A 72089-nucleotide genomic window follows, 5' to 3' on the forward strand; every position below is an offset into this window, starting at 1 on the left:
GCACAAAGAACTTTTCTGTTTGTGAATGAAAAACCACTAGGGAAAGGGAGAAAAATCTGTCAGTTAAAGGAAAGTAGATCAGAAATCAGAAAAAAAAAATCTCAAAAGATGGGAAACTTCTTAATGAACATGTTTTAAACATCCTTAAAATTAATTAAACATCCTTAAAATCAAAGTTTCTTGTCATGGTTTGACACTGGCACAATGCCAGTGCCTCCATGAGAATACTCTCTCCCTGGTTTCTGCTGTGAGATGTGACCAGGAATAAGCAAATCAGGCTCCCACTAAGGAAAAAAAAATTATTAACTAAACTACAAGAGAGAGGGGAAAAAAAGAAACACACAAGGAAAATGAAAACTTCACAAATACATCTCCTCCTCCTCCCCACCAAATTCCCAATACAATACATCCCCCAAATCACCGACTCTCGGTCCGGCACCACCCTTCAGAATACTCAATCCTCAGTTCATCAAGAGGAGAAGGAGTCCTTCTTGTGCCAATGGTGACCTCTTCCTTTCATGTCCAGCGCTCTCAACACTGAACACGGACCAGAGCTGCTTCTAGGGTCGACTTTTAAGGATGCTTCGTCCCACTCCAAAAAGGCACAGTCTCAACTTTGGGACATCTGTCCCCCCCATGTTTTTCACCCCCTGGGGCCGAGGGGTACCCACACGGAACCCTCTTGGTCCTGAGGCATTGCCTCCCCCTAGAATGCAGTCCCTGTATCACAAGGAAACATGGCTCTGTCCATGGCTACACAAAAAGAGTCTAGCATAAGCTACTCCATCATCTCTTCCACCTGAGTTCTTCTCTATTTCTCTCGTGGCCCATTTCCTCTTATCTCATCTCTATCTCTCTTCTCATTCAGCTCCAGGAGGATTAGCATTTGTAAGGTTTCCATCATCCAAGAAAAGGGTTAAAAATCTGAGGCTCTGTCTGTCCAGAACTCCCACAGCTGCCCAGCCGGGCACCTTCTCGCTGCACTCCCTTCTCCTTCTCGGCCGGACACTATTAAATTTCAGGGTGGCACAATCCCAGGCACAGGCTCTCTCTCTGTCTCTCCTGGGGCAGGGTGGCTGCCCGATGCCTCTCAGTGCTCCTCCACCCTTCCATCCTGCAGGGGCCTTCCCCTCCCTTCTGTCCAGGGCCCGGCCTACCTCACCCGGCCGCATGGCTGCCCCTGGGCCTACCTCACCCGGCCCCAGGGCTGCCCCTGGGCCTACCTCACCCGGCCCCATGGCTGCCCCTGCCCTGCCCAGCCCGCAGCCGGGCAGGGGAGCTCTGAACCTTTCACTGACTGGAACCCAAGAGAGGCTCCCAGGGCAGAGCCCTGCTTTAACCCCATGTGCTCAGAGGCGGATCCAATGTCCCAATGGCCACATTAGGTGCCGATATTAAAATCTGAGCACCCATTGGCCTGACCACAGCATCCCAGAAAACATATTTCCTGTCAATATTTCTCTAGCTGTGGCTTTCTAGATCTGTCTTGCTAACACACAGCAAGGAGAGACAGCACTGTCAAAGATCTTGAGCCTCATATCCTAGCTCATCCTATACCTACTTCTGTGGGTGACAGTAAGAGAGACTTTGGAGAATGGGTCTTGCCATTTTTGCAGATAAGCCTGCTCAGAGCAACTTCACTCCAGCCTGAAGCCAGAAGTGACCCCATCACATAACCAGGGAGACACAGTGCCCTTCCCCATTAATAAACTTATACTTCATCTGAGACACTTCATTCACAGCTTGGGAACAACAGCTACAACAGCTCCTGAAAGTATTTTCACTTGGTAGTGGGAAAAGGAATTCGTAGGAGAGGGTAGAAGAGTGCATGTGACAAGTTTTTAACTGCATTTCACTACTGCTATCAGACAAAAAGGAGTTATGCTATTGTTGGAAAGGGAGTAGAAAACTTATAAGAGAATAAGACACAAGATATCCATCAGTAGCAGATATGGAATGACCCATCCACAACAGAAGCCATCAGTACAATTTGACTTGTCTGAATGATATGAAAATATTTCTCCAGATGCATTTAATCACATATGTTTTTTGATTGCTCATGAACTCACAGTGCCTTCCACAATCCCGCTCTACAATCTGCCGTTGTCTGCAGTCATGGCTTCCACAAGGAAATCATGAGCTGTGTGAAAAAGTACTTCTGCTAACTGCTTGTGAAAACCATTGGGCACCCTTTGCTTACACTCTGAAGAAAACCCAGATGAGTAAAAGGTCAAGATCTGGCTTTTTACATGTACTTTGTGTACATTATAGTGTTTCCTCATCCATTTCCTCTGACAGATTTTTAAAGTTCTCTCTTGACAGGCAAATTGGTGTTTTCCTACAATCTGAACAAAATTAGACTCACATGACAGCCTTCCTAATGCTGACTAACAAGTGCCCTAGCCATGCTAATCCATTTCAAGGGAGCATATGTGACTATTTTGCAGCCCAGAAGCATTAATACAGAGACACAGATAGCATTATTTGCTGTGTCCTGGGCCCATTTTCTTCTTTAGAGCCTATAAATACTGTGACTGTCAAATCCTGACAGTATGGCAGCATGGTATCAGGATTTCTCTGCAATGAGCAATTGAATGTCATTTGAAAGTGTTGTATTTTAATTAGCATGATTCTAGACACCACCAGCCATGTTAAAACTGTACAAAATTGTGGACAAATTTTATTTGGTCAGTCAAGAAGAAAAAAGCTTTGCAAGAGCAATGTATTGTACCTAAAAGTTAATATTTTGCTAGATTTTAAATTATTACTTTATCGCAAGTAGTCAGAGATATTTCTCTATCATTTTTAATTTATTTTTTAACTGTACTAGGTAATTAGGCTTATTCTTGGGGCTAATGTAACCATCTTTGTCTACAGACAGTGCTAAAATCTGTTTACAAACATGGCAAGGGAACCAATGGGAGCCTTTTCCATTTAAGTCACTGCTTTGGAGTTATACCAATGGCATGAACTTTTGAAACTCCCTGCCTCAGAGTGGCACCGGGCATGATTTAATGAGCATTCACAGTCATAACAGAATCTGATCTATGCAAACAAATAATGCTTAATAAAACAATTACATCATGCATGAGAAACAGCTGTGGCAGCAAATACTCTGTGGTTACTTGTGCAATAAGAAAGGTTTTAAAAAGAGGAATTAGGCACAAAATGTTCGGTAGTTCTCAATTATTTCTTCCTTTAGCCATAGCATTATATGAATGCTGTAAACCTAAAATCATTTCACAATAGAACCTGGTACATTTCTGTTTGTGGATGACTTAAAAAAAAAAAAAAAGTGAATCTGTACTGTACCAGCATAATACTGTACTATTATTTTTGTGTGTGTATGCACATACATATATGTATAACAGCAGATGCTATGGTTATGAATGCTTTCAGCCCAACTATTTTCTTTCAGTAAAGCACAAAGATAAACACATGGACACATAGAAGCACTATGAAAAGCAAAATTGCATTGCAGCACAAACCTAAGCTAGCACTCATCGAAGAGGCTGTTTGGAATCACTTTGTCCCAAGGCAGAGGAGCAGCAAACCCAGCCCTTTATCCCAGGGCAGAGGAGCAGCAAACCCAGCACAGGGAAGCCAGGACCAAAGAGTGTGAGGCTCCCCAGGAAAAGTAGGGCTTGACTTTCAGCTCTGCAGCACTACACATGAACACTTTCAGCACAGACTGCAAACAGGTCACCCATCCCCTGGGATGGAGAGAACATTTTGGTCTGACAGATGCAGGACAGATTTAAAACATGTGCTGTGGCATCAAACCACATCACTGACACCCAGGAAGACACAGGCTAAATTCAGAGACCAAGGAGTGCTTTTATTTTGGTATTGTATTATATTAATATTGGGTGAGAACTGCTTTGGTATCCCAAAGTTTGACTTGAGGAGACCTAGAACTTTTGGGAATATAAAGCAATCCTAATTAAAAGGAAAAAAAAGACATTTCACCAGATTAAATATTGTATTTCTTCACCACTAAGTCGAGTGTATCAACTGCAAACCTTCTCATATGAAGGAGAGAAATAGGGTAGGAGTATGCAACCCATTTCAGCAACCTGCTCAACAGTACTGATGACACTGATTATATTGACTAGACTTCCAAGGTGACTACCTCAGATAACTGTTACACTGTGTCTTCACCTCTGGACAAGCAGGGTTGTCATTTGTTGACTGGCTTGCAATCTAAGTCATATAACAAAGTCACATGGTGCCAGGGACATACTATGATGAAGGACTAGTAAAAAAAATTTAAAAAAATGTTTTAAAGAAAGGAATTTCCTACTCAAATACATGTAGCATTTGAACTTCAAGGAGTTTCCTTTCAAAATTATTTAAAAAGAAATAATAATTTTCTATGAAAATATATTGCTACTCCAAGGGTAGGGAAATAGTCTAGTGCAGATTAAAATATTTTGGTGTATTGAACTGTACAAACATGCATTATATGCTCCACTTTGGACACTGCCAGTTTCTGGTGACAAAATGCTCTATGGAAGCTGCTGTTTTGATGCGCTGTGCCCATGGTCTCTCCTGCAGCGTGACCTTGTCCTGACCCGAATTTCCTATGGCATCCCACATGGGTGGTTTCCTGGGGCCCATCAGGAAACAGTAAGATTTCCCTTAATTCTGTTTTCACTTAGACTTGCCCACTCTCTCACTCCTCTCCTTTTCCTGTGCCTCAGATTAGGAAAGCTCTTGTCTTGACTTCATCTGGGCCATGATGAGGAAAGCCACCTTTTCCCTTTCTCACTTTCTGTAAGGAAGAACCAATGCTCATTCCTCTCAGTGTGCATTAGTTCAGCTTTTCTTTTGCTGTCCTAGTGTTTCTGTCTGTAACCCTGATGTGAGCTCTTTGCCTTTCCAAGCAACCAACAACAGCAGCAAGGAAAGAGCAGAGGCCCTGCTGGTCTCAGGCATTGATGAGCCTCTGCTGCAAATGCAAGCTCTGCAATCACACAGCAAAGGACTCAAATAACTCATACTGGTTCCTAAAGATCAGGATAACAGGATGACCCATAGGTGGTCCTAGAAAAAGATTTTTGTATAAAAATATTTGGTAGGGTGTCTTTTGAAGATCCTGCATGATCTCCCATTTTTTCCTTTTTTATTTATTTTTTTTTAAGTGAAGAAGGATAACATTACTTTTGACATCATTGCTCCTACAGTGGAGAAACAAACCATTCATTGTCTTCTTCCTCTGTGGCAACAATATGGGGCAATATGTAGGGCTTGTTCCTCTTCTGAACAACCTGTACTTTTCTTTGGCAACACAATGGTAAAGGGAAATCTGTTCTTGAATTAAGAAATTAGAAATGTGGTAATTTAATCAAGTATTTCATTCAGGAAGAATGGTTCAAAAACAAAAGCAATCATGGAAATTAAAGTTTTGAAGATATTTCACAGACCAACTACCAGTGACTGGTAGGGTCTCCAAAAACTGCTGCTGTTTTCAGTTAATGGCTGTCATTTGTTTCTTCCTCCCCCCACAGAGAGTCAGCAGATGTACCCTATAGCTGCACCAGTATAGTAGAGGCATATGTAAAGCCAGGAAAATTTAGGTTATGGGGAAGAGGAAGCTTGCCTTGATATCATTTGGTGAATGAGATAAAAAGAAAGAACAAAAAAATCAGATTTCTTTGGCCTGTGCTTTCAATAGTATATACACACTTAATTAAACAACTCATGCTCAGTTGTAATCCAAATTTCCTTAGTACAGCAGATAATTTCTATGTCTCAATTCCTCAACACATAGTGAGAGGAAACGACAAAAAATCATCATTACATCATATGTTATTAGTTTATCAGTGCTTAGGTGAAAGTGTAGAAGCTTTATTAAATTTATTAGTATGTATTGGGCTATGCAGTCCTCTATGGAATAAAGTCTGTCCATGAACCTGTAAAGGCAAACTAGGATTAATTCAAACTTTGGTTAAGTACTGGGTGGTCTAAATGACTTCATTGAGGACAATGCCTAGGAAAAAAACAAGAAAAAGATGAGCAGACAGAGAGTTATGGGCAAAAAGGGAATAAATTTTTATTCTTTCCGTGGCTGAAGAAAATTTTCATGCCATACAAAACAAGAGAAGATATGTTATAGTTCCTTGAGGTATAACCTTTCTAAGACGTGTTGTGGAGAAAACAGAGGGAAAATGTCACTCTTCCTGGGAACAGAAGAATTAACTGCTGTTCTCCAAATTTACTTACAAGAGGCTCTTGAGTCCCATACATTCCCTTAGTCTGGTATTGGGGATCACTAGTCTAAGCAAAGCAAGGTCTGATGGAGAGTTTAGTACCCACTGCTGTAAAACATTATAATAATAATGCAAATTTGAAAGCAATTTTGTTTCAGATTAAAGTAAGTAGTCTTGGCCTTTTTTTTATTTTATTATAAAGCTGTATTTTAAAAAAAATATAAACACTCTTCCCTTTTTCAATTTATTATTTTTTAAAAAGTTTATTTTTTCTGGGTTTCTTTTCTGGAAGACAAAAACATTATTTTGGTATTGGTCAAAGATAAGATTAAAAAACATACTTCTCTCAAGTTTCTGTGAAGCTGAAAAAAATACCTTTCCCTTAAAGAAACTTCAAGTAATTTAATTCTTGGCACATCCTGCTTAAAACAAGGAAGCGTTAAGATGAAATCACTGCTTAGTTTGGAAAAAAAACCCCTTGTACATATGGGAGGAGCCCAGAGTGGAGAAAAGATAAAATAGTAGAGGTATGATCCTACCTTTTGTCATATGGATGAGAGAATCTTATATGTGATCACTTCATGTTGAAAAAGGAAGACAGCTTACCCTAAGCCTTTAATTTTAAATTACTTCTTTTTTAAAAATTTTATTTTTTACCTGCAAGGAAAGAAGGAAACACCTTTTGCTCCCCAAAATGTAAAGTCAGTATAAGTTCCCTGAGATGTCAAGACAAGATTCTCTCAACCTTTTTCTAGAGAAAGAGTCTCTCAAGCTTTATCAAGAAAAAGAAAAGAAACTCCACTTCCCTTCAAAATTGAGGGCTTTGGACTTTCTTAACTTTTCTCTTGCTAAAATAAGTTTCCAGTTTTCATTCATGAAATGAAGGCAAACTCCAGCTAAAAGGCACAAAAAACTTGCTAGACTCTTCCATCTATTTGATTTCTTGCCAAGAATATTTCTCATTTTTGCTTTTCTCAAAAAATCAAAAAACTTTAAGTGAGATCCACACAAAGAGATCCTAGTAGAAGTGGACAGTGTGTCTCCAAATATACCAAACTCTGTTAGATTTTATGTATTCTGCATTTTGAGATAAAGTTTAAATGCTGACTTATAGCTTCAGGGTATTCTTGTTAATCTAAATTTCCATTTTGTCTTAGCCATGAGGCACATGCAAAGAATTCAAGATTTTGAAAATAAAATATTTTCTAAATACCTCTGGCATTTACTTCAATTTCATCTTAGTTGGTGGAGCATTTCCAGCAGTTCTGCACGACCTTTTGGAAATTGGCTGGAGGTTCAGAGTACTTCTCAGATGAAGGGTTAAAGCCACTGCATTGATGACTTTTCCCATTACCAGAGAATTCCTTCAGGGATGTGGCCGTGTGAACCTGTGCCATGGCTATGGAAACATGCAAACCTGTCAAGTCTGTTCAAAAAGCAAGCATTTAAGTGAAGCTGCATTTACTCCCTTGGTTATTATTACCACATTCTTCACTTACTTTTTCTAGAAAACTTTGTTCTTGTTCAGATTAAAAATTGTCATTCTGAAAGCAATCTACCTTGCACATTATGCTGCAATACAGTTTCATTTTTCAATGTCTCTTGACAGTTCTCATGGTTTTCATGTTTGTGATTAGAACGATGCTTTGAAGAATATAAACAAGAGTAAGTTATGCAGCTGAAGTTAGAACTATGATTTTTAAGGTGAAAGCAAAATTCAGAGGATAACGTACTCCAGATGAAAAAAGGATAATTTCTGTTCTGGATTCTAAAAGAGAAATATTACATGCTACTGGTAAAGTACTATATTAGTTGAAGCACATCTAGTGCATCAAACAGTAAATATGTACCTGGAGAACAGCAAATGGGGTACAAATATCTAAAAAACTCAGGGAGAAATTAATTAGACAGGTCTAAAACAAGGTGAAAAAAAAGACTGCTGAGTAGAAAAACATTTTCCAAAGCACATTGGACACTGGGGCAAACTGGAGGCAGAGTAAACCACACCAGTTCTTTGGTTTACTAAAAACTAACCTGGTTGCTTTCTAGTAGACAGCAATATAAGGAATAATTTTCACCCCTGTGAGCAGCGCCTCACTCTGCCTGGCACTGGCACACTCCTCTGATCAATTAACAAAGCATTCCAACTCACTCAACTTCTATTCTAGAATATGGGGGGTGGGGGGAAATTAAACTGTGAATTTAGCAAACTGAGTCAGCTGGTTCTTCAGCCAGATGCATCAGAGATGAAGCAAGCAGCAAGAGTTTGCCACAGCAAAAGGAAAGCAAAGCAGGATGCCAAGTATTCCATAGCCACAAACCTGAGATAAAACACCTGATTTCATAGAGGGGGTGAAAAAGCAGAATAGATCTAATCTCACTGGGTTTCAATAAAACATTTGATATGCAAAATTAGTTCAAAGGGAAAATAGCACATGAGTTAACAGGCAGATAATGAATATGAAAGCAAGGAGACAGCAAAAGTTGCAATTTTCCTGGCTGGGCTGGTTTCAAAAGCACACACAGGTGGGGGAAGGAGTATCTTTCCATCACTGCATGCACAGCTCTTCAGGTTGTTCTTCCAATGGTGGTTACTTGGACCAAGGCAAACCTCCAGGTGACAATGGAACTGCTCATAAAGGCAATTGACAAACCAGGAAGATGTGAAGCATTATTTTTAGCCAGGACAAAGTTTCTGTAGCTGCTACAGTAGTTGGGGAAAAGAGTATCTGTTCAGGGAGTTCCTGAGAGAGCTTATTTGTCTTTAAATTAATAGGCTAAAAGGGTTTGGACTAGCTTACAGTTCTTTTTTCATCATGCCATATCTATGCATTACAGAAGATCTTGATAATCTGATTTGAGCCATTTTCCTCAAGAGAATTCAACCTTAATAAACTTGGAATACATTATCTGTTCCATTAATTTTTTTTCTTTACCTCCTGTATTCTTTCTTACACGTCCATTGAGCACCATGTGATCTTTAACTCATATATTGCTGAAAATTTGTGGGCAGAGGGTAGAAACAAAGTCACAGGAAAAAAAAGAGAAGGATCTGTGAGCTCTCTCCAATATAGCTGTACAGTGTAACCTTGTTACTTAACAGCAAGTCCAGTATGACTGTGAGCCCAGTTCCTCCACAACACTGAAGCTGGCTCATAACAAAGAAAAATCTCCTTCTCAGATGATCATCCAGATTTAGGAAGACATATTATTAGGGGGGTTTTTTGTGTGTGTTATCTATGTTTGATGCTGTAATTTGACACCAGTAGGCTCGTTTCAAAGTATGCACTTATTCCTGAGAGCACAAACACAGTCCCCACTGAAAGTTCATCTCTATTTCTGTCAGTGCTCCTCTGCACATGGAGGCCAAGGCTTTGGGGATATCCTTTGTTTTTGTTTGCACCAGCACTGATTATGAGCATATGCATCCAAAGACCTTTCTATTGAAGAAATTATCTGTATTAATCGTCTTGTAGAGCTCAGGTGATGAGCAACCACACTGGAAGTGTTAAGTGATTTTAAACTTCTCGTTCCCAAAATAAGGGTTCGCTATATGGAGCCACAGTGTTGCCAAGGGCCTTAAAAAAATTCTGTTGTGGCACTTAATTTGCCCAACTGTGATGAGCCACACTTGATAAACCCAACTGTGCCACTGGCAAAAAGTGCAATGGCATGGAAAGGGGGTCAGCAGGAGAAATATTTGAAAATCCTGTCTATATATAAGACCAAGAATTAATTTTCTTACCAAAACTTGAACTTCTCAAGCAATAGAACCTGTATGGAAACAAGCTGCATATGTAGTCTGATTCAAAAATCTCAAACTAGATAGACTCTGACAATTGGCCTGAAGGATTCCATGGCTCTATTTTGCTTCTCAGCACTTCCTGAGGGCTGTGTATGTGATTCTATGATCAGTCCTGACATTCAGTCAGGAGAAGGTTGTCATGCAAAATATACTATAATTCAGAGCTTAAGTTCCTTGCTCAATTTTTTTTTTTAGGAGATCTCAGATTTTCATATCCAAAGGACTATCTTTAAATGCAAGAAAGTCCTTTTTAGCAAGCCAAGCATCATAAATATTCAAAAGCCACAGTTGGAACATTGCACGTAATTGACGTTACAGAAATCTGTTTCCTCTGGCATGACATCAGAGATTGTCAGATTGGGAAATCAAGAGGATGAGCTTCACACTTGCCAACTTTTCCTGCTAATCTGTGTTGAAATTTTTTCTTAACAAATCCCAGCAACACCAGCCCTTCACCCAGCCCCACCACAAGGTAGGATTTTCCAGGAAGTGAAAGAAAGGCTGTTGGCCCATATCTGTCTACTATCTAAGGAACAGGCAGCTATTGTTAAAGATTTTTTTTCATTGCTTGTAATCCTGTTTCTTACATTCTTCTTTAAGGTCACCAGTTAGGCCACAAGACTGTGGAAACAGGCATACTGCCAGTTCCATATAGCAATATACAATTGGATTATTTCTACCCTCTCCCACCAAGAAGGAGAAAAAGAAAATTAGGGGAAGTTAGATGTTCTCTTTTGAGTCAGCTTATTGACATTTCTCATCACTGTTTTGTCTGTGTTTATGATTAATGAGTCAACAGAGGATTTCCACTAAAACCCCACAGAAGCTGAACCATCAGTCTCTGTAATTTCCATGAGCAGCACCTGCAACAGCAAGGCTGCAGCTGAAGAGGTGCACACCAAGTACGTGTACTGTGCCTCATAGTCGGCAATCTGCCTGCACAGCACACAGCTACAACCAGTTCTCAAAAAAATGGAGGCTTCCTTCCTGCTGTTAAACAATACTTGCAGAAATGACAGAACTGTGCAAGGTCTGCTACCCTGGTGCCCAGTGCTGCAGCTCACTCCCCCAAGAAATCCAAACTTTTTCTTCATCCCTTCCTCAGAGTTGCACATTAACCTCTGGGCACTGCAGTGTCTCTAGCACCAGCCATGCCATGGTGTTAACCCTGCTGCCCCTTTTCCCATCATGATTCCACTCTGTCTCTCACAGGACTGTAAGGAACAGACAGTTTTTCTGACCTGCCTGCAGCCCAGAGAGGCAGATGTGAGCCCTTTGCAGCAAGACCCAGAGAATCCTATGGGAAATGCATCACTTTCTTCTGGGCTCTTCCCCTCCTGAGAGCTGGGAGAGCGAGTCAGATAAAATGTTTTCACTGATGGAAGTATTTATGAATACATTTATTTAGAAACCCAAAAATAAACAACAACTTGTCCAGCAAACACCTTTTTACTCCCTAACAGAAGGTAAACACTATAAGCTTCTGCATCTATATCACTACTTTTTGAACCCCCAAAACCTTGGCACTCTTTACATATTACTAGCACAGCTTGGATACAAGAAATTTTGCAAACCACTGATAGAGAGCAAGTTTCCTCTATAAAGTGAGATAATACAGCCCAACCAGACATGGCTGGAATCAATTTTCTTGGAAATCAGAAGACCTTTGGCAGTCCTGTAAGCTTGAGCTTACTACATTAGCACTACAGTCACACATACTTACAGTAGCTTGAACCCTCCCAACTCCAAAACAAGCAAATAATGACTTAGTTGATTTTCCTTGAGCCTGATCAGGTATCCACACTTGGACCACCATACTGCTAAGTGGGATGAACAAGGGTAAATAACTTAGTACAGAACATTTCAACTGCTGAGCTGAGAGACAATAAATAATTGTGCTCTGAAAATAGCACTGATTTTTCTATACACTAAGCACAATTGATGAGAAAAACCCTAGCTATATATGTTTATTTCAAAGAATGTATTCAATTCATGATTATAAAACATTTCCTTGCAGCTGTAATATTTATTTGACGTATTTAAACATCTCCAAAATTCTCAGAACAAGTAGAAAGCCCTCCTGACACCTGAAAAAGGTCAGATATTCTTTCAACATCCTAATATGTTTCAGCCCCATAACTTGCATTAAAGCAAGAAAAGCCTGCAGGATCCAAAGCTGCAAACAGAAATTCCTGCACCTACCACACTCTGCACCCAGCCCTACATAGAATACAGCAGCTGCATAAGGAAACTTAGCAGTGCTACCCAGCAGAAGCACCAGGATTGAAAAAAATCTTGCCAAATGTTGCTGAAAGAGGGAAAAAAACCCACAAAACACCAACCAAATAGCATCAAAAATCCCCACAAGCACAAATCTTTGTTGCCTTCTGTAATGGGATTTTAGCCTGATCTCCAGCTGCAGACTACCAATATTGCTTTAACTAACAAGCCTTAAAATTAGCTAAATTTTCACAAAGCAAACAAAAAGTGTCAAGTAATTAAAATAAAACAATACAAAAATATTCCCCCATTCACTTCAGCACAGAGCAAGAACAAATTCAAAAGACAAAAGACACCACTTCATCCACCTTTGCTTAGTCAAGACCACCTGCAACATCTACGTTCCCTTCATGACCTCCAAACCCCTCAATTTGCTATCAGTGGTTATTTAAATCTTTCATCTGGGGGCTGCACCTTGAAACAGGTTCTTCACACCTGGATGCTGCCTCCCACATTATTAAAAGGTCACACAATTTTTCTTTGACTATTTACTCAACAAGGGTAAAAATATCAGAATATGGTCTAAAGCAAACATACATTAACTGAGTACTTAATCCTCATCTTGTTTACTAATGCTTATTGTGATGACTTCTGTTACATATTCATGAAATATGAGGCAGTTATAGTACACACATTGTACTACCCAGTAAATAAAGAAGCAAAATGAAAACATCTTTACTGAGGGAAAAAATAAAAAAAAAACAAAACCAAAACCACAAAACCTAGCGAAGACCCAAAACCTAACAATAAAGACAGCTGAAAAATCTTTGTCCTTGTTGGCACATTATCAGTGACAAATTTCAAAGCATCAAGAATTACTTAAATTCCCAGCTGTTACAGCAGAAAAGCACATGAGACCTGCAGAAGATGAATAAAAGTTTGAATAGGAGTACACAAAAGAAAAAATGCAAAGTCAGAATGGGATGTGTGCCAATAAGAACAAAATTACAGTAATTATTTGGATGGGTTACAGGCCAGAGATAAAAACACGATAAATTCTCAGAAAACAGGATTACTAAGAAAGCTTTTTGAAATTAAAAAGCAACATAAATCAAAACAGGATGAATGGCATTTGGATAATATTATTTGACTGATTAAATTAACTTTAAGTTAGAATAATGTGGTAAGAAAAAGAGATATAATAACTATAAAGAATTCTTACAGCCATAACAGAACAGAAAAACTGATAAGCCTGATGTGAATTTCTTCCTTTATTTGAGCTGTTTATTATTTCTATAATGCTCTTCTTTATGTTATTATTTAGGAAACTGTTATGAAATTATACCAGTTTTAATGGTAAATATGCTTATACCTAGATCATTGCTGAAATTATTTGCCTAAGACAATTCAGCAGAATATTGAATTAATGTACACTAAAATTGCTTTTTATGAGATACCAGTAGATTCCCATTCATATTTCATAGATGTCAGATTTGCGAGAATTTTCTCTTTTAAATTAATTATAGAGAATATGAACAATCAGAAAATTTGTCTCTAATAGATATAAACATTTGCATCCCAAACCTTCTTCATTTATTCATGTTAAAACAGTATCACATAAATTATCAATTCAACCAATGCCAACCACACACTTCAGATTCTGAATAAGAAATAACCATAACTGGTTTTGAGCCTTCAGTAGCCAGTAAATTATTGGCAAATTATTTTCAAAGAATAAATAGTTTAAAACTAATTGTAGCATGTTCAGAGATAATTCACAAACATAAAAAAGAAACCTATTTTGTCATTATCAATTTTTTCCTCCAACTTTTTCTCTCAGCTTTATTCAATGTGAAGCAGTAATGAGCAAGAATGGGATCTGAGATGAGATTGTCTTTCTCCTCTGGAAATTAGACAGATGCCAAAATGTTATATCTTTCTGTTCACCTCTGATCCAGCTCTTTGATGTGGTGGCAAAAGGTCAGAATAATTCTGACTGCTAATGACCTCTGGGATATAAAACAGACATAACTTGAGCAATTTCTTGGTCTAACCTAGAGAGGACAGGTATCTAAGTGACAGCAAGAGACCAGCAAATGACCCCACTGGTAGGCAGCCTAATGAGAGGGCTCATGCTTCTGTTAAGAAAAAGGATCAGACTGGGAGATTTTCCTAAAATCATCAGCAGAGACACAAAATTCTGTATGAGATAATTCATCTGTCCTGATACTCCTGTGCTTATCATCAGTGCATGATGGGCTCTTTGTTGTGACTGGGGTTTTCATATGTGCTTGGAGTACCTGTGGCTTTTTTGACTTTTGTTATTAATTTTTGAGGTGTTTAAATAATTTTTCTTCTGTTGCAGATAATAAAAGAGCATGTTTCTGCTCCAAGAGAATTCAAGTCCTTGGATTAAACTGGAGAGGTCCAGTACAGACTGGGGAGCACAGGGGAAATCCTTGTGGGCAAAGAGGAAGCTCGGAGCCTGCTGCTTGCACATGGAGAAGCAGAAGGACTGTGGTGCTGTCACACATCTCCAGGCTGGCAGGGCAGGAGGGGAGGTCACATTTGGCTTCCCCTGTGCACCCATTCTAGGCTGCTGCCCTGATCTGATCTAGATGTTCATCTGCCTATCTGCAAATATATCAATAATAAATAGGAGATAAGTGGATGATGGCTATGACCATTAAAACAGGATGGGGTTTTTTGCATTACATAACTGGGTGAGTCCTCCTTGGCAGCAATTCTCAACACAACAGTATTTGTGGTGCTACAGAACCCCTGTAGATATTCATCCTTTTAGGGGAAGGGTGATGGGTCCAAAGTCAAAGACAACTGCTCATTGAGCTGATGCACAGTCTGCAGCTATCTCAAACTGAGTCACTATTACTGCCAAGTGTGAAGGCTCCAAGGATTACATACTACAGGGAGTAGAGCTGCTCTGAATATAAAAGCATTTTTACTTTTACAGGAAAAAGATTTATCAAACAGATATTAATGTTTAAATACAGTAATTGTGAAAAAAATCCCTCTCCATTCATGTTGTCTTTTTCTTCATTAAATAGTTCTTTCAGAATCTTTTTAAATCATGTGAACTGCTGCACCAAGTTGTTATGGCAACTGGAATTTTGAAAGTAAATTAATTTTGCCATAAGATGTTATTAAGACCAGGTAAGGATGGCCTTGAATAATAATATCTCCTTTTTGTTTGGAGAGGATATGCTATCTCAAACTTTAACACTGGTTTTTACTTAAGCCAACACATGTTATTACTATATCAATGATCTTTAGAACAAATGCAAAATAAATTATTTCATTTTTGCTATGAATTCTTGAATTAGACCTTCTCATCAGCAGCATCATCCTATAATAGCAGAGATTCTATGATGTTTAAGTAATTTGTCATATGTATAGTAAAAGCAAACAAGATCAGTTTTCCAAACTGGAATCAATCTAGAGCAAAGCTGCTGATTTCACTCTTAGTGCAAGTGAGGGAAAAAAAAAAAAAAAAAAAACAAAAAAAACCCAACAAAACAAAACAATAGGTTTTAGTTTTAAAACTTGCATTTTATCCTGTATCATTAAAAATCTGTCCAGTTCTTGTTCTGTTCCAGAGTGATATCTGCTGTATCCACCTAATGACATTGAATTTGGACCTCCCTTACTTGGATAGCATAATACTTTCTCAATGCAATACTCTCCTTGGAACTGCTGGAATAAAAGGAGGACAGAAGTGTGATCTCAGTTAGTAATGCAGGTAGTATAACAGGCCTGCTGCAATTTTAATTTTGTAGGATTTTGGAGATTGCCTAGAGACAGTAACTCTCTCCAGAAGTAAGCAATGGTTCTGACTACAGCATGTAGGATGTGGATGTGCCACCATAAAGGACACACCTTGGCTCTGAGATCCAGGCTGGTGTCTCAGTTCTGCACTGTGGTGTCACAAACCTCCTCCCTGTCTAAAAGAACCCTGGTTTGATGCATTCATGCTCTCTGCCTCTTATTCCTGCCATTTGGTAGTGGTAGAACACACTTGCAATGGGATCATGAAACAGATTACGTGAAATTTAGAACACATACATTTATTGATTTGTTTTTTTATGGGACTGATATTTTGATTGGCCTGCTTTGGGGGGAAGCACAGAAAGAACTGACCTGCCCCCAAAGGCCAGACAAGTGTCTTGAGAGCCTTGTCACTGTAAATGAGTAAATGAGAGAAGCAAGCTCCTCCAAACAGCAATAATGAATGCCGCATTATACAACTGCTGCTTTAGTCGAGTGCTCTGAATCACCAAAAGCACCAATTTCCTTTCAATAAACAATCAAAGACATGCCCAAAACTTCTAGAGGGTAATTCTCTCTTCATCCTCTCTGCTTATCAGTTCCTTTTTGAGGTATATAGCACTCCTAGGAGCATTTCAGGAACAAACACTTTAGACATTTTAACTTGCTGAAATACTGCGATAGTGAAGAGAAAGTATTACAGGGCATGGTGTTTTGTTTTCTGAATGGCTAAGGTAGACAATGGAGAGAATGCTCCAAATCACTGAAAAGAGATGTTGTTCCATAATAAGGAAAAAGGATGGCATTGTGCCTTATCCACCGTGGAATATCCTCATATGGGTTCCCATCAGCTTTCTCAGATATACCAAGTCTAATTTTGTCCTCTAAGGTTTTAATTACTTCAAATACAGTCCCAAAGATTGAATAATGCGGCTTCTGTTTTTTTCACTTCTTTCTGTCCTCTGAAATACTGGAGTTTATCCACAGCTAGAAATAGGCTGTAGGTTGATGTCTGGTGCTATTATTGACACTAGATCCCCTCAGATTTTAGGATGAAAGGAATCACCACTTTGAGTGGAAGGAAAGAATATTTCCCTTAGGTCATACAGGTGGAGACTGTTCCTTTCTCTTTTGGCTTCCTTAGTAGCAGGAATAGGACTTCCTTCTTAGCATCACCTGGAAGATTTCTATAGTAAAATAGATACTTGTAAAGCTCTCAATCCTGCCTCATCACCTCCTGTAGCTGGAAATGTAGTCTTTTAACTCAAGGATAATGTCTCCTATAGGCTGATGATGAATATTTGGTCTATGATGTTTGCACTGTGCTGTGCAGAAGAGGAAGGTTCTAAAGTTGATTTTGACTAAAGTGACTTCCCATTTCAGGGAAGTGGACTCAGAGACCTGCAAGGCACTACCCAGACCAATACGTCCCATTTGGTGATAGGAAAATGTTTAATATCACTTTGAGTTAGGATTTTATCATTGGAAATGCTTATGAATTGTGATCTTTCAGCTAAAATGTTATCATTGAAGTCCTGAATACTTTTAATGGGAACTTTGATATTAAGGTGCTCAGTTTGGTTTCAAGGTTTAGATTCTTATTATAAATTTCTAGAAATTTATCCTAGAAATAACCTAAAATTAATACTTTGGCATAAGAAAATTCCTAACTTCATGCTATGGTAGTCTGCATAAGTGATTCACTTCATGTTTAATTTAATTTCAATGAATGTTGAGTAATGAAGTTTATACACTTGAAAAGGAAGTGTGACATAAGGTAAGCAGATTGTTGCACAAAAATTAGTCCAGGTCTGGTCCAACTCTCATTAAATCAGTGGAACTTTCCAAATAGGAGTAGGATGAGCCCACAATAGCATAAACCCAGACTGAAGTCAGTGGGCCTACTTTGGATTCACACAAGTAGAAGTGAGACTGCAACTTTATTCCCAGTGTTTAGCTGCTGCAGTACAAAGCAGGCTCTGATGTTGCACCTTAGGTGGAGTTTTGCCCCGTCACAGTGACTCACAGATATCCCACTTAGTCACTGGGGGTTCTCATCATCACTGCAAATGCACTTTCCCCAGTGTTTGCTCAGGCAGTCAGCGTGGCACTGACTAATTTCCTTTGTGAGTCTGGGTCTCACTGCTGTCAGGGGCAAGGGTGGAAAATCAGAAAAACTATAGAAGTTAACTTTTGCACACATAATGAGTAATAAATGCAAAGGATTGGACTCCACAGAAAGTGGTCACTTGGGGAAACACTGGTGAATCCCATTTTGCCATCGGAAAAACAATCTACCAAAAAATAACCCAGCAAAACTATATGGGAGAAAATTTATTATATGTTTTAAGCAGGAAGTAATAAAGCAAACAATATAAATAGAGTAGATAAGCAAAGAACAGTCTCAGTCTAACCACAGCACTTTAGTAAATCCCATTAGGCAACTATTTTCACCTTGAAACAACTGAGTGTTTTAAAAGCACTCAAGTTTTATTGAAGGTGAAGAGGACTTGGGCTTTTAGATTAGTCAGGATTTCTCAGAAATTCCACCCATCAGGCTTACCTTGGAAAAGATTTAAAGTTTTGCATGGAGTCCTATGAATCAAGGGAAACTCAGAGTAATGTAGAACTTCAGGACACACCAAGAGAAATTGTATCAGATGTCCCCAGACAAAGAGACTTGGAGGAAAGGCTTAACATATAAATGCTCTCAACAACTTTTTTAAACATATATTTAACTGTGATGTTACAATTAAACTCATGAAACTTAGTTTTATGCCTGTAAACAGCATGTTCAGCACTCAAACATGACAGCAGAAAGTCAAGTCAGAGCACTGTTTTGATTTTCTCTGGTATTCTTGGAAGTAAGCTGTTTCAGACCCAGCATCATTTTTCCCAACTCCAGAAATGTAATGGACTGCCTACACATTCAACTTTGTTTCTATGGTTTCTCCTTAACAGTAACAGAGAGAGGGTTAATTGCATATCTCCACATTTCCATTTGCTACAGAAGCAAATGTGTAGATGACAGCATGGTGCCCTGTGCTCCTGGGAGGGGTTCCACAAATAACTACCCACATGTATGTTGGATGAGTTCATGCTGAAGTTTGTAAGGAAATATATTATTATATCATAAGAACTGCCACCTGGAACTTATCATTCTAGGAATTTCACTCTACTCCATGTATTTCACATAGCAGCTTTGAGACTGGACTTTGCTAATATATTTAATAGTTTAATTGAAAATCTAAAAAATCTCAGTGGAATGGGAACCTCAGAAATTTGAAAAGCCCCACTGTAAGAATCAGCATAAAGGGCTTTTGTAAAAAACAGATATGCTCATGTACACATTTCAAATAAAAAGTCTGGCCACAATTAAATTCAAGTGTTGAATTTAACAGGCATTAATATAATATAATCTAATCTACTAATAGTGAATATTTACTATTAACTTACTCTTATCTTGTTTAGCTACTGAAATATTTTTCCTCTGGGTTGGGTGCGATTGCTTTTTTGAGACCTAGTATTATCCAACACCTTTTATGCACTCTCTGTTCAACATTGATGTTAAAATTTCTGTAAGTTTTCATTAAAACACCTGGATACAGCCTTGCAGATGGTTTTATACTGAGATAATACTTTCAGTCATATTTGCCTTTCCATGGGTGGGTGGTTTATATTCCTTCAGTGTCTACTGAACATGTCCATGAGACTCATGCCTTGCCAATTTTTGTAAGTTCCTGTCTTATGTTCATAAATGTGGTATGCATGAATCACCAAAGATTACAAGCTACAATGATGGTTTCTTTATTCAGGGCATGCATTTGCTCCAAAAGACATGAATTCTTCAAGGAAAACACTCTGAACCTGAGACATCCACTGAGTTATATTGGTTGTAGGAGGTCTTAGCCTCAGCACGCCACTCATCTTGGTTGTTTATTCCACATATATAATCCTTCTAAATAAAGAATTTATTAGAATTAGACTATAGGTAATTTAGATGCAAGGAAAGTGATTGTGTGCTGTAAAACTCGAGTTGTATGAGCAAAAAAATTTACTGCCTTAGATGCCAGGCATTTATTATACAGCACATACAGGGATGTCAAGCTCTTCCACAGGCTCACAGCTGCTAACACAGTGAGCCAGCCTGCCTGAAGTCCTGAAGAGAGAATATATTTCAGAACACATTTTCTACTTGGACCAAGTGCTTATCTGATAGTTGCAGCTGGCTGTCTTTAAGATAGGGGAAATCAGTGTCATGTCAGGGCTTAGATAGCATTTATTTCAATAGTTCACTGGCAGAAGTGTTGCCTAAGTTGCAAAAATGGCAAGAATACTTTCCCAAAAATGTAGTGCCCTAGTTGAGTCCCTAATTTAAGGGATGAAATGAACACCGTCCCTTTTGAGGGGCTGGGTCATTTGAGAGACCCAAGAGATCAGGAAGAAGGGAGTCTGACTTCAGCCTGGCTTCAGGATACTTCTGGAAGCTCACACTCCCTGGATGCACATCACTGTTTTCCAACAACCATTGACACCTGGAGATTTCTTCCTTTTCTGTGCACAGAGTTCTGGATTTCCCCCTGGAGGGAACTTCGGGGTGTACTGGGCTATAGCCTCCATAGCAGCTGAGCTCATTTAGATCTCTCCAAATGGCTTCAGATTTGCTAGCTCATAGATAATAGTGAGAGTGGAGCCATAGCAGCTCCATTCTGTGGTAATTCTCTGGGGGTTGCAAAAAAAATCCAGGAAGAAAAGCAGATACTAAGGAAGCGAGTCTATTCTAAACCAAAATTAATTAGTATCTGACCCACTATTGTAAATTATAGGTTTCATCAGTGCTGTCCACAGCTGAGGTCAATCCTAGATACCTTCATGTGATCCTGATCTTCCAGGTATCACCCCTACAGCTATGCCTAACCTGATACTCTTGTCAGAAGGACAGTAAAATCTCCTTACAAGACTTGTACAATATGATTGTGTAGTTAGGTAGATAAAAAGCAAAACTAGAAGACAATAATTAAAAACAGGAAGCAGAACACCAGGGGACCAGAAGGATCACCATTACAAATATGTGCTGATGCGAGAGACAGCACTTCAGAGAGAGACAGAGACCACTATCACTTGGTAAAACCCAAGAACAAAGAATATGGGACCTGCCACATTAACTGAAATAGCAGATGCCCCATTTTGCTCATCTGGAAGAAGATGAAAAGTTCTTGACAATAGGATAAAAATAGAAGATATAATTAGAAATACCATTTTTACTATCTCCTCAATTTTTGTCTATTTCGCATAAATTACAAGGGAATTATATCCATGCTTTATATAAAAAGTTATTTTAGAAATCCTATCTTTTACCACGAGGTACAAACATAACACAAATAGGGACAGTAAACTACCAAAGACACTTCAATTCACTTCCTCAACCTGGAAAAGATCTACTAAATCACAACTGACTCATGTCAGCTGAGGAGTCAGCCCTTTGGAAGGGAAGAGACTAAGAGGGTAATTAACGGCCCCAGCTGTGGGTTCTATATATTAATTGATTAAACCTTTCACACCAGAAGAATTTTTCATTTTGGATGTACTCATACTTGTGCTTTTTAATTAATTAGAAAATTGAGAGATGGAATCTTCTGGTTTGTTATCAGCTGAATTAATTCAGAAAGCCATTTGTTTTGGGTGTTTTTTTTGTTTGTTTGTTTGTCTGCCTGGGGTTTGTTTTGTTTTGTTTTTCTGAGGCTCCCACTCTGAAAAAAGTGTTTCTGTTTCTGGTGGAACTATAGGTAGAGTTTTTGATGTTACAGAGTGCTTCTGATATACACCAGAAAACAAACTTTTTACTTTTAATAGATATCCCATACTGCCTATGGGAGTAAAAATAGTACATGGCCCTAATATTAAGAATTATATCACAATGTGTTGGTACTGAGGACTGTACTTAAACCTTGCCTGTACAACTTTAGTTTGTCATTTTGTGACTTTGGAGTATCTTACTTCTACATATGCATAGGATTGGTGTGAGTGGGGAAGGTTAAAGTTATTATGATCTCCACTTCTGTCCAATGAAATAAATAAAAAACAATGCAATGCAATTGCATCTTTCCCCCATGTGCCAGGCTTTTGAGAAGCCTGTCAGGCAGACTGTGAAATAGCATATCCATGGAAAACCTCAGCCCCTGGGGACATACCCTTAAGTGATCAGCAGGGATAGTGAGGAAGAGTAAACAGAGATCTTCCACTCCCTGCTTTATGACTTAACCATTCCTAAGCTTATAGGCACTTGTGTTCAAAACACATAAGAAAGTTTTTTAGGTAAGGGAAATTCTCCTCTATTTACCAGAACAGGGGAACCAGGAAATGAAGAAAGATTAGATAAACCATTAGTGCAAGAAGAAATGAAAACCAAACCCTCGTATAGCCCTCAATTCACAAAGTCTTCTTTGTATATCTAAATATTAATTTATACAATTGATAAACCAGGATATATTTTTGGGGTTTTTCTTTAGTGTGAATTGTATACTTTTTATGTTACTTTGTTTAAATAAAATAATAGAGTTCTCTATATCTCAAGAAAAATATAAAATAGTTGGTTGGGGTCTGTTTGACATTGAAATGTACCTAATATTGTGCTGATTGTTGTTCACATCTATAATACCTGTCATGCCAAAAGTTGTGGTTTGTCTTTTCATATTGCAAGCTTTATAATGAGTTTGTGCTTTCTGCTAAGCATAACATGTCACAGTAATTTAACTTAGTACTAATAAAGGTAAGGGTGTATGTATATGTAACAAATAACTAGTGTTTTACCATTGCCATTCAAAGCCTTGGACCTTGATGGGATGGTTCCTCTCCTGCAAAAAGGTAGCCTTGAAGGCATCTTTTAATAAGACAGCATAAGAAATTTGTTGAAAGAATGAAGTTATAATATTCAGAATACAGCTCTATTATATGCAAGTGATAAAAGGCCTGGAAAAATCTATTGTTTTATCAAAGTTGGGGAAGAATTCAGCTGTATTTCATGACAATTTTTTAATCAACCATAATCAAAAGTGTTTCATTTTTAACTTACTTTTTGTTAGCTGTCTTGGCCTGAGAAATGGGAATGTCAGCTAAAAAGTAAATTGAGTCATGAAAATAAAATTAAAGTTAACTTGATATTTTAAAATGAATGTCATACCATGATAAAAATGCAGAAAGACCTGAAGGAATGTTTTGAACTTTTGTGAAAGAATAAACTGGGTCTTACAAACCAGCTGAGTTGAGTGGTTTTTTGGCCAGCATGTTATTAATTCATTGCAGTGTGTGAATAAGAATTAAACAACTATAAAAATGATCCAAAACCTCAATCACCAATAATGTTTATTTGATCATTAGTACAGTAGGTATTGTCCACAGGAGCAAGAAACGTGGCTCAATAGGAGGAGAATTTATAGTTATTTAATGTACAAAAGGATTACAAACTGTTCAAAGCACTGAAATGGAGAAAGACAAATTAAGAAACATAAAAGTGATGAAAGTATCCTTGTGTTGCAAACAGCAGTTTGTGCTGAGATCAGTAGACTGAGTTTGCAGTTCCATTGTATTTTCTAATCTATTATTTATTTGGGATTCATTTTGCACTGTTCAGTTCTTCTACCCCTTGGGCTTCCCCCATCTAAATTAGATCTGTGTGACATGTCATCTGTTTAAAACCTCCACCACAGTATGGAAAGAAGTTTTTTTTTTCCCATAACAGAAATTAAAATAATACCATTTAAGGAAAGTTAAATTATCGTCCCTTCCAGGCCTCTTCATAACTGTATAAGAAAATTGACCTTTTCAAATCTTGGAGTTGAATTTATATTTCAGAGCTGTACAAGATTTGGACTTGAATTCACTATTCAGAAGACCCCATATTCAGATAGCACAGATATATATTCACTGCTCTGTTTAAATTTAAGTCTGGGAGACAGCTGAAATAAATTCTTAGTTCAGCTTCCTGACTGGCTGCTAACTGGAATGTCACCCCAGAATTCCATCGATGAGTAAGGTTTTGTAGACCAGAAAAATAAGACAAGGACCCATTTTGTTTGCTCTAGGACATATGCAGCCTTTCAGAAGTCTGAAGTGTTCATTTATTACATTTTACTTAAAGCTTAAAGAAATTTAATGACCGTTTTCATGGATACCATCTTGATATTTTATATACTGAGAGGAAAGGCACATCCAAGGCTGTCCTATGGAAAACATTAAAGAAAAATGGACCAGGAAAAAATAAGTTAATTCTCAATATCACTATAGGAAGAAGTTCTTTTTTACAGGTTACTGACCTGGTAGGGGTGATGTTTCCTTTTAACAGGATCGCCATCATGATTTGAATATTTCCAGTTTGCTCTTTCTGTAATATGGAAAGTGGGAAACAATTGTAGCTATTGAGGATGAGCTAATGTTCATACTAATGAGCATGTTATTAAATTTTCAAAAGATATGCCTAAGACTTCATTTTAGAAGACTGAAACAGTTGTGAGAGAGGATCCACGCTTTCTGTAAGAAATCCCCTTTTACTGATTATGTTAAATGCTCAATACAGATACTGACCTTATAGAAAGACCAGATGATGAGTCCCTCCAGTCTGAGCACTCAGAGCTCCCTATGCATGCTCTTGTTTGCTCTCTGCCTCTCTCACATTTGTTCTTTCTCTCTGAGCAGGACACAGGATACATGTGGTTGATTGAAAATTGGAATAACCTCCTCTAATGGCAGGGGATGCTGCTGGAATTTCTAATTCCCTGTTAGTCTTCCCTTGTGCTTTTGCATTTATCTCAGTCTGTGGGCCTGTGTTTGCTTGCACTGTGCATCCCTAACAGCTGTGCCAAGAGGTGACCCCAGAGCTGCTGCGTGGTTCAGGCTGACATCTCCTTTCCAGGAACATGCCACCTGGTACTGCTGCCACTCCACCGTGGGGCTTTGCACTCTTCAAATCTTCTAAACCAAGCAGCCCTGCCAGCTGAAGTGAGAAATTGTTTTCAGGCTACTTTTCTTCCTATTTTTTTGTAAATGTTTTCACACTTGATAAACTGAGGTCTTGGTCCTGAAAGGGGATGAAGACCTGGTTACATGCCAGTAGAGTTGGTCCAGAAGAGAGTTACTAAGTTGAGGTCTGGAGAATGTCTCTTATGAGGAAAGACTTGAGGTGGGTTCCTTCAGCCTCAAGAAGAGGCAACTTGCATGGGACCTCAGTAGTTTGTACAAATATCTGAAGGGTGGGTGCCAGGAAGATGGATTCAGGCTCTTCTCAGTGGTGCCAAGCACTAGGACATGAGGCAGTGGGTAGAAAAAGATGCAAGGGAAGTTCCACTTGAACATGAAGGAGAACTTCACCATGCAAGTGACTGTGCACTGGAACAGTTGCCCAGAGAGGGTATGGAGTGTCCCTCACTGGAGATATTCAAGAAGCCTCTGTATTCAATCCTGTACCATGGGCTCTGGATGGCCTTGCTTAAGCAAGGAGGTTGGACCAGATGTCCACTGTGGTCCCTTCCAACCTGACCTGTTCTCATCCTTGAAATGAGACAAATCTCCCACCTCTTCCTGTAAAGTAGCTGATCTCAATGGAAATTAAACTTGCACAAGGCTTGAATCACTGAAAGGTTGTCTGAAGAGTTAGAGAAACAGTGATTTGCCTGCAGTGGATGTGTAAGTAGGGTACAGGCAGCTGAAGCTCTAAACGTGTTCAATGTATGTCACTCACATACTGCTGCAATGTGTTTCTCTGTCTTGCGAAAATTAAAACAAGTCACTACCAATAACAACCAAAAGGAGATAATTCCTCAGAGGACAATATTCCCTTAACAAAGATTAAATATTGCTATTTATATAACATGTATGAATAAAAATTAAAACGTACTTTCATGTGATAGTTGTCAATACTGCTGTTGTTTAATCCCAGGTGGCAATTATTTTGTGAATTTATTTTCTATGCCATTTTGGCACCTGCAAACATTATTGCCCCAACACATGCCTGCAGAGATGTTTTTATTTTCCCATTACTGTGGTTATGAGTTGGAGACAAAAGTATTTGCTGTTCTAAAGAGAAATTCTATGCGTTTGAACAAGATATGCATTGCCATGGCAGAAAATTACAGTAATGTTAACAGCACATATGTCAGCCTGTTTTCCCTGGACAGTACTGCTCCTCACCATCCTGTCTGCTTCCCATAGCTGTAGCTGTCCCAGGATCTCTCTCAGGAGTGCACCATGCCATGGGGCCCGTGAGAAAGGAAAGGTTTCAGCTGCATGTTCATAGACACAGTTTAACTCACCCTTCTTGGGTGAATCCCCTGCAGGGGGATTTGATGTGCCTTGTGTGGGGACCAGCCATGTCCCTGCCTCATTCCTGAGGGACAAGGAAGCTGCAGGATCTGGCTCTGTGGGGTTCTCCAGCTACACTGACCTGGGCAGCATTTGTCCACCCAGGATGGATGGTGTGAGAGGGTCAATGGCAGCTCCAGGCTTTCAAAAGCAGGAAAGTGAAATTGCCTTATACTCCTGCTCCTCTTCCATATTTGCCATCCACTTTCTCCTAGGTTTCTTTCTAGTCCTGTTCCAGCTCTGCAGGTTTTCTGATCATCTGCCAAGATAATTCAGCTTGCTAACCCTGCAAACAGCACTTTCCATTTTTTTGCATCTCCAGCTGTCTGTCAGTGCAGCAGTGGGAGCCCATTGCTCTGGGTCAGACAGACAGCAGTGCTGGGGTGCCTGCAGGGAGAGATCCTGCAGCAGAGAGGGAGGGCAGGGGGTGACTGAGGGGGAGGCAATCCATCACCCTGCACAGCAGCAGTGAACTGCTGAGTTTGCCCCTCTGTCCCCCTGGCCTGGGTATGGATACCACACACCACCCTGTGGAATCTGCATCCCATTCAGGGAGTCCTGGTCTTATGGAAATGTTAAAAATGGGATTGCACTTTGGATTTAAACATAAAGAAGGGAGATTCTGTCCCCTAAGTGGCAGAGGCATCCTTTCTGTTTTATATTTCTCCTCTTATACTAATTGGAGGAAACTCTGGGTGCTTTCCAGAAGAGCAATAAGCAACGGAACTAGTATTTGTCATGTGCTCATCCTCTCCACGGGGAGAAATCTATGTGCAAGGGAATGGTCTATCTGAATTCTTAAAAACCATTTGTACACAGACTCATATCCAACAGACAAACATATTTATTTTCCTCTTAAGGGAAGCAAGGTCAAAGAGAAGCTTGGGATAATTACAAAGAGAAGAGATGGAGCTGCCAGTGATGCTGTGTGTGCCTCTGAAAGTTTTTCTATTGCTTTAGTATAGTTCTCTTGGACCATCCTTCACTAAATCTGTGGGAAATAACATGTGCTGAAGAAAAAACACATTCGGAAATCACCATAAAACCTAGTCTGCATGTACCACATGGCTGCTGTGCCAGCTGCAATTACTTCACCTCTTTAAATAGTTCTCTTACTGGGATGTTGACTTTTACAAGCACAGCATTTCCGTGTTATTATTAGTTCTACCAGACATCCCCCACAATAGGGGATTTCCTATATTCCGTTTGGAAGATCCACGTACCTTGCTGACATAATTTAGGATATCACCTTGTTAATTTTTTGGCAGATACATGGGAGCAATCCAGGTCACAGTGTTGTTGGGCTGGCTGTGGGCATGACAGCTTGGCCTCTTCCCCCGTGGCAGGATGATGTTCTTAGAGAGTGGCAGCATCTTGCTGGTGCACCTCCTTCCTTCAGCACCACTGATCTCCAGGTCACATTACCCCAGGCCCAGTTCTGTCCACCTGGGCAAGATTTCATTCTCCTCTAGTTTCTTATCCAAGGGCTTCTATGGCATCTCAGCAAGTTTCTGACTCAAGGAATCAGTAAGCAATAGGAGGGGGTAAAAAGGGGGGTCTTGTTATTGCAGAACAAGTTAAGTGGTGACCTTGAGGTGGAGAGCCGGAACGTCCTCATGGATGGATCACGATCTGGTTTTCTTGCATTCTCCAAATCTTGACTTTTTTTCAGGTTGCCTTTTTTTTTATTTAATAGATGTATCACACTGTGGGACATGTCACCAAGGCATGAGAGCATCTTCAAAGTCATGACTGTGCCAGCACAGTCTGAACTTGCCCCTCCCAAAGGAGTTAGCTGCCAACAGAGCCATTCTTGGTGCAGTCTGGTACCTCGATTCACTCTGTGAATCCTCCCCTCCACATTTTTGGATGCACATGTCCATCGTGGCAGAGATCATTATTCGGAAGCTGAAGGTGTTTCATGGATAAACAGTGAGAGATACTGCTGGAAACTTTTGTGGTCTCAGCTGCCAATGGTCTACTGATGGTGGGAGTCCATGAAAAATTAATCTCAGTTTATTCATGTCTAAGGATACCACTTTTTAAGAATATCACTTTTTAATTAAATTTTAACACATGAAAAAAATCTCAATAATTTTTTTTATCTTTATAATACAGCAACAAATGGCTAAAAAGGGTGTCTTTCTTTAAACAGAAAGCCATCTTTGGCCAAGGACCAAAAGAGGGAAATTTTATGCCAAAGGCTAAATGACCAGGAAGTTAATTGTATACAGGTCAGCTCTTGATGTTCTTTATTGCAGACTGCCCAATTTTCTTTTAAATTTTCTTTTAAATTTTAGGACAATAAATGAAAGATTTTTCTCTCATTTTAAAAGAAGCTTTTATTCCTTGGATAAACAGAAAAATATCAACAAAGTAGATAAAGCCCAAAGGTTTTTATTTCATTAGTAACTCATACTTTTTCAGTTTAATTTTGATCCATTGCTTTAGACTGGAATTATTTTTTTTTCCACTGGAATGGAATGAAAAATTAGGGACTGTAAACCAAAGTCTCAAAAGTCAGAGAATTGCAAGTGTCTTCTCATTCCTTTCTTCTAGAGTTGCTTTATTTCCAAAGTCAAAATATGAATACAATGCAACTGCTGTTCCTGTACCCTGACTGTAGCACTCAAAAGCTGCAGAGGAGACAAACAAGTCTTTTTCTTTTTAGAATCCAGTCCAGCTAAGCCATAACAGGAAAAAATAACACCTTCCCTGCTAAAGACCTTGCATCTTGCTTCTGGGGGCATTACAAAACAGGCTCTGTCTGGAAACCATTCCACTTTACATGGGTATGTTCATGCTTTCAAAATAAATATTCCTAAACATGAAAAATAGTGTACTTTAATTGAAATAGTTTTCAAGTTTTTTTTTTTTTCCTTATTCACAGGGGTATTTAACTCATAAAATCAGACAGGATATAAAAGCCTTTTCTCCCACAAATGTAATTGAAGCATACCAATAAACACCTTGGCTTTGGCCTTTTTTGTAAAGCCACTGAGTGTTCAATAAACTGAACAACAAATGTTATTAGTATTAAGTGGCTAATAAAGTCTTATTTATGAACTCGTGTTAACAATAATCTGCTTGTAGAGTATGCATACTTCCCTGTTAGCAACTTAGAACATGATTTCCAAGAACCTTGCATTGCTTCAAAGAAATAATAGCCTGACTGTGGTCTAGGCTTTACTGGAAAATGGATAGAGTGATCATTGCCTTAATTAGCACAAACATCACCTATTTCACTGCTTAAAAGCTGCAGAGGAAAAGGGAGCTCTAGAGATTTTCCCACTGTGAAGTAAATCAAAAGCAAACATAAAGGGATTTTTTTTTATACTTATGTTTTACCTGCATTTCCTTTTCTTCAAAGAAGCATTCAACAAGAAGGTTCTATACAAATTATTCTGAAAATGCTTTGAGAAATGTACTCATAAGTTGAGAGTCTCTATAAACACATTCAGATATGCTGTCAAAATGGATAAATTAACTGTCCAGGCTCCCGTGGCAGTGTGGAATTCACGATGGTTTATGTCACAAAGCTCACTGGAAACTTTAACAGCTCAGTCTAGAAAACTTTAAGCCTGTTGGGAATCCAATAGTAATATCCTGTCACAGGCCCAGGCTAGTGATGGTGCATTGCCATTCTGAGACGCAAACAGGCAGATTCCTGTAAGGACAATGACTGGCTTCTGAAGATAGTGGTGAAATTGGTGCAATTCCAGAGTCAGCAGAAACCCCCGCCAACTCCTGCCACACGGGACACAACTGGGCTGCTGCCGTGGGCAGGAGAAGGACAAATGGTGCCTTACAGTGAGCCCACACCACAGCTGAGGTTTCACAGGGAGGAACTGGTGTTCCTCAGCAGTGTAAACCTAGGTCATCTGACATAACTCCAGCCCTGCAGTTGTTTTGGCCTTTGACTGGTATTATTATTTATAGTTGTCCATCATGTGTCATATCCTAGTTACTCATGTCCATCTTTTGTCTTTTTCTTCACAATTAGACTTGCCTATACTTGCAACTCAACCTGGAAGAAGGTGTGCTAGTTTAGACAAGGCTTTATTCAGTTAGACATCCTGAACCATGTAATACTCTGCCAAGTTCCTGTGTGTACATCTTGCAAAAGAATTACTCAGTTACATTCAACTTTAATAATAATTCAGACCTTCTTTCCAGCTCTTGATGAAACAAAAAAATTTCTATGAGCAATAGAGTGAATGAAATCTGGATTCCCAGGCTTCCTAAATACAGGGCTTGCCATGTTTATCTCTCTTGTTATTGATCTAAAACTCTGGTTGAGTTTTTTTTCCCCTCCATCTAGATGCAAATTTCTCTTTTGACTGAGCCCTGCTGTATCCACTAGAACAAGAGGTCTACTCTAGCTTTTCCCTCCAACAAGAAATTCGGTAATGAAGTCCTATTACACTTCATGGGTATCATATACTGCCATATTACTTTAAATTTGCCAATACATTAAGGAGTGAAGGAAAATAAACAGATAGAAAACACACTTAAAACCTGTTTTTCTTAAGAAAATGAGAAAAAAATTTCTATCTTGTAAAAAATGATAATATCTTTAAATTCATCTAAATGAAAAACAAAAATTAAGTCTTAAACTTCATGGAGAAATGAAAATCATAGAATCTTTTGATTGAAAATATTTTTGCTCCATTTTTAGTTAGGATTAGCTTTAAAACTAACAGAAATCAAATGGTGATACTCTGAATTGGCCAGATATTAGAGGCAGACCTCTACAATTTCTTTTTCTGTGCACTGAGTTGACTTAACCCCGTGAGATGTTTTAATAGGAAAAATAAAAGCTCCATATAAAATCCAACAAAAACACTACAAAATTATATCGTATTATAATAGAAATTAGAACACTGATTTTTCAGAGAAAGCTCAAAATCACTACATCAGAAAGGAGGACTTAATATTTAAATCTCCTTTGCAGTCTGCAGCTCAGACACACACAGACACACAGACACGCACACATACAAATCCACCACTGGATTTCAGTGACTCGTGGGATTTATGAGTGGAGGAATATTCTGATGGAATATTCTGATGAGGCCCCCCTCAGAAGGGCTCCTGCCATCCCTGCTGAGGTTTGCTGCTGTCTCCCCTCCCACCACAGGAGTCCCTCCCTGTCTGCTGCCCTGGGCTGCAGTCCTGGCTGTGACTCTCCTCCTTCCCTCAAGCACTCCTTGACTGTTTTTTCTCCTTGGTTTATCCTAAGTTGGTCACCAGGGACAGCCCAAATCAGAGCTTCTACCTGAGGCTGGCATTTTTGTCTAAAAGAAATGCACCATGTTAAAAAGGAACAAATGTATTAAGGAGAGGATTTCCTTCTGGGGACTTAGCAATGCTGGGATGTGTGCAGGAGCACCTGTGGCTCGGCACTTTACCTGGTTTGCCAAGTCCCAAACTAGGAGCAGTGTTACATACAGCAGCTCCAGCTCTGTGCAGTCCCCAAGAGCATGTGGAAACTGAGGAAAGCACCAGAGGAGACAGGAGACATTTCCTGGCTAGCAGGCAGCCAGGGCAGTGGATACAGAAGGAACTGTGGTCCCGCAGAATGTGCTGGGGTTTTGGTTTCCAAACCAAATGCCACTCTCCAGTAAGCCCCAACCACAACATTTTCAAATGATGTCTTGGCAAACTGCTTGCACTGCAAGTTCTTTCTGTTTTAACAGAACTGTCTTCTGATTGGAAAGTGTTTTATATGCAATTTTTTAATTATCCCTACTAAGCACATTAAGTGCTTGCTTATTGTATTTGCTCTAATTGATACCTGTTTTATACATCCTGGGACAGAGGATGTATTTCTATCACTTTATCTTCTTATGCTTTGAAAACAATATCTTATTTTCTATTTCTATTTAAAGGAAGGTAAATTTAATCCTTCTGAAGTAAAACTGCTTGACCTTAATATTGATCCTCTAGAAAAAACAGGAAAAATTAAACTAATAATTCACACCGATATTAATCCAACTAGATGTCTACTCCATGAACGGGCTTTGATTAACAATTATTTGAAAAATTTCTGTTCATTTCTATATTGCCTCAGTTCCCAGGTTCTTGGGAAATGTGCACTTTTATTGGCTTGTACATTTTATGGTATATAATAGAATTATCTTTCCTTTTTTCACAGTTTCTACTTTTATACTGCAAAGTCAATTTATTTCCTGTTAGCATGTGCCTAAATTGAAAAAAAGAGAAAGTATCTCTGTGGAGGATATCAAAGATCTCTTTTATAGGAGCTGATGCTATTTTCTCTGAATGTCCAACTTTCATTCAATGATGTACGGAGGAAAACACCTCAGAAAGATCAATGTCTGCTTAGTAAGGACATCACAAAATTGACAAACAGTGCAATATCATTTGAAAACCTCTTATGAAACTAATTTTTCATTAAGGTGTTCAAATAGAGATAATGATATTTTCTTGAAACAGAGATGGTCTGAATTTTAAAAAGTGATTTGGAAAAAAAAATCTTTAAGAGACACATACTTTTGACTTTGTGGCATTTACCTGTGATAAAATATTTGGTTAATACACGGTGCAGAGAAACACTTAATAACGTCTGAAAGACCCCATTGGTTTTGGACATACACACTCCTTATGCTGGACTTGAAAGCAAGGTGGAAATTTATCCCCATTCTACATCCCTCACACCTGTTTTTTGGGTTTTTTTAATATTATATTCAAAGTCATGCAATACACAGTTCTTGGAAAGCTCTCAATGATCTTGAGCACCTCTGACAGGATGTAATTTTCTGAATGGGCATGGGGAAGGTTGCAGGCATTTTTATTTTTTTACAAGCTACAGGCTATTAAAATAGATATGAACATATATATTTCAAGAGAAAACTGGTAGGAAATGATCAGGTATTCAGCTGATTTCTGCTAAATTAGGGAAAGGCAAGCCAATTTCCATCAGCTGAGGATCTGACCTGATAGCTCTTTGTTTGGGATTACACACATTTTTCTGACAGGCAGACATGTAGCTTGATTTAACAACTTCTCATGCCGCTTCTCTCCTTTCTATATTTGTACTAAACATCAATTGAATCCTTTGAATATTCATATTGAGTTTACATGTCCTTACTTTTCACATTCAGGTTTTGAATAATTATATTCTGAGAACTTCATCAGAGGCAGCAAAATAATTTGCAAATCTGAGGAGCCTTGTGTACTCTCTGTTACCTGGAGGCCATAGTACTTCAGTTCACATTTTCTGAAGCTTTTCTGCTGGCAAAAGGCAAGATTTTCAATAGCTTCATGTTCCTTCATGTTGTGACTTGTTTTTCTTCTTGTGGAGCTTAATCGAGCTTCCTATAACTCACAGGATAGTTAAGATTTTTTTTGTAGTTTTCTTGAGTTTTCTTTCTATTAAACACATATTCTGAGTGATGTTCACCATCGCATATAAAAAAGCACCTGTCTATGCAATGATAGATCTCAGGTAAGCAATTAATACATGACTAAATGTTATGTTTTTGCAAACAATGTTATTGTCACAGTATAGGCCATGCCCAAAATTTAGGCCGTTTTCAGGAAATTAAATTTCGAGCTGCTGGTTCCCTGGAGGAAGTCTAGGTTTTGAGTTTGTGTCAGTCTAGTTGTACTTGAGAATTTCAGTGGGATATCCCCCAAAACCTTTGGTATCTGAGATGTTCCTTTGGATATGGATTATTTTTGCCTAACCAAAGCAGTTTTCTGACAAAAGAGCTTCCTTATGTGCCCTAGACCCTCTAAAATTTCTAGATCATAGGTTTGTGAATCTTAAATGAACCTCATAAACGTGATGTTTATCTCAGCTAAAATTTTGCAGATGTGGGGCAGAATCATAATAAAGAAAACTGCTAAAGAAAAACTAAATGGAGATAAATATGTCCCAACACAATTAGATGTTGTCCAGACAAAGGGGCTGCAGATCTAAATATCAGTGAAGATTCCTGGGTCATAAAAGGCAGGACTGGAGGTGTGGAAATACCTTGGGACTGTGTTATCCACAGCACAACAGAATAATTTCCTGTGGCAGAGCAGAAAGAGAGTAATTTCATCTGGCCTTGCACAGCAGGACCAATTGGAAAAGTGTTGTGAGCATCTGGATGAGATCTCCTGCAAGACCTCCTAGAGATGGGAGAGATGAGCTGAGAGAGTGCAATGGGTTTATGAGGAGGCTCTCATCCCTGGCCACTCCTTCTTGATCCCAATTGCACCAACACCACTGTGGGGCTGATGTGAAAAGAGACAGTGAATCTCAGTTCAAACCCCTTGTTTGGAACAGTCAGTAATAGGAAGCTAAGGGGGAAATGGCAAAATTCTAAAGTTTACTTTATTTCTGGAAGCAATATCTTGTTCAGCTACATTTTACTTCTACACAAAGAGAAATTTAAGTCCCAGGGCCCATCTCAGCAAAGATAAATAAATTTATAAGCTTTATTCTGACTTGGAAAAAAGTGTGATTCCTGCCTTCTGAAAAGCATTAAAATGACATTACATGGAAGAGTTTCCTGAGCTTGTTCATTGAAAAGAAGTTCAATCCTGTTCCAAGTTTTGAATCTAAATTTTACACTCCCCCCTGCCATCACCCCCATAGTATTTTAAGTAGTCTCAGTCTAGTAGTCAAACATTTCAGTTTGTCTCTGTGACTGACATTCTGCAAATGAAAATGATGAGCTCTTGGTAAAACTGTCAACTGATTGAGGGACTGAAAGCAAATTGTGTGCTACCCCAGGAGACCGTGGTTCTAGTACCAGCCTGTGTATGACCTCTCAGCTCCTTGTCTGGCAGAGCTGCTTCTGGCTCTTTGGCAGAGCTTTTCTCACCAGGATGAGTAGGGTTCCAGTCTCAAGTGGTAATTCAGCATAACTCCTTTCCTGTGCCACTGCTTTGCTGCTGCTAGGCATTAAATATATGATTTGACAATGGAACGTCAAATGCTGGTGGTTTAAGAAACTTTTAGAAAAAGGTGGGAGGTTTCTGGGCCAGTTGTGCAGTATGTTGAAAATGAAACTGAAGAGTGGAAGAAGTAATTGTAGTGAATTCCAACCCTCTAAGAATAGAAGCAGTACTAGGAGTCAAGACAGGCAGTGCACAGTAAAAATATTGCATCTGACAGTCACAAATTAATTGAGATGGAGTAGAAATACTTGTGAGCAGATAAGGCACTTGAAGTAGTCAGTGGATGTAGCAGTCACTTTTATGTTTACATTTCTGAAGCTTATCTCCATGTAGTTAGAGATCACAATGCTTTGATTTTGCTGTCTGCAACCCAAACCAAAAATACCCAGGAGAGAGAGATAGGACTGAAGATTGCAAACCTTCCAAAGAAATTGTCTTTGCATGTAATATGTCTAAATGATTGCTGCACAATGCAGCAAGTATAATCTTCTGCAGAAGAAAAATATGTAAGTCATTTTGTTGTAAAAACCACAAACTGATTTAGGGACTGCTCCAAAGCACACGAAATCAGAGGGAGTTTTTCCATGCATTCCAATGGGATCAGCCTCTAAAGGTGACGTGTCTTGCAACAAAGGCTGTGAAACCCATCGTGGCAGTGTGATCAGTAAGAGTCCCAAATATGCACAGAAGCCACCCATGTGGTAACTACTGTAAGACAAAAGACAGTATAAATGGATGTTTCAATGGATATTGACTAGGAATTCATCTGATTTCAAGAGGATGTCAGATTTCTAAAACCAGTGAAAAAAAAGCAGGCACATACCAGGTTCAAGGCAGGAAGTTTTCTGATCATCTCTTAAAGTCATCATTCAAATGGCTCAGAGGCACAGATTATCAAAGAGACAACCAGAGAAGACAGGAAAAAATAAAGGAGTCTGGAAGTGCATTTTTGAATGAGCACATTTTAAAAAGTGTACTCATCTGGTTCCATCAGTGCATGACTCAGTTCTGCTGCTGAGTCCTGCCAGGATTCACAACTACATATAAACCAAAATGAAGGAGTGCAAGGTGCCTAATTGGACCTCCCTTACTCACAAATGAATCTCTGCAATGCTTTGGAAAGGGGTGTATTCAGTTTCAGTCCCAATCTGTCCTGCTGATCCCAGGGGACTGGCAATTATGACAGTGCTAGCTTTTGCTTCCCAGATTAAGACTTTTTCTTACATATGAACTCTTTTGACAAAAACTATTTGGTCAGTATTTGTACAGTCCCAAGATGTTTTGAGAGTACAAACAAAAAATACCATTTGTCTCCTTTCTCATAATCACACCCATGTGTGAATGGCTTGTCTTTGTCCTTTAATATCTTTTACTGAATCATGATGAGTAACTGTGATATTATTTGGTGTGCTTGCTAGCACTGCAAGACCTGAGAGATGACTTTGTAGAGAATAATCTACTATAAAGGTGATGAAGGGCAGGTTGTTATGAATCTTTTGTTTAAGTCATCCCTTTATCTAATGAAGGCAGTGAAACAGGTTTTTTACGACAGGAATTTAATACAGTATCGTATTTTCATATAAATATTCTAAAGAATTCTCCAGCCAACAAAAGAGCTCCATCACTGAACTAGCAGTTCAAAACAATCTGCTCTTTCAGCATTCCTGAATGACATTTCCTTATCTGATAGTGTACAAATGGTGTGAACCTTGGCTGAAGAACAGCTCAGCAGCCTCTTCCCAGCAATGCTTTGGGGACAATTGTGCGAGCTCCTGTATCCTGGTGGTGGCCTGGGGACACACACTGAGCCTGGAGTGGCCATGAGGTCCATCATAGCCAAAAGACTGGGAGCTGTTCTTGCACTGCAATCTGGGGACAGCTCTGAGAGCCTTTTGCTGTGACCTGCTCTCAAACCTTGACAGTGAAGGAGGTTCCCTGGCATCCCCAGTTAATTATTCCTGACAATGTGTGCATGAGTCTGTGTGTCTAATGCCTCTGGGACAGGATTCCATGAGCACGAGGTTCATGGGCAATAATCACACCCAGGGATGATACACAGGCAGTAACTCAGCTATGTCCCATCTGCACTCCTCAGATGTCTGCAGGTGTCCCACAGCTTATTGTTCTGGCCAGCAATTCCTCATTTCTCTCAGTGCTCAGGGAAAGCAGCAAAATAAGCAATATGGATGTATTGCATTTGTGGGTTTTGGAATAAAGAAGGCACCAGAGACACTGAGGATCCCCATTTAGTTACATATCTTAAAGAATATTATAATGTGGCTTTTGAAACCAAACAGGGTAGTAATCTAGCTGCAGCAGGTTTATGGCACCAGAAATTAGTTCAAAAGGTCCAGGCAGACTAAAGATGTACTCAGTAAACTGCAAGGGCAGGAGTGGGGGAGCAGAAGTGTGTGATACAATATAGCTATAATCATAAAGCACAAGACCTACTGAGCTACTTTATGACCTTTTTCTTCTCCAGTGAAGAAAGCCTTAATAAGTCACTTCTGGCTGTGCCAGTCATGAATTACTGCTGTCTGCACAAAGGAAGATAAATATTGTAACACATCATAGAACATCTCTCCCTTTAAATACTGTAAATGGATAAAGATATGAAACCCAAGAGGAACCTGAAGTAATAAGTGAAAAACTAAGCCAAAGAACAAGAATGTAATTAATCCAGAGTGTATCACTTTGAAAGCAAACCTTTGATATAAAATTGCTCCTTTTCTAATGATAAATAGGGACAAGACTAGAAGCACATCTATAGTTGTCCAGAGCTGACAGTGAGTTCTCCCACTGAATCTGCAAAGGACATCTTGTGGTACTCTCAAATGTTTGTAGCTACCAGTCTATTCTCCTTGCCCAAGTATTTCTTTCACTGTCTTGTCTGAAGCCTGCTCCATCCTCTCGCTGCTCAGCCCCACTCCTCAGCAGAAACTGTCTCCAGCAGAACAGGCAGAGGAGCTGCTGGTGTGAGTAATTCTCTGACCTGTTTAATTGGCCCAGGTCTTTTGAAATGAACCAGGTTTGTAAAGAGCTATTTAAGCTGCTTAAGTAAATATGGCTTGTGTTTGCTAAAAAGGATTAGGAGGAACAGCAGGAACAAGTGGCAGGTTTGAGGAGTTTTTTGTAGGAACAATGAGAAGCATCTGAGGGAACAGTCCCCTTCTCAGCCAGCAAAGCTGCAGCTGCAGAAAACATCTGGGCAAATACTTCCTCTCATTTGCTCAGCAGAAGACATGTTAATGCCAGAGTATATCACAAAACTGAAACAGAAACAGCAGGAGCCTTAAAAAAAATAAATCTAGAAAGTAGAAATAATAGTTATGTCTGATTTCTGTGGAAACTCCACCTAACTGCTCTCCCGAAACAATAGTTAGGAAAGTGTGCTGGTTTTGGCTGGGATAAAGTTAATTTTCTTCACAGTGGCTGGTGTGGGGCTGTGTTTTGGATTTGTGCTGAACATGGGTTGGTAACACAGAGATGTTTTTGTTATTGCTGAGCAGGGCTCACACTGAGCCAAGGCCTTCTCTGCTTTTCATTCCCCCACAGTGGCCAGGAGGCTGGGGGGGCCTGGCAGGGGGAGAGGAGACAGAGCCAGGACAGGTGACCCCAACCCACCAAAGGGACATTCCAGACATACAGACATGTGTGACACAGTGGGGGGAAGAAGGAGGAGAGGGGGGAGGTTTGCAGTGATGGGGTTTGCCTTCCCCAGCCACTGCTATGTGTGATGGGGCCCTGCTCTCCTGGGAATGGCTGAACACCTCCCTGCACACGGGAAGCACGGAATGAATTCCTGTTTTGCTTTGCCTGTGTGTGGCTTTTGCTCTCCCTATTAAACTGTCTCAACCCAAGAGTTTTCCAGCCTTTGCCCTCCTGATTCTCTCCCTTATCCCACTGGTGGGGGAGTGAGCCAGTGGTTGTGTGGGGCTTGGCTGCTGCTGGGGTTGAACGATGAGAGAAATAATCTCTTTCATGGACACAACCTTGGACAAATATCTGTGTACCAAAACACCTCAAAACCACTGGTAATATGAACTTGCTTACAAATTGACAATTTCCATTACTGTGTCAGATAGAATATTTTCAAATACAGAGACAAAACCTGGTATGTTTAAGAGATTAAAATTAAAATAAGATTGAAAGATGGTAGGAGTGAGATTTAAAATGACACATTAGTAGTTTAGAAATAAAAGTTATTATTTGCTAATATTATTTAGAAATAAAGGCTAATAATTATCCATTGTTTTCTAAATATGTTCAATTTTTAGTGTTCAATACTATTCAGATGGTTATTAAATAGGAGTCAGGCATCTGACCTATAAAAAAGAAAGTTTTTGTTTAGTTTCAAAGGAAGATGGAAGTTTCAAGGAAGTCATATGGAGATATATGCTCATACACATTCTTAATGGAACTTCTGGTTTCTTAGTGCTACGTATGACAGATAAATAGTCCGCATTTTAAAACATGTTTGGGATTTTTGACATTTTAGAGAAACAATAAAACTGTTTTCCTGAAATTCAAACTATAAAGTGAAACTCAAGGTATTTTCTGCTGTTTACTTTGAGCAGGGTGTTGGACCAGGTAACTTCTAGAGATCCTTCCCTGTCCTGTTCAGTGATTTTACAACATACCAAAAAATGCATACGGGAATAACCAGTTTTCTTTTTTTTTTCTTTCTTATTTTTTCCAAGAACTGTGTGAAGAAAACAGAACAACCAGAGAATTACACCTTCCCAAGAGACACTGTACAAAGACTCTGATTTCTCCTTTTCACTGCGGTGGAGTCAAACATTGTGTGTTGCACTCTGACATCTCCTCTGCTCTGCCCTGCTCTGCAAATCTTTCTCCTCTCTCCACCCTGGGCCCAAAGAAATGGCAAAGGGGAGAGATATTCCCCTAAAGGGCATGCAGAAGTATCCCCTTGGTGTATGCCACAAGGTACACCTTAGGACGTTTTCAGAGCAGTTGAGTTTGTTGGCTAATTTACTCCAAATATTTAAGCCTTGAAAAAAGCAATAATGTACAAGAAAATTCAGTGTTTCATATTTTCCTTACCAATTATTTTTTTTTCTCTTCTTATCATTAACTGTTGCTATTTTGTAAATAACCATTCCCTTTCAGCTCAGTTTTTCTCTGATTGGTATTAATCATATATCCAAAATACTCCATTTTTGAAAGTGTTATCTCCATTGAGCCATTTCAGTAATTTCAAAACAATAGGAGAACTACTTGCTCTGTATAACCTTGAGAAAATGGTAATCTCTCATGCTCCCAGCTATTCTTTATCCTGGTCAGCTTGAAATCTGAGCAAACACATGCAGATACAGGATGGTCAATTTCCTTGCACATCCATGAATAATGCTACTGCAGGCTGATAATCTATGATTTCTTTGATAACTCTTCTGTAAAAACAAGGACAGTGATGCATCATAATAGCCTTCAAATTTCAGATAACATATTTCTGTTTCATAATGTAACAAGGAAAATTTGGAGATAACTATAAATTTTTAAACCTTTAAACAACAAAACTTTCTGATCTTTAAAACATCAATAAAATACTTTTAAAAAATCATACATTACAATGAAGCATATGGCTGGTGTTATAAAAGATACATCAATGTTATTTTCCTTAGGTAAATTCCCAGAGGTGAGTTTCATTCTGATTTGTCTTGGGATCACCACAGGAATGTGAAATTTGAATGGTGAGTTTATTTGGATTATAATGGAAACAGGCACCATGTGGCTAAACCTATTCAAGCAAATGATTTCATCATTATGGTTTAGAAAAAGATCTTCCTGATCTATTAAGAATATTTCACTTATTGTAAGGACAATCTCAGTGACACAACTCAGGAATTATGTAGCCTCTTTAGAAAGTGATTAATTAGAATAAAAGGAACACGCTGAGACAGTGGTCTCCTAGAGTTTATGAATAATTGTCTACATTTCTCTTTAGAACTATTGCTTTATGTTAAAGCCTAGCTTAGCCAAAGGGAAAATTTAATATCTGTATCTTTACTAATTGATAATACTATATATTGAGATGTTTGTGGGGGTTTTATAATTTGGTTAATTTTTGCCCTTTTTAAAGTGTACACATTTTTCCAATTCCACCTTTTTTCTCTTACGTTCCTAGATAGCCTAATTGTGATTTTTTTTTTTTCCTTTGAATCAGGTGGTGAAGCTATGAACATACTGGAAATATTTGGGCTTAAAAAGACAAGACCATGTTCACCAACGCCCTATGGTACTTTGCACAACTCTAGTGTGCAAAAAACAATTAACAAATTCACTTTAAATAAAAATTTAAGAGAGGATCTGTCTCTCTAGTGAATCTGGAATTCAGAGAGTTATTTAGTTTGCCAGTCTGGAAATGCCTAACTCTTTAAGAGATTTAATTTCATTAGGTGCCAGAAGCATTCTCTGAGAACTCTTTTTTTTTTTCAACTGTATATATTCTAGGGAAATCTATATTTATCTCTCAACAAGAGCACACCTATAAGAAGGGTAAGTTGAGACACACTTGATTCCTCAAAAATAATTCCAAGAAATGTAAAAAGTTAGTTGTCGTTACAACTGTGGTTAACTTCATTTAACATCATCATAGTAATAATGGTGATATTCACCTTTTGTTTAATAATCCCATGGTCAGAACACTCACAGAATTATCACCTAGATAATGACACATTTCATTATCTAGCCTTAATGGAATTGAACCCATGTTGTTTGGAAAATGTCCTAACCACAATCCATGAGATATCCTGATAAGGACTGCTCTTTATCTTTATACCTGAAGGTATTCTGTTGTGTGAACAGATGGGCACAAGTCTTTGCTCCAGCAGAGAGGGGAAAAGGAAATATGATTTTAATTTAAGTGTTGAGACACTAAACTGGAACAATGGTTTTGTTGGAATTTTAAATTTTACATTATATTGTGTCTTAGAAAAACAAAAGCAGTTCGTGGAGAGAGGGACCAAAGACGAGCAAGCCTTTGCAATTAAAACCATAGGCAAAAATCCAGATTATCTTTGCCTGTATTCATTCTGGGTGTGTTCTTCCTCATCCACCAAAGGCCCAGGTTTGCTCAGATGGATGGAGACATTCTCCCTAAGGACACCCCACAGCTCAGCTGTTGTGGCCTTTTGAAGGTTGTGTAGATTTAACTCCCCCCAGTGCCTACTCTCTGTGTCTCACCAGGTCTCAGGTGGGTGTGCAAAACCACTCAGACACAGTAGAAAGTCAAGTACCAGAAAGAAAAATGTTAATAATTAGCATATCTTGTGGTTTCTCTTCAGAGTAGAGAAAGATTGCTGCTATTTTGGTCAATGGTGTGAGAAGGAATTTAAAGCAAGAAAGCTGGACTGCCTCCTTCAGACCTGAGGAAGCACTTCTGTCCCCATGGGTTTAGGACTGTATGTAGGATGTTCTGTTATATTGCTATTGCAACTGGCAGTTGGGTATTTAAGAGTTTTGTGAGACTTTGTCCAAGTCAGGCACCAACCTTTGGTGGGCAGCAGCCTACCCTTTGCCAAAATGTAGAAGAAATACTGAATTTGCCATCTGTACTGTAAACTATTCTCACAGGCATAACCACTGAGACAAAATGGTAATCTGGCCATTTGTTTAAGTTCCAGAACAACACATCTGTCACCAAAGGATGATATTTGTAGAGTTCAAAGATTTGAATTTTACTGAAGATTAAGTGGAATACAACCACAACACTGGAGTAAGATTTTAACAATAGTCATTACGCAAATAAAGCAATATTTTGCACACAAATACGATACTACTGACTTCAAAAATAACTGATCAAAATAATGCGCAGCAAATGTGTGATCAAGTATTCCAGTTAGTTTTTTTTTTCTGTTTCTCACTAAATTTCAGGGTCCAGGAATGCCACTGAATGGTGTTCATGCATGTCTGTGTGAATACATGTACATACACATATACATACACATATACATATACATATACATTTATTTCCTGTTTAGCTCCTGTGGAAAAAGAGGTGGGATGCTCACATCATTCTACACATAGTAAGGTCAGAGTCCAGGGGTGGCCCACAGCCTTCTAATGCAGTTAAAACTTCTGTCCAGGCGATGAAGTCCACTCATGCATTGCAAGACTTGATGAAAACTGAAGTGTTTACAGGAGTGGTTGTCCAGTCAACCTAAAGAGTTTTATGACTCCATAGGATGCTGAAGGTTAAAACCATTTCAGTATTGTATTTTGCTAGAAATATGCTATTGATGCTATCATTTTTCATAATATCAGAACAATTTCTATTAGATGATCAATGTATTATTTTCACTTTAAATTGTCTCGTGAAGTGACCCAGGGGCTAAAGAAACCAAGATTAATTTGGCAGTTTCCTGTCAGGCAAGCAAAAAACGTCTGAAAGGTTTGCCAAGGATAGTTTAATTTTAGAGAGTGAGCATCAGAAGCTCTAAGTAATCCTTACAATTCTGATACATTTTGTGGATAAAAAAATACCAGAAAATATGGGAAAAGAAGGAAGAGAGGAAAGAAAGAAAGAAAAAGAAAATAAAAGAGAAAATATTTGGGTTAAAGTCCTGCTATAAGATTTTCTAGTGACTTGAATTTTGTGTTTTGCTGTTGAAGATATAATCTGCAACCAGTAGTCTAGAATCTGAAAGTGGATCATTCAATGGCAAAAAAGAGGCCTTTATTCTTATTGAACATTTACAGAGTTCTAAAGATCTTTTCTTATTTCCACATGCAGGTTATGGCATAAATCAGCTGTTTGGGACCAAGTGTCCATGGTACAAGACCAGAAACGTCGCTTGGTATGTTTCCAGATTATAATCCATCCCATTCTGGATTTCCCAAGGGCTTTCTTCCTCAATGTAATTCAGTATAACTTTACCCAAAAAATCTTGTGTGTCCTCTTTATCATCAGATTTCTGCCTGAGTTTTTTTTTTGTTTTTTTTTTTTTGGTAAAGGAAATGAAACAATCTTGTCCATGAAGAGTAAATTCTAAACTAAGTCAAGGCATAAGAGTCACAGATGCCTGAATTCCACCAGAAACTATAAACTTTTAGTGAGTGACCATGCTCCTGTGTGGTGGAATAAATCATATAACAGATTCTGTAGCTACCACTTAAAAGATAAGCCAGATAAATGGGAAGAAATCACATCATATTTTTCCCTGCTTGTTTATAATGGAGCATTGAACATATCTGGATTTGGACTGTAGTCTGTTGACTGATCAAGATATAGGACTACTCCTGGCAAAGTGTTCTTTAAATAGACCCCTAGTTCAGATCTGTGTGATTGTCCTGGAGCACGTCATGGCTGTTGATTTCAGAAAACACTTTTCTATATTTTCTGGGAACCAGGATTTAGGAATGGGAAGGTAAGGCTACACCAGTGTCTCATAGTTTACACCACCTTCTCTTCTGTTCTCTATTCATTGACTGATTCCTTGAGAAGTCAATTTTTTCCTTCAGTTTTCTTTAACATTTCAAAGAATGAAATTTCACCTTACAAAACAGCACACAGAAGCAACTTTCTGCTCTGTATGGTAAATTGCACATAGATTCCCACATAGAAAGAAGAAAACACTAGCAAATTCAACTAAGGAATAAGGAATATCTAATCTCTTACTGTGAATTTACCCCTTTTTCTTAAAAGAAAAACAACACAGAATGTTTAAGTTGAGGTAACATTTTGGGATAGCAAAACTTCCTTAAAGTAAATATCAGCTGTCTCTCTTCACTAACATTGAGACTAAATTGATATTGTCTGTTTGTACTTGTTCCAGGATAAACGCACAAAAACTATCTGTTGTTTCAGATCAGTAGCAATAAAATCATGAACTTGATCAGCTTTGTCATTACCCTGCATCAACATGGAAAGGTTGGCTGCTGGCCATATTTTAATATAACAATAATAATACTTAACACTGTTCATCTCAAAAGCAATTTACACACATTAACTAATTAGGCCTCAGAACATTTGCATGACGGGTGAATAGCATTCATCCCTCTTTAAAGTGGGATAAGTGGAGAAACAGAAGATAAAGTCACACTTTCAGCAAAAGTCAGTAACTGTCCAGTTTGTGACACAATAATTTCATTTTCTGAAATGTTGAACACTGTCAGCTCCAGTTGAAGTCAAGAGAGGTGGACAATGATCTTGACCTCTGTATATCAGTATAAAGGTGCATTTTGGTTGCCATTTGCAAAAGGCAGCCTTCAGTAATTGCTTTGGAGAGTATCCATTTTCATCCAGATTCTCTCTGATCCCTTGCAGTTTTCTGTTACTGATCTTGCGGGTACTCAAAAGTTGCTTCTTCCCCTGTATTTTTGCACATTTGCAGAGCTGGGTGATTTAAGACATAGATGCCTGAGGACAAAGTCTAGCATGAACCAGGAATGAATAATTGACATTATTGATACAATTGAGGGTGTAAATGGACAGCTATAAAATTCTTCTTTAGGAAAAAAACCCCAAAAAACAGTAAAAGGTACCTCCAGTTGCATAAAGAGGACTTAACCTGATTTGTGCATTTATTTATTTACTTATTTAGGAAAGAATTTCCCTACCTTGTGGGGTTTTTTTCTGCAATAATACCAAGATAGATTCCAGAGATAGAACTTGAAGTCTTAGACTTATAATAGTAAACAATAAATGACAACGCAATGGAGTCACTATTGTATAGCTTAAGACTTTCCAATTCAAAGTCAGGAGAGAGAGATGTTATGGCAAAAAGCAAATTAAAAATAAAAAAGAAAACGAGCTCTGGATAAAGAGAGTTGCTAATTCCTTCAGACTGACACAGAGGCATTTATTCTTGTCTTTGGAGTTCAGACACCAAGGAGACTTGTACTTAGGTGGACTCTTAGAAGCTGGCCCTGCTCTGCACTTTGTTCCTCCTGTCACACTTCCCTGCCTGACATAAATTGATTTTGAGACTATAATACTGGCTGCTTGCTCTTTTCAAAGTGTTAACATTCTCCTTCTTTGCTCTGCATTCAGCAAAAACATCCTTCTTCCGTCACAGGCCATGCTTCAGCATTTTTGATAGATGGACATTCATGATGCCAGTGTGCTGCTTACACACCACAGATAAATCTGCCATAAGCAGAGTTCCACATGGAGAACTGCCAGCCTCCATGGGCAATAAATAAAAATGAGGAGATGAGAGCTCACCTGGTACTGCTTCACCATGATCAATGCTGTGCTGAGAACTGGCTTCCAGTACATCCCACCACACAGGACACATCTATTTTTTAGTTTGGTTTGGTTTTAATTGTTTGGGTTTGTTGTTGTTGTTTTTTTTTTTAATGAATCTTCTAGAAGTATTAATCTGTGCTTAATTACATATTCTCTGCCCTTTCATTTTGTGACAGATAGATAACACAAATGTTTTGACCCTTCAGCTTTTGTCAAGGTAAACACAATAATGTCCTGAGGTTCAGGGTAGGAAACTAGAGGGTTGGTGTTGGTCTCCTATTGTAAATAATTTAAAAAAGGAGAAGATTATTTAATTAACCAAGATCTAAGTCTTCTTCATTCACTTTTAAAGGAAACATTACTCATTGTAATGGGGTGTGCTGGCAGAAATCCTTTGGAGTGCTATACAGGCAACATAAATACACCTTGAGAACACTTGTTCTATTGAAGCTCACTGGCAGTTCACAGACTTTAAAGAATATCTTTTGAATTCTCAGCAAAAGAAGCCATTTGTTGCAAACCCTGCACTGGTTTAAGGAACTGCTGACATCTCATGGAAAACATTAAGATTCATCTCATTAAAATATCCCACCAAATATATTTTTTAGTCCTGCTGGGCCTGTGTCTTGCATCACTCTGCAATTAAATTACTAAAGGCTGACAAAACACAAACAATTCCAAAGTGCTGAAAAAAAGCCTGCTGGGGTTTGTCTGTTTACTTAGATGCTGGTTTTAGAAAAGATTTGTATCCTGTCTCCAGGGCCCATTGTGTGATTTGTACAAAACCCAGGGCTGTGGTGCCCTTCAGGGAATGCACAGGAGGAGACACAGTTTGCAGAGACTCTTGGTGGCAGGAGTGGAGTTTTACTGAATTCCCAAGGCCAAACAAGAAGTTCATGCCATGACTCCAGAGGTCCTTCTCAGTTTCCAGAATTTACTGTGCCTCTGATGAAATGGAAGGAAAAATGTGAAGAAATCTGTCCTTTTTTAGGACTATAGACATCCTTACAGGTTCAGACTGGTTTTTTTCAAAAGTTGAAAACCTTCACTGGTGGGTTTGTTTCCAATGCCTTCAGTTCCTGTCTGTGGTGATGGTATTCCTACTGGTAGCCTGGCTGCCTTTCAGTGTGCCTGTCAAGTAGGAAACAGATTTTTTGGACAAATGTCAAACCAGTGCCAGGAATGGGGTGATAACACTAAAACAAAGAACTGAAAGGCTAGACTGTATTCACCACCTTTATATTAGAGAGCAATAGTTCCCTCTAGTAACAGCTGAAAAAAATCCAGGTTCCAGGTGAAAAAAAAAAAAGGTTGTGGTGCACTGAAGGTTGTGACCCTGCAGTGGGGCAGTGCCAAGCAGGAGTGAGGATAAAACTCCTTAAAAAGATGTGCACCTGTCATTGAAAAGAAAGTGTCTTTCCCTCTCATGCTTTCAAGAAATTCAGAAGGAATCCAGTAAAATATAGGACAGCAGTGGCCTATGGAGGTTATTCAGCACATTCAGTGCCTTCATAGTCAATGGAATGTATGTTCAGTTTCCTGCATTAGGAAAATCTCCACTCGACACCACTACACCATGAAGTACTCCTTAAAAATTCATTGAAAAATTAATTCATTATGTAAAAAGATCAAAATCCAAAAAAAACCCCAAAAAATTTCAAAAACCTAAAACACACATACAACAACAAAAAAACCAAACCAACAAAACCCAAAAACCAAACAAAAAACCAAAAAAAAGAAAAAACAAAAAAACAAAAAAACCCAAAAACGCAAACCCACCACCTACTATCCTACTATGTGCACTGGGAAGAGACAAGGAAAGCTCACAAGTCCAGCTGGTTGCCCAACTCCCTCCAGCCACAGAGAACAGCTCTGGTGAAAATCCTCACAAGAATAGGGCCTAGGTCACCTTCCTAAAATAGTGGTTACTAATAGGATTTTGGGAAAAATGTCTTTCTAATGACAAATTGATTATACTCAGCATGTAGACCATTCCAAGTCTTCCTGATATTTTTTGGAGTGCTTTTTTTTAGTTAGTACTGCCCATACAACATGTCACCTCACACCTCTTCACTGTCCAGGACTCACTGGTGGAAAGCCCTTGATGAAATACAAAGATATTACTACAAATTCCATCAACAAATTGCAACCAAGATTTCTGCCAAGCCACAAAGGGACCACCAGCAAAACAGCTACTCATAGGTTCTGTCGCAGCTTTTAATTTCTGTCTCTCTGCAGTTTCAAATTTTGTAGTTCCTTGACCTGGCTGGGCCACTCAGAAGCACAAGGCTTCAAACTGTGACACTCGTATGGGCACCACAGCAGGGGTTACAAAGAGGAAAAGGGAGAAAATTTCCTTTTTCATCTGAAGAAAAAAGCTGCTCTGAGTAGGAGAGAGCATGACAAGTAGAGACTGAAGCAGGGCAAACAGAAATACTAGGGGCATGCTAGGGGTGTTATCAATGACAGAGGGCAGTGTGACAACAACAAGGTCACAGAATTAGGTCAGAAAGTATGGATCTACCCCTGATACTGTTGCTGCCTCCCAGCACAGGACATTTTTGAGACACTGGGACCCCAAAACTAATGAGCCTCTTGTCCTCAACCTCTCTGTAAGCTGAGTTTTCTAGCAGTGTGGCTGAGTCTGAGCCTGAGCCAGCACAGGATCCCACAGTCTGAATTGTGCCATGAGTTTTGTTGTTGCTGTTGTTGTTTTTTAAGAAGTGTCTCTGCTATCCAAGCATCATGTACAAGTTTGACCTATATAACAGACCAAGTAGGTCACTGAGTGCACATTGGACCATGACAAATTGATTTTGAACCATCACTTATCTGGCTCTGTTGCTGTCAAGGAGGATACATCAGTGTGATTAATAAATTATTTACCAAATAGATAAAAGCATGCTTCCCCCACCAGAGATTCTGGAGGGTTTATTGTTTTGAGCTGCTGCACTAATTGGGCTGAACATCCACTTGCAGTTCCAGGAGAGAGGAGCATTAGAGGAACAATGCTCTTTACTGCACATGGTGGTGGCACAGCAGAGCATCCCATGAGCTCCTGCAACAAATGATGCTCAGTTTAGTGTTTTCCTGGCACAATTCCCAGCACCCCCTCCTTGCACCAGTCTCCATCCAGCACTGCCCCCAGCACAGGGGAGAGAACTGGCCTCACAGGGGCACTGGAACATTCAACCTCAAGTTCCACTAAGATGTGAGGGACAGCTTTGAGATTCCACTCTCTAGCTTTCCTTTATTTATCACAGAAATGATGCCATATTGCTTCCCCTGGGATTTAAACTATCACAGTTGGAAAAGCATCCTAACAGGCAAGAGAAAAAAAGGGATAACAACACCTTTTCCTCAACTAGGAAATTTTTCTCCATCCCCCTCTGAACTAAAAACAAAACAGAAACCAAATAAACAAGATTAAATAAAATATATTCTGCAGAGAAGAGGGAAATATGCAGGAATGCCCTCCACTCTCAAGGTATATGTCATCTGGCTGTAGGAAACCAGTCAGTAATGCTGACTCCTGAGGGGTTATGCAGACACTTGGGTAGAATAACACATCTCCAAAGAAGCTTAAAGTAAATGAAGCTCTTAACAACTTGATGGGGACTTTTGGAAGAGGAAGAAGAAGGAAAGGCAGAACAGAAGTGGAAAGGAGGAAAAATTATAGAAACTACATTTCTAATTGTAGCAAAGTGATAGTAGAATGTCTGGCCCTTGCCAGAAATTTTTCACAGCATCCTGCTTTTTTTGTCTTTATTTTTTGTGTTTGTCTCATTTTTTAATTTTTTTCTGCATTGCCTTGAAAACCCTTACAAAGAAATCCTAGCTGTGTCTCTCACAGCAAAGAGAGACTACTTGGATTTGGGGTTATTGAAGAAAAGTGTTTGAGAATCACAGTACAGATAAAGCTGCATAATGTCCTGGCACTTGAATTTAACTGTATTTATTAGCTCTTTTTTTAAAGTCTATTTATTAGCTCTTTCCTGTGGGGTATCCACTAATCCTGATCACTAGAGAAAAAGATTGTATTATAATGATTCTTAATTAGATACAGATGCAACAGATTGATTCATTATTTCCATGGGCTGCAGTCAGTAAATTGACAGTTTTGTGCAGTGCTTTCAGTTTCATTAAGCTACTCTGCTCAATTCCTTCATGACCTGTCTCTGTCAACTAAAACAGCCCCTCCACCCCCAGCAACATTTCTTGCCCCTTGCCCAAGCATCTCTGCTTCTGATTTCTTTTGTAAGCCTTATCTGTGGAATTATTCTTTGCTGCTGTTGTTTTATACTGGAGGACAAATTTTCACCTTCAGAACTTGAGTTTGTCCTCAGTAATAAAAAGAAAAAAAAACTTTTAAGTGAGAGAAACTGCAGTGTAATCTAAAATGCATTTTAATCACTGCAACTAATTATGAAGAGTGGTAAATCAGTAAGGGTCAGAGCTCCAGCACTTCACTCCAAATGACAAACAGTGGTACAGCTGATTGTAATGGGATTATTCCTGTGAGTAGCTGCCCATTACTTTTACTAAGAGATTTACAGTCTCTTTGAAAAACTGTCTGAAAGATCATTAATAAAATAATAATTAACAAGGAAACTGAAGCCATTATAGCAAGAATTTCTGCAAACAATGGGAGAACTTCATTTATTGTGGAGACAGTGAATCAGAGCAGTGAAAATCTGGGTAGCTCTGTTTTGCTGTCTGATACCAGCAATCTCATTTTGGGAGTGGGCAGGGTAGGAGGAAAAAAAACAATCTGTTTACATATCCATACATGAAATTGTTAAATTGGAGAAGAAACCAAATATTAAGACAACAAATGACCTTTAATAGGTGTTAAATACTTTGGTCATTTTGAAAGGAACTAGATTATTTTGAAAGGGACCAGATTTTTTCAATCCTCATTACTTTTGAGAGAAATAACATCTGTGATTTTTTGAAATAAATGAAATATTTGTGAGAAGCTTGTATTAAATAAACTGTCACTGTCCCAAGGTAGGGAACCATCAAACCCCAGCAAAACTCTTCTGAGGGCAGCTCAGAAGACAGGAGAGTGGGTTCCAAGGCAAACTACTCACAGCCTGTCTCCATTATCTCTTTACAACATGAATGTACCAAAACCCAGGCAGACAGGCATGAGAAGCCTTTACACAAGGTTACATCTTATACTTTCGCAAAGGTTCACAGGTAGAGATGGGATATGGTGCTGGATGAGTAGCTGGGCCACCCCTGATGCCAGAGCACCCTCCCTGTTTCAGTTTAAAAAGGCACAGGTTAATCTGTTCAGCAGACTCCATGCAGGGTGACACGAGTACAAGCTGGGCAGGGTTGTGAGGATGCCTGGTCAAGATGCACTTGAAATTTGCCACCTCTTTCAAAACAAATATCAGAGTTTCCCTTTGACTTCTCATCCTCAGGGCTCTGCACATGAGCACCCAGAAACTGTTTTGGTTTATCCTGCTCTTATTTAATTTTTGTCAACAATGTTACTCTGCCTCCTACATTTCACCAGAACATTTCTTGCTGGTAGAGTGGGAAAGGAAAGTAGTCCTTTGTCAGCAGAGAAAATTCCAAAGTGTGTTTCCCTGAGCCCTGAGGTTTTGCTACAAACACATGTGGAGATCTGAAACACGTATTGCTGTCACCAATGACTGCCACTTCTGCGTGGCATGACCCAGACTGGTGTTCAGACATTTAAAATAATGAGATTGCATAATGCATGTGATCTTACAACCTTACTGCTTAACAAAACACCTGAGACACCTGATCTGGAGCCCTGATTCAGTGTGATATGCCAGAGTGTATTTGTACCCCTGGGGCTGCATGAAATATCTGCCATATTTCCCCAAAATATCTACACAAGTTTATCTTCAGACAAACAGGGCAGAAAGAAATCACAAGGTAATGCAGAGGTAAATTCATGTTTTATTCTTTAAAAAAAAATCAGCTTATATATATATATATGTTCAGCCTGGACAGGCTTCATATCTAAATTGCTCAAGATATTTGCCTGCCTATTAAACTCATTATATGGATTTCATGTACAAGTCTCTTAAAGATTTGTTCTATAATTAAGAGTTTTTGTGGTAGATGGTGTTATTTGTTCCCAGTGCTGTTTTCCCTGAAGTTACTGCATCAAGACAAAGGCATGAAAAAGTGAGCAGCAAGGGGACAAAAAAGTGCTATTAGATCTCTTCTTTTGTTTATTATGTTTGACTAGGGAGTTTACCTTTCTTCTTTTTTTAATCTTGATTTTTTTTTTTTTTTGTCTTTCATTAAAATGCAATGGCCTCTAGTTGATAGCATTTGGGCATCTTTCCCAAGTCTGCCTGACAACATCAATGGCGAGCTGTTGGGCTGCAGTGACCCCCTAAGCAAGCTGTCCTCTGCTGTTTTGGCTGCACCTACTATTACTCAAGCAGTGGGAGCCAAACAAATGCGACACTTGGATCTTTCTTACTTGTTCTGCAAAGCAACCCCGCCAAGCCCGGAGTACGGACGCGCCGCGCACGGCATCGACAATTCCCCACGATTACACAGCGGGACACGAGCACTGGCAGCAGAGCTGAGGAGTTAACTCTGGGGTATACAGGGCTGACAAATGCAGAGACATATTGATCCTCAGCAGTCTGTCTCATCAGTAAGGTAGTAATGGGCTGCATATTAACACAACCGCCTGTAAGGTGACAAAAGACAGGGAAGGACGCTGGAGCTCAGCGCCCGGGGGATGAACGTGCTGTGCCAGCACCACACCCAAGGTGGAAGGTCAACCAGCCACCACTGCTCGGCTCAGAGCCTCACCAAGGCTTGGTTAAGCAGAAAGATTAAAAATAACCACTTTTGGTGATGTGCCTGTGTCAGGGTGAGCAAGACTAGAAAGAGCCAGTAAATTAAGGAAAAGGAAAATGAGCTCTGCAGGTGGTGGACAGAAAAACGGGGTAAAAAGGACTGGTTACAAATCTGCTGTTGCTGAATGAACACACTTGTCTTCAGCTGGCATCAAGGGCAGAAACAGCTCTCTCTTGGTTCCTAGACATGTAGTAACAGATACTTCTCTGCCTTCTAAGCACAAGCTGGAGGTGTCACTGTAAAACCCAGCCCAGCGCCAGGAAGTGCTTCGGTGGCACTGAGGTGTGGTGCTGCAGCCTTTGTGGTTCAGAGTGATTGATGCTGCAAAATATCTCTGCACTCATCCTCCCCTTGCAGAGCCCGTGTGGCTCTGGCAGCCCTGCAGGAATCAGCCTGCACAATCCAAACTCCAGAGAAAAGAGGTTTAATTGCTTCAGAGGTGTACACATCTGTCCTTCACCTGCAAAAAGAGGAGTGTGAATGGAAAAACATGATATCCTGTGAAATTTTAGGTTTCTATCAAAAATCCTGAGTGGTTTTGAAATAAGGCATTGTGTAAGACAGTGGGTTTTGACAGATTATTCTTACAAAATGAGACCTGTAAAATACCTTTTTTAGCACTACTATTGGAAGCAATATTATTTTAAAATAGGAATACTGGAAAATGCTGTTTTGTCATATGTTATAGCTCATATATTATTATTACTATTAAGATAAATAACTTGATTAATAATCATGTAGCACTTTTAATTCTTTGATTCTTGCTTATCAGTGTCTATTTTAATATCCCTGGTGTTGTGTACTGTTAACACTTTCCATTACAATTTCAGGATGCATATTCATTATGCTAAAATTTCTCATGAAACAGAAATTCTGTTTCCCGGGAAACCCCAGTCTTTTTCTGTATTTTTTTTCCTTCTTCCCTTTGCTTCTCTTTATGATTTTTCTAGAGGATGTTAGGTACATTCTTGTGTAAGTTGTCTGAACTCCTGGCTTAAGAGGTCTTCAGTTTATTTTTAGGGTGTCTAAAAATGTGGTTTAAATTTATTGGAGGTATATTTGTTTTGCCACAAAAAAAAAAAAAAACAAAAAAAACCAAACCTCAAAACAAAACAAAACAAAAAATCCACCCAAACAAAAAAAACCCTCAAAAAAACAAAAACCAAAAAACACACAAAAAGCAAACAAACAAACAAACAAAACAAAACAACATAAAAAAGGGATTTTGAAAATTAAGTAAAATCAAAAGAAATTCTGCAATAGATCACAGTAATTCTGGCTGATGGTTTATCACCAGACTCACATAAATAAAACCCACCTGCACCAGCAGCCAAGTACATCTGGGACTTAAATTAACTTCTAAGTACAGTGTGAGGACATTCTGCACTGGATGATGAAGACAATGAAGATGAATTCACAATTTCATTATTATTTTAGTATCACAGTGCATCACTGATATTCTTCTACTTTGGAATGCCAGCGGTAATGGAAAGAAACCAAAAATATTGAAAAAGGACTATATTTAGTCCTCCTGAACAGCCTCACTATATATAACCTACATTTTTAACATCATCATATCCCTTGCAGTCACAACTGGCTTCTGCACTGGTGAAACTCAAGGGCCTCACTGTACCCAGCATCAGGAAGGGAAAAGCTCTTGAAGCAAGTGTGGAGGGAGGATGTGGGGCAGCTTGAAGCTGGGCCCTTGCTCCTGCTTGCAGACGCCACAGGAGTGGAGGGAGATGGATTTGGTTGGCAGGGCTCAGGGCAGGGCTCATGTCAGGGTAGGGAAGGCAACCCCATGTCTGTGCAGTGTGCCCTGTCTCTCTGTCCCCATGGATGTGTCTCCCATCAAAGCCCTTGGGACCTGAGTTCAGCCCATTTTGGATGGAGCTTGTTTACACAGCCCAGTCAGAAATATCCTCCAGCCCCCTCCTGTGGGTTTAGTACCTTGAATTCATGGCAACATCTCATCTGAGATCAAAATCTGCCCTTCTAGGATAACAGAGTTTTTTTAAATTGTATTTCCATTATGCCTTTTAATTGTAGTCTTGACATTTTCCTGTATTTTCATTATTTTTCTGTTTTTTTTTAATAGAAGCCAGAAACAATGCAGTCAGTTGGATCAATCTCTACAATATAGCCAATAGTATTGACTATACTATATTTAGTTAGACAATATCTAACATTGATAATGCTAACATTCAACACTTATTCGATTTTTAGTCATATTGATAACAACCAAAAATATTTAATAATTTAAAGCTCAATTTCATTGCCAGCGAAGTAAGTTATTTACACACTCCTAGATGAAATCAAGGCTCACACAACATCCTATTTCACAGGTCTAGTGAAGGAAACAGTGGAATAATCATAAAACTTAGATTCCTGTTGATTACTTGCTAGAAATCTGAAGAGTAGTTAAAATCCAGTTGCAATTAAAAATTCTTAATTTTTTTCTTTTTTAAATTTTGTTTAATTTGTGAAAACCAAATAGTTCTCCAGCAGCAGGAACAGAAACCCATCATTGTTATAAGTGCCATTTATGATGCAGAGCAACTTCTTGAGCTTCAGGGCATCCTTTCACACCTTGTGCTTGAGTGGCTCTTCCCCTGGGGGTGGTGAGGTCTCTCCCTAAGAGTGATTTATACCCCTTGGTAAAATCTTTGTGTTGTTTTGCTCTTGCCTGGCACACAGACACTGTGCATGCAGACACCCAGCCCAGCAGCACAGGACACAGGGAGCCCCTGACCAGGGAGGAGTCCCTGCACAGCACCCACCCATCAGTGGGGCTGGCCCCAGGTTTGCAGGGACAGGCAATGAGGTCTGAGATCAATAAGGGGCACACAGGAAAAATTCATGAGATCTTTTACAAGTAAATGGCTATTTTGGTTTTTTTTATATAATATATAAAATATTCTCACCGTGTTGCTTTTTTCTTGCTGATTAATAACTTGTGATGTTCTTGGTTTATTCAATGTTGCTCTTTGAAGCTGCTGCATGCCCATACACATCAAATACTTACATATTGAATTCTGTGTGACTGCACATGCACGTGCACAGACAGTGCACCATAAAGTCTTCTGTTATGAGCCCCAGAAACTAAGAAACATTAAACCTGTCACTGATTCAGGTGACAGTCCTAACCACCAGACTAGTCCTTACTCAGACTGAATTACATCTTTTCCTCCATGTCCTCATTTTTAATCTACAAAGTTGTCTTGCTATAACAGTGCCCTCACCTCAAAAAAGCCTCAAAGCCAGCTCAAATATAGAAGCATCAGTAGTTTTGCAAAGCACAGAAGGTTTATGCCATTTTTCCTTCCTCTGTCAGTCCTGCTTGTACCTTACCCTTTGGCTCTGCAGAGGTTTAAAGTGGCCATGTGTGAGCTAACAGGCAGCAGGCAGCTCTCCCCCTGAAAAAGCTGCCTGTGACTGCAGATTTATTTAAATGTGAATAAGTAGCTGGTTTCCTGCATGCAAAATAAAGCAGGTGCTAAAATATTAAACTCTACCACTGTCCACTATTCATTGCATCCAACTGGTGCTGTCAGAAGCAAGCTGCTTGACTAACCAGGGCCTGTGATTTAGTGTGACATCCCAACTCTAATTACTCCCTCCTCCTGATTCATTTTCTCAGCCTCCAATTTTCAGATTTAGAGAGCCTGGATTCAAGGGGATGTGGGTACAGTTGTGTTCAGGAGAGCTGGAAATGCACTTGCCTCTGAATGCAGAACATAATTAATCACCTTGGGGCCCCTGAAATGATTTGCTGCACAGCTAAGGCTCTCAAGGGGCAGTTCAGCCTGCTCTCAGGTGTCTTGGAGGTGTCCTGGAATATTGGTCAAGTCTCCCACCCTGGGCATGGGTGCCAGCAGCTGCTCCCACCCTGCTGTCTGCACTGGCCACTGTCACCCAGAGCCTGTCTGTGGCTCTGTCCCATCTGCTGGGCACAGACCTGGCTTTTTCTGGCAGGAAACAGCACAAAAGTGACTGCACTGGTGTCACCCCCCTGTGCTGTGCTGTGTTCAGGTCCGTGGCAGAAAATGGATCAGGTCATGTGGAAGAGCAACCCCAGACTTCCCTGCTGCACCCAGGCTGTAAGCAAAGCACAGGTAAACTGCAAAGAAAATAATCAGAGGTGTTTTGAATAAATCCACACTCTGCTGCAGGGTTGCTCTGCTCACATATCTTACATTTCACCAAGAATAGTCCTTCATGTCCTATGATCAACAGCACAGGCAATAAGAAACAACAGCATCTTTAAAGCTCTATGCAAGATCCTATTTTCCCTAGGAAAATATTTTTCTGTGCTGAAGAAAGTGAATATTTTGTTGACCTCAGTAAAATATTTTTTCTTTTAAAATTTGCCAGTTAAATCAGAAACAACAGAGACTTTCTTTTTGAGAAGAAGAAGGGGAATAAACCCCCTACTTCCTTTTATTTCTTGTTTGCTTTTCAGAAGAGAAAAGCAAAACTTGAAAGTGTTTCTCAGAAAAATGGAAACAAGACTTTCCAGACTGTTAAGAAATGTTCTACCTATTTTTATAGGCTCCACACTCCTTAGAAGGTTAAAATGAAAAGGGTATTCAGGTTTGACTTTGACTGGTTAGCTTGTATTAATTCTATTTTCTTAACTATTTTAGGTTTGGCTGATTTATGTGTCAGCTAATGTGCAGGAAGAGAATACCTTTTTCCTAAGTAAATACATCTCATAGGCCATTAAGGCTGCCAGCTGTCAAGCAGTGAGGTGTGGGACCTGGGGAGTGTTTCCCCAAAGTGCTCACTTCAGCTGAGGTGACAGGAGCACGCCCCACGTCAGGTAAGGCAATAGATGGCAGGCAGAGCGCCACTGCTGTGTGGGCTCACCCTGTGGAACGCTTGCCTTGCTACCTGCAAGTTGCCAGTTCATTGCAAATGTTTCCTGGCACTAAAATATCTTATTTACCTTCCACAGATCCCTTCCCAAGAACTGGGAACCGAGCTGCCCCATGAGCACTGAGCACCTGCCTTTACTCCCTGAGAAATCCAACCTGCCATCCCTCCTGCTAGAAATGTGTGTGATGTGCAAAGCAGATTTCTCACCAAATAATATAATAATAATAATAATAATAATAATAATAATAATAATAATAATAATAATAATAATAATAATAATAATAATAATAATAATAATAATAATAATAATAATGATACTTTAAAAGCTGCAGTGGTAAAATCTGACAATAAAAATTTTCTCTGTAAAGCACAACAACCAGGCTTGTCCTTCTGCACCTTCTGAGAGGCTCTGGACACCCCTCATTTGCCCTTTTTTTTCAGATAGAAGTGTGTCTTTGTAATCCATAAATTGCTATTTTGTCCAGCTGTGACCACCCCCACATGCTTGCTAAGGAGTGTGTGCAAGGTGGAGAATTTCTCAGAAATCATGGAATTTCTCAGAAATCAGGATGGATTATTTACACACAATTTTCAAATTAAACAATTGCAATAGTAGTTCTTGACTAAAAAGCTCACGTCAGTCTTTTTCTGAAGTCAAGACTGCCTATTTCCAGTATTTTCTCTTCTATGTGAAATGACTCACAGGACATTCTTTCTTCTTTTCTGTTCTTTTATTTCATTCTTTATTTCCTTTTTGGCTTTCTCTGTGAGCTCACTCATCCTGTTTCCTCTAAAACAATGATTCTAAAACCAAGTATTGTCAATAGCTTCAGTTTGAATGGATCAAATGGGGTAAAAAAAAAAATTCCTCTAAATTGAATTAATTTGTTATCATTATTTATTAAATTCAATCTGACACTTCTGAGGATTTAGTCAAGATAAGGACCTTATTTTGCTGTGCATTTTACAAATATACAACAATATATTGTTCCTGCTGCAGAATATTTATTGTCCAGATAAACAAAGGACAAGGCAAAGCAAATAACATACAAGGAAGTCAAAAAGGGAAAAAAAAAGCCATCAGTTGTGGTTCTGGCTATTTATATTGTTTAGGAACAGGATTGTGTTTTTGTTGCCAGATTAGAATATAAAAGTTTCTCTCTTGGCATTTGGTCCTGTTAAGACAAGTAAGAGAGACATCTACACCCATTTTCTGCTGTATATTTATTTTGTGCAGTGGCTTGTGAAAGAAAGTGCTGACTGCTTTTTCTAGCTCTGAAGCCATTTCTTAGCATGTGTGGGAAACAGCAGAGACTGAAATTTAAGTCTGTTGATGAATTTACAAATACCCTTAAATCCCAAACTGTAGCACCCTTTTAAACCTTGGCCAGTTAGAGGGGGCTGGGCAGATTTATCACTCTCCTCCCTGGTGCCAGCCCTCAAATGGAGCTTTTGGGGTGCCTCCAATGTGCAGTCAGCAGTCTCCTCTCCCCAGGGCAGGAATGGGGCCATGGCTGCTTGCAGCAGCTGAGCTGCCATGGGTTTGGCCAGGGGCTTGGGAATTGTGGGGGTTCTCCTCTCCAGGCAATGGGGAGGCTCTGGGGTGACCCTTGATGGCTCTGCCATCCCATTGTGGATTGTACCAGCTTACAAGATGCTCTGCACTTCCCTTCCTGCCTGGAAAGATTGCAGGAGAAAGTTCTCTTCTCTTCCTCTTGCTCCCAAACCTGTCTGTAATGTGCATCAGGGAAGCACTCTGGTGTATGAAACCAGCACTGACTCAAGATCAAATCTGAAGCCAAAAAATCAGCGTTGTGCTCATTGTAACCTGCCTAGTCTTTGTTACTGTGTGCCAGTCTGTATGTATGTAAACTTGATCAAAAAACAAAATACAATTAATTTTACAATTTATACTTCCTTTTCCAACACTGTCATATGGCACAATTATATGATTTCTAGGAGGTACTTTAAAATTAATTACAGGGTGTTTTCTTCACATTTTTTGTTGCAAGTGAACTACTGAGCTTAGTATTGCCTTCTGTAAATACCATTCCAAAGAATCATGAAACATCCTATAATTCAATTATAAATAACCTCTGAGAACCATAAAATGATATATTCTAGGTTAGTGACACAAACAGATGTATTCACCATCCTGACTGTAAAATGAAACCTAAAACAAACCCAGCATTTTCACTTGCTTTTGATCTGCAATGTGCCTCTGTGCATGAGAAGTACAATGGAGCCCATACAGACTGTAACATTCTCCCTGGAATTAGGCCTTCTCAGAAAAACAAAGTTAAAATCAGAACAATACAAAACACTCAGTGTATTTCCCCTTAAAAAAAAAAATAATAAAGGCCTTACTCAGCAGAGGTTGAGATATAGATATACAGGAAGAATTAACAACCATTGCAGGAAAGGATGCAGGGTTTTTTTTAGCACACTGTGTTTTCTCACACAAAAATCATGATGTGGCATTTCTAAGGATGGTGTTTTACTGTTACTTCTGTATTAACTTCTGACATCTCTTCAGCTTGATGTTTCGTGCAAATAAGCCTTCTTTGTAAATGGTAAAACAGAGTTTTAGAATAAATGAATATTGGGTGAATTAATGTGAATGTGGCAAACCTAACCTGGGGAGAAGAAGGACTGTCCTTCATCAGGTGACCAAAAGCTCTATAAATCTGTGCCTAACTCAGATTTTTAAAATACAGAGGCACTGTTACTGTTGTTTAGCTCAATGTTTTGGGGTGCTCAGATGAAAAAAGACCTGCAGTATTAAGATCACGCAAGACCCAGAGAGAGATACAATTTTGTACTGTAAAGCAAACCTTAAAAAAGAGAAAACAAGCAGTACTCAGGGTTGCAGTAGGTTAATGGTGGTGAAAGAACTGAAACAAGGTGGAGAGCTGTGTTTCGTCAGAGTGGCCCAGCGCGTGGTGTGGAGCTCACACAATATTAACCCAAGGCTCTGTCCCTGCAGCATCACCTCCACCTCCACCACGGCCTGAGGCTCTGAGAGCTCTGAGATCTGCTGGAGACTGCTCAGGAGCATGAGCCTCACCAGGGTGGGTGGTCATGCATGGGGACAGAAATGGAGCTGCCACGTGTGGCTCGTGTCAGCAGGGCAGAGCACATTTTGAAAAGGTTCAAAGAGACAAGCTGACTAAGTACAGGATAACATGCTGGGCTAGGTGGGTTTGATTCCTAAAAACCCTGGGTGAAGCCTCACAAATGTGTCATCTCAGATGTCACCGTGGCACCCAATATCACCCTCTTTTTTTTTTAGTTCTATCGCCAAGTGGGAGGAATAAAATTGATGATCTTCTTCTAGTGGCTTTGATAAATGAGTGCAACTGTTTTCTTGCAAGCACCTGTTTCCTTCCTACATCTCTTCTTGGGAGATTTTTTAAAGAATTTTTTGCCCGAGAAGCAGCTGAATTCCAAATCCCAGGTCACCCCCCATCTGTTTGCAGAACACAAGTTAGTTAATTTTGGCAATGCTAAATAAAAGTTCTAAAAAGCCTCTTTCACATTGATGCTCCCCAAGACTGGAAGGCAAGGCATATGGGGGAGCAGCAGTTGGCAGAACAATTTTATCTGTGGCATGAGAAACTAGATGAAAGTGTTCTTGTGAGGACACATGATAAATGGTAAAGGCAGATTAAATGATCACCTTTTTCCCCTTGGGCTTTTATTACCTACATGTTGTGCAGCTGGTACTGACAGCCAGTAATGTGTGTCTAGGTATTTTAATATTCACTTTTGGATGGGGTGGCAGAGAGTCCCCCTTTTGTGGTTTCGTGGCTCTGTAGGTGTTTGTAACTTTGCAGCTTTCCATCTGCACGGAAATTCACGCTCACTTCTGGGCACGCTGTTGCCAGGAGGACACAGATAAGCCGAAGGGAGCTGGGAGAAAAAGAACAAAAGTTATTGTGAGGCTGGAAGGAGTGATATAAAAAAGAGATAAGTATGCACAGCTTGACTAAACAATGACTAATTGCTAGAGCATAATAACAATTCTGAAAGGAGTCTTAATTGATTTATCTGAGGAATGCTCAAGGCTTCTTTTAAGATGCTTTACTATTAGAATTATTTGTCTGCCTAGGTTAAGGATACAATTGAAGACTTCTGTCCTCATTTGATATTTGAAATTAGGGAAAACTAAACACACACAGAACCATAAGCATCACAAGGTTATTCAGATGCCAGAGGCACTTAAAATATTCTTTTGTGAATAGTCGTGTGTGTCACCAGAGGAAGCTAATGGGTATCCTAGCGTCTCAGATGGTGATAAACAAGGACATTAAATGATAATGGTTACAGGAGTCTTAACAGTGACTTAGTCTAATCCAATACACAAAACGACATGGCCTGTGAATTGCTGTATAATGAGGAACACCAGCCATGAATCCCAGCTAAGGTGGCCAGCACAAACTGTGCAATGAAACTTGCTAAATGTGAGGAGAAAGGATATGGTATTCCTTCCAAAAAGTTAAAAATATTAGCTTGTAATACTCAGATGGTATAAAATGTCACAGCTTTGACTTCAGCAGCACCGTGTTGATTTGCATTAGCTGAAGTTCTGTCTCTAAATTCTTTAAGAAAACCCAAAATGAAACTATAATGAATTTATTTCTGGAAGGACACCATCTGGTGTTTTATTGCTAGCTGACAAGTAGGAAAGGATAGTCTGACTGCTGGTTGCAGGAGCAGTGCAGGATTTGCATTTTACACGGGCTAGTGAGGATGATATTTAACCAAATATCTCTTTTAACATGTCCCTTCACAATAATCTACAAGCTGGAGATGAATTCAAACGAAATCCAGTGACCTGGATATCATAAACTGTCTCTCTTTAAAAGTGATGTAAACTAGGAATAATGGCACAATTCTGTCACGCTTCAGAAGGAAATTAACCCCCTGTCTAGATCTGTACAGTGCCTTACCAATCATCTCCATTTAATAGCTTCAATATTTCTGTTGATTATAAAACTGGCTCTGAATATAAGTTAAGTCACCTTTCAGGATTTATAATCCTATGTAAAACTGAGGAACTTTAATCCTTACCTGTATGCTGATTCCATTGCATACTCTGATTCCCTTCATTTTTTTTCACACCTCTTCTTCTACACAATAAATAACTCCTTCTGTTTTCCCAGCATATAACTCTCTATAGAACTATCCATCACACCACACACAAGCAAGATAAAAGTAGCTTTTGTGCTCTGCTGTTGATTATTTTTGGGAAAACAATATTTAGGGTTTATTTTAGTTTTGGTTTTTTTTTTAAATTTTGGAGCTGTGTCAGACACAACTCCTTTGATTCCATTCAATGATAATTTTAATAGAGCCTTTAGGTATAATCCTCAAATTAAGGGACTGCAGAAGCTTTCTGAGAAAGATTAAATGATGGTGCTCTGAGAGGCAGTCAGGTTTTTCTTCACCTCAAACAACAGCCAGTCACAAAGCAAGACTGTCTGAGGAGATAAACATGAGTGTGAACTTTTCAGTAAGGGAGAGCTAAGAAAGCAAAATGCTGTATTTGCCTATTTTTATAATGAAATGCAGACACAACAAATGGTGGGCCTGCAACAGAAACTTTTTTTATGGAAGTGCATGTTTGGTAGAGGTTCATCAAAAGAACCTTTGTTTCACAGCATTTGTATTAATTTGCATGATTAGCAAGCACCCGTTGTATGTAGCAGGTAGTGAGAACAAAAGCAACAGTGAGTGCTGATCCAAAGGCTCCTCATCTACTTGTAGAGCTCAGTTTTCCCTCAGGAGATAAGGATTTTCTATTCTCCTCCAGCAAGGGTTGGCTAATGGTCCTTCTGCTGCTGAGCCCACCTCTGCTCCTCCCTGGTTCTGCACAAGAGCCCTCAGTGAGGACCAGCAGCAGGGAGGAGCCATCCCAAAGGCTGGAGCTGTGACACAGTGGCTCTGCTATGACAAAATAGATGCTTTTCTTTCCACTAGACACCGCTCCTAGGCTATTGGGAGTTAAATTGTGGGCAGTTGCCAAAGAAATGCCAGACCACAGGATATATTATATATATACATATACACATACACATACACATACGCATACACATATATATATATACATGTATACATATAAATAGATGGATAGATACATAGATATATACACATATACATATATATATATATATATATATATATATATATACATTCATATGCAGTCAGGGGTCTATGTATAACTTCTGTTTTCCAAGGAACAGACAGCACATAAGGGTAATCCCATAGTTTCAGCATTAAGACAGCTAATATTCTTATTACGTTTACTTCCATTAATGTTGCTTGGAAAATATAATGTTGATATATAATTGTAATTACAGTAGGTTGTCAATTATAAATAAGGCCATGAATAGTTCTCAGTCAGATTCAGGAATACAGAAAATGATGTGCCTGCCCTTCTGCATTAGTGTACTTAAAAGGAGATAGTCCCAAGAGAAAGCAGCTACACAGAGACTGAATGGGTGAGGTAGACAGAGCCTTGTGTACCTCTCCCATCATATAAATCCAAAATTCACAGCCAAGGAAGAGAGGACACAAAGAACATCTTCCCAAAGGCAGATACAGAGAGAGCCAAGCTCCTCTGTCCGTGGCACACTGAAACAGGAGCTGTATCCAAGCGTGGTTAGAAGGCACAAGAGCAGGCTGCTCATCAGGCAGCAAGGCTGCAGCCACAGCTTTCACATGGCTCTGGGCCCAGCTCACGAGTCCTTCTGGAACCAAGGTGTATCAGCTTGGCCACCACACAGAGCCAACAAACTGAAGTCAAACTGGAAAATGAGCTGGTGAGAACATAATGCACTGCTTTGTGCTGATAGATTAACTGGTTCAAGTTTCCACTGCTCTGCACTCCACATGCTTCTGTGCACAACCCCCATTTAAATAACAGGTTACTTCAATAATTAATGTGTTTTAATGTCTCCATGACTTCGCCACAGAATTCCTATGTGCCCTTGGGCAATTCATTTCGCCTCTCTGGCTTCAGTTCACCATTTTCAAAATAAATGTGAAGCCAGAGCTCAATTAAAAAAGATAACAGAGAAATGGGATGACCCAGAGAAAGAGAAAATAAGGATATTTGAATCCTTGTGGTGCACCACCTGTACAAAGAGAGGATGGAACACAGAAGATCCATGTGAAGTGCAGGGATTCCCAAACCAGCCTGGAGCTAAGGCATTCAGCCCGCCCTGCACTCTCCTGCCCAGGCATAGATACAGGAGTGCATTCTCACACAGACCTGCCCAGGGTGTGCTGCACCCACAGAAAGGGCAATCTATCATGTGGGCAAGCAACACAGGGATACTGTCCCGAAGGGCGTTCCAAAGGTACTTAAATACATGGAAAAGATGGATAATACCATCCTGTACTCAGCAGGAGTATTGTGATTCAGATGTCCCAATGCATCAGGCATCACTCTGAGTGATTAAATGTTCTTTTGCTGCAAAGAACTTTATGAGAAGCAGTAGATGCAGCAAATATGGCAGACAGACTCTAACTGCAGCCTTCCTGCATGCGAGACTGATGACTTGTGGCAGAAAGATTTCCCTGAAAGTGAAGTTTTTTTACTTTCTATCCAAGTGCATGTGTAAGTTACACCCTATGCAACAAAGGCAAAAAGAGGATATATTGTCAACTCTGGATAAATGGCTGAAATGAAAACCTTTTCCATGCAATGAGTGATTTAGGAGCTTGTGTATAACTTCAGTGTGGGATTTATGGTCATACACTATTATACATTGTATGCACATAACAAAAATGTTATCCAAAAGCTGAAGTCAGAGAAAGAATGAGTGATTAAGAGAAAGAATTCCCAATATGCTGAACTATGATTAGGCTAGTGGGAGTGCTGCTGTAAGAATTAAATTTACAACAAAAGTAACTCAGTTTTATCTCTTCTGAGTAATTCAGTACATTCTCACTTTTCTGTTACAGCTAGCTGTAACCTCTTTTTCTCTATAATTTATTCAAATATCCCAAAGGGTCAGATAAGAAAATTGCTTTCTTGGAACCAATCATGAATATGGGGTCAGTCAATGCAAAACAATGAGGTATGCTACCAACAAATATTCTTCATATCAAAGCAGTGTCTGTCTCTAAATCATGTTTCCATTTCTTCCAAAACTGCAGAATATGGGCCACATCCCCCATTTGTAGACTTCCTTTTACAGATGTAACACTTCTGCTTACCCTCCTCATGCAGCCTGACAGTCTGCCTTGCTGAGGAACATTCTTCTTCCCTTTTTGAAACACAGAGCATTATCTCACAGACATATTAGAAACCCCTTGATTTGTAGCTGGACACCTCCCAAACTCCCAAGCATTCCTCTAAAACTGAGGGCTCTTGGTCACAAGGTGACTAAAAAGCATGGAAAGGAGGCTTAACAGACATTTCTAAATAGCTTTGAGGATGCCTGCATTCTTAAAGCAAACAAGACTTAGATTTTTTTATTACAGAAGTTTCTCATGTCTTACTTTACCCTTACTGTGATATCAGGAAAACCTAATTTTTCAGGCCTGGTGAATCTTTCAGTGAGTTCTTCTTACAAATCAATGTCTCCTTATGCAGCTCAGCACTCTCCTCTTAAACTACTTTTGCCCTCTGTGCTTGTACTTATATAGACAGTGCCTTCTGCCTAGCTCTTTCCTAGGTCCTTCCTATACTCCCTATTAGCATCTCTATGGAAAGAATATTTTTCTACAGGAGTGGGCCAGCAAGTGAGAGGCGGTCAAAAGATCTTTTCATGCCTTTGCAGTGTTGACCTTCAATAAGGCTTCAAGAATCTTCCCTAAGCAGAGCAGCAGCCTTGGCTGAATTCGCCACAAAATGTTAATCCAATATAGAGACATGCCAGTCTGCCACAGCAGCAGGATCAGTGCTGGTGGAAGGGGAGGAATGAGGGTCTGATTTGTATTCTACTCTGCTGCAAGCTGCTTTTCCAATTGCACCATCTCCTATTTACGATATCTCTTTGGAAAGCAGACTCTCACTGTTGCAGCTGAAATCAGTAGTTACTTGATGTGAAATCTCTACCAAATCTGCTGTTTTCAGTGGATTCTGAATTCTGGCTCTTCAAAATCTGTATCGCTGTGTGGAAACTCTTGATGGCGTCTCTGGGTCTGGCCTGTGAACACCATGTAAGAGAGAAGGGTCATGCATGTGTAAGCACTCCATTAACTTCCTTAATTCTGTTTCTTTTTGCTTGAGTTTATCTCAGAAAAAAGATGTAGTGTCATGCAAGAGCCATATTGTGAAAAAATATGATAAGCTATACAGGAGAGATTTAGTACAGAAGCAGTTCCTTGGTGCAGGACAATACAATTATTCTTTCTACATAGTAATTTTTAAAAGAAGAGGTAGATCTATAATAAAACTGATTAAAAAGTATCCTTCATTTGACCTTTTTCAAGGTCTATTACCACAATATTGTCATGTGATGGTGATCTTTGATTTTCTTTTCACAATATTTTATTTGACACAGCTGATGAAAAACAAATCCATATATATTGAATATTGTACTGTCGTTGATTCTGATGTCAAGCCACAGCCATCATCTCAAATTTTGTATCCCTAAGTGTAAATGCCCATAAACAACACTTGATGTTAAATCTTCAGGCTCAATTTCACCTCACAAATCAAGAAAAACCCTTGGGTACTACTGATTTTAATTTAAAAAGAATGGGCTTTTTTTGGGGTACATTAAAAAAAAAGTGGAAAATAGATTACTGTGAACTTCTGCCCAAGGATGGAAATATTCCTTAGCTTTCCTTGCAAAAATAGTATCTAAGCACCTCAGAGAACATTTAGCACTAATGAATAAATTCCAAGGGTAGTCTCCTATGAGAGGAGTACCCCAGTGGTGATGCACAATCCCAGGTGGCTTTCCAGCAGTCATGGCAGTGACACAAGGGCTCTGACATTCCAGGAGTGGTGGAACTGCATTGGCTGAGAGAGGGTCATGCTGGCAGGCGTTGCTGTCACTGAAATTTCAGGTTACTCTGGGATTCCTATCCATATTTACACTGTACAAACTTAGAGCAGTGAAACCTCCAGTAAACTCTTGTCATCACCTTCTTGTGATTTTCCCTCCAAGCTCTTCCTTCTCTCGTCTTGCAGTTCCTGGTGACATGAGAATTTTATCAGCTCATTTAGTAAGGGAAATTCTGATGTGATAGTGTATCTCCTATGCTATGGGTGCAGAAACTGTAGAGAAATTAAATTATCTGACTAAAATCAAACAGTCAGTGGCAAAATAAATGTGGGGGTCACCTATCAGGTTAAAGTCCCAGAAATCCTTCACTTTAAATGACATACCATCTTTCCTGTCCTTTAAATTCAGTTTTATGTTCTTGATTTATAGAGATCCATCCATTAATGATCAAGAATGTGACCATAGGTCCTTGGAAGGAAAATATAGGAGGGTCTTGGAGAGGGAGATGACCTGTGAGCTTACTTTACAGGATCCTGTGGATAGATGACATTCCTAGCAACACATTACTGACATTTCAAATTTTACCCCCATCAAACAGATCTGGCTTTTTTGCCATTATTCATGCAAATGATGTCATTTACTGGGTCTGTGCTTTCAGTGTTATTAGCTGTTCTCAGTTCTTAGGTTTGTTAAAAGACAAGAGGAATAAATATAAATCCTGATAATGGCTGCAGGTACATTGGCTGTTCTGTGTACAATTATATTATGATGACCTTAATAATTAATGGGTCCATCTATATTGCATAACAGCATCACTGAGAATCTTCATGATCAGACAGCTCTGCTGCCTCCTTGCCCTCACACTTATGACAGATAACAGGCAATGCAAGGAATAGTAATGGTCAAATCTTAAATTTTGTAAGCTGGCATAATTTCACTCAGCAATCATAAAGAAAAAACCTCAAAACAAATTCTTCTCATGAGGGTAAACAATGTCTATGTTACATGTAGCTGGCTTAAAATTCTTGGCTAAATACCAGCCTTGCTTGCAGCAAGTTAAACTCCACTACAGACTTTCAAGAACAGCTCCTATAGAATTACAGAGTGAATGATGAAGAGGGGAAAACAAGAAACAAAAGCAGCAAAAAGGCAAAAAAAAATTTCTCAAGAAACCTGTGTCAGGAACAGAAACCAAAGCACAGACTGGCACCAAATTAGAATTGTCCTGGCTCCCTTCACAAAGAGGCTGGGATCTTGTCCTGGTTAACAATGCACAGCCTTAAGATCTTGAAAATATCCATACCAAGCTCTACTGCTCCACATCTGTCAGTTTGGTTGTGATCATCAAGCTAATAATTATTTACATAATTATTAGAGAAATAATGTGTAAAAGTCTAAATATAAGCGAATTGCAAATAGAAATTTGTGTAAAAGTCTAAATATAAGTGAATTGCAAATAGAAATTTGAGATAACTTTATTACTGGGGTTTGAATTATTTTTTTTTAATATTTTTTAAAATATTTTTAAAATATTCTTTAATCTTTTTAAAGAATTTTTGCATGCACATGTTATTCTTCTCCCTTTTTTGTTAGATGTTTGCTGATAATCTACTCAATGTCAGACTTGACATCAAATCAGCATCTTAGAGCCTAATATCTGATCTGTCACTGGATAGCTGCTTCAAAGGTGCATTAATCACAACCAGTGCCTAAGACTCAGTATAAAGAAACATAAAATAAGAGGATCCAGGGAGAATAGAAGGAAAGGCCATTAGGCAATACCCCACACAAGTCAATTCCTCCATCTCTGAGAAAGTGCTGTCACAGAAATGTTATTGTTCCCATTTAGGACTCACTTATTGCTTGCACTTAGGACTAATTTGGCAAATCACTGACACGCATTAAGTTGATGGGGTTTAAATAGAAGTTTGACTGGTTTTCTGATTTAAGTCTTTATTTCCTTCTAAATTATTTTGGAACTCCAATATTGAAGTACAGAGGGAACCCATCAACATAATGAACAGGAGAACTGGACTGAACACACAAAAAAACCCCCTGTAATCCTAAAACAAAGACATGAGAAGAGAAAGAAATCTACTATGGATAGAAGATTTCTGAACCCAAGTAACAACAGAGAATGGAAATGCATTCCCTGGAGAGACACCTGAACAATCAAGTTATAGTGCAAAAATTGCGAGATCATTTTAAAAGTAAGAGGACTTAAGAGAGCAAATCAGAATTTAAATGCATATGTTTTTTAAGGATAAACCATGAAGGAGCAATTAGGAGTAAAATATATATAAAAGAGAAATAATATATAGATACATTATTTATATAAAAGAAAGAACCTAACTGAATTCTTGGCACTGGACTCCTTTCACTCCAAGGGGGGCCTGCACATAACATACCCACTCTTTCACATAGTAATGATGAGGAACTATGAGAGTTTGTAGTGTCAACAGAAAATGTTGGAACAAGCTGAAAGAATAAAGGGCAGTAAGTCATCAACTCTGAAGTGTGAGAGGAACCATAGAGAAATATTTAAGATAATGGAAAAGGCAGCACTATTTAACAGGTTTTCCCCTCTGCCTCTAATACAGGGTTATTCAATTAACATTGTAAACTACAATTACAGAATACAGGAGTGAATCCTTATTTTTTCACAGCATCTAGCAAAGATTAGGCATTTTCAGAGATATTTCTACTATCAGACCTTTGCAATAGCTCTTCATATAGCTACATTATGGTCACAGTGATCCTTTTTAATGTTAAAAATTACAGAAAATACTAGTGCTATAAACCTTTGAACTGATCTATTAATGGCTATTGTTAAAGGATATTGGACTAAGCAAACTATTGGTCTGCCTTTTGAGACAATTCCTTAATGTTTAAATTATCACTCATCTCATGTGTCATGTTGATAATTCTTAATGTCAACTACATTAAAAAAAATTCAGAAATAACAACATAATGTTGTAAAACCATAAAGAGCAAATAAGATTAGAAAAGCCATTTCCTTTACTGGGATTTGTGAGCTAAAGGTTAACTTCCAATTAGAGTTTAAAAGGAAGAACTTTTATTCTGCGTTGGTTGAGGCTTTTAGCAAATCACATTTATATGTGCAGAACATTTGTATATTCCCTAATAACTTGCCATTACATTAAAGGCTGTAAGCTTGCCACCAGAACTTGTACAACCAATCTGGACACAAGATATGCAGTGATAAGATTTGTTAATACTGCATTATAAGATGCTATTACTTTTTTATAGATTGCAATTATGTCACCGTTCAGTTACCAGGTAAATCCTGTGTGCCAGCCTTGTATTGTTATGTATAAATTATATTCAGTAGAGGAAGATTAATTCCTGTGTCACATTTATATTGTAGCAAAACAGCAATAATAGTATTGTATTAAAAATAACATAAAGGAAAAAGATAAATAGTGCAAAACAATAACCAACATATTTAAATAATAGCAGGCCCAGGGGATTAAGTGATACTTTGCATTTTTATAGAGCTTTCAATATAAGGATCTCAAAACACTTCACAAACATTAGCAAAATAAGCCTTCCAACATTCTTTAGGTAGGGAAATATTATTATCCTCATTTTACAGATGAATAAGCTTCTTTATGAGGAAGATAAAGCCAAGTGAAGTTCCCAAAGCCACAAAGCATGTCAGAAGCAGAATTACTAGATAGGCTCTGTGCTTAGATTACACAGAGACCTTGACAGATAGAAAAGAATTCACATATTCTCTTGAAAGCCAGGTCACATGTTATGCAGCCATCATCTTAATGAGAATTACAAATACAAAAAAGCCAGGTTTTCCTTTCTGAAGTCAAAACTGGACTCTAGTGAGACCCTCCCATCATCAGGCTGCC

Source organism: Molothrus ater, chromosome 1 (genome assembly GCF_012460135.2).
Source record: "Molothrus ater isolate BHLD 08-10-18 breed brown headed cowbird chromosome 1, BPBGC_Mater_1.1, whole genome shotgun sequence".
NCBI lineage: Eukaryota > Metazoa > Chordata > Aves > Passeriformes > Icteridae > Molothrus > Molothrus ater.